Source organism: Lynx canadensis, chromosome B1 (genome assembly GCF_007474595.2).
Source record: "Lynx canadensis isolate LIC74 chromosome B1, mLynCan4.pri.v2, whole genome shotgun sequence".
Lineage (NCBI taxonomy): Eukaryota > Metazoa > Chordata > Mammalia > Carnivora > Felidae > Lynx > Lynx canadensis.
The window spans coordinates 91,609,442-91,681,530 of NC_044306.2; positions in this window are offsets into that span (position 1 = coordinate 91,609,442).

The window sequence follows — 72,089 nt, forward strand, 5'->3', positions numbered from 1 at the left end:
CTCCCTCTCTCTCTTCCCCTCCCCTGCTCACTCTCACTTTCTCTCTCAAAAATAAATAAATTTTTTTTAAAAATTAAAAAAAAAGTCTGATATCCAAGAGACACTTAATAGACTGCTTTTCGAATAAGGTATTATAGTAGATGCTGTTGACGCCCCACCCAGATCTCCCGTGCCAGGCTGATGCCCCCATCCTCCAGCTTTTGTAAAAGGCTGGCGGCTAATGCTCAAAGCTGCTCCCTTTCCTAGATAATTGCTTCCGCCAGCAAAAACCACCTTTGTTGTGAGGTTATATATGCCCCCATCTGCTTTGGGGGCAGTCTCTATCCTTTGAATGGCTAATATAAAGGTATCTTTGTTTCAAGAAGGCAAAACTCTACAGTAAAATTTTTAGATTTTTATTTCAGAGTTCCCCCTCTTTATGGAGTAGGCCAAGTAAACTTAATCAGAGTTGATACCCTTCTCACTCTTATCCTTCCACCCACTTCAGATATATTTTTTTTTTTTTTCATGAAAAGGACTTCCTTAATGTATCACTAGTACCCAAATCTCCTTCTTGGGCTCTGTTTCTAGGTATTCTGAATTAAGGCAGATAAGATGAGCTCCTGAAGTAATGTTTACTTTATACCTTCAAATAAATTATATAATCTGGGGGTACATGACACTTTCTCAGACCTCTTCTTATGATCTTTCTTTTTTGGTATGATGACATGAAGATTTCTCAGGAATCACTACATATCTGACTTATTCATTGAGCATGTATTCTATGATGGGGTTAGCATTTTTTTTTCCTGTAAACAGCCAGACAGAAAATATTATTGGCTTTGTGGGCCATAAAGTCTTAGTCACAACTACTCAACTCTACTGTTGTAGTGTGAAAGGAGCCATAGATAATACATAAACAAATGCATGTGGCTGTGTGCAAATAAAACTTTATTGACAAAACAGAAGACAACAAGATCTGGCCATAGTTGACCTATGTTCTATGGTATCAATCCAATTTACTCAACCTAAATAACTCAGGGTTATACTTTCAATACATTTTACGAAGCACCAGAAGAAATTTTGATTCCCATCAATGGTTAAAATCTGCATATTTGCTGTTATGTTTTGTTTCCTTTCGTTGACTATGTTTTAAGCATTTTTTTTTCTATTTTGTATTCTTAAATTGAAGCTCTACTGTTATACTGGTTATTAATCCTTTTGCTACTGTTTTGCTTTAATTATTTTGTTGTTTGTACTCTATCATTGATCTCCTTGCTCAAGTTTTTTATTCTTCTCCAGTCTTGGTTGTTCTTGCTTTGAGGAAAAGAATAAGTCCCATAGGGAATATGATGTTGTATGTAGATTAAGTAATGGCTGGATGATTATTCTTCCCAAAAAAGCAAGCTCTGACACGTTTTATTTATGGTGTACAATATTCCATCTTGCCCCTCCCCCTAATTTTTTTCTGGAACAAATTTGTCACTTCTCTAAGTCTGTTTCTAGGTTTACAGTACAGTGATATATAACCTCTTAGTATTATATTTACACAATACTTTAATACAGAGTATGGATACAAATGTTAGAAGAAGAAATTCATCATTAAATTACTCAAACTGTATAGACTCCTATTCTGGAGGTGTTGACTTATGGGGTTTGTCTTTCATACTATTCTATCAATGGTATATAAAGTTTGTATTCAAAGATAAATAAGTTTTCTTCTATTCTTCTTTTATACCCCAAAGTCATCTTTATCCAAAAACAGACTATATAAATACACTTTATTGCAGAAATGGATAGATCATCTAGACACACAGTCAATAAAGAAACAAGGGTCCTGAATGATACATTGGATCAGATGGACTTGACAGATATATTTAGAACTCCGCATCCCAAAGCAACAAAATATACTTTCTTCTCGAGTGCACATGGAACATTCTCCAAGATAGATCACATACTGGGTCACAAAACAGCCCTTCATAAGTATACAAGAATTGAAATCATACCATGCATACTTTCAGACCACATGCTATGAAGCTTGAAATCAACCACAGGAAAAAGTCTGGAAAACCTCCAAAAGCACGGAGGTTAAAGAACACCCTACTAACGAATGAGTGGGTCAACCAGGCAATTAGAGAAGAAATTAAGAAATATATGGAAACAAACGAAAATGAAAATACAACAATCCAAATGCTTTAGGATGCAGCGAAGGCAGTCCTGAGAGGAAAATACATTGCAATCCAGGCCTATCTCAAGAAACAAGAAAAATCCCAAATACAAAATCTAATAGCACACCTAAAGGAAATAGAAGCAGAACAGCAAAGGCAGCCTAAACCCAGCAGAAGAGAAATAATAAAGACCAGAGCAGAAATAAACAATATAGAATCTAAAAAAAAAACAGTAGAGCAGATCAACGAAACCAAGAGTTGGTTTTTTGAAAAAATAAACAAAATTGACAAACCTCTAGCCAGGCTTCTCAAAAAGAAAAGGGAGATGACCCAAATAGATAAAATCATGAATGAAAATGGAATTATTACAACCAATCCCTCAGAGATACAAACAATTATCAGGGAATACTATGAAAAATTATATGCCAACAAATTGGACAACCTGGAAGAAATGGACAAATTCCTAAACACTCACACGCTTCCAACACTCAATCAGGAGAAAATAGAAACCTTGAACAGACCCATAACCAGCGAAAAATTGAATCAGTTATCAAAAATCTCCCAACAAATAAGAGTCCAGGACCAGATGGCTTCCCAGGGGAGTTCTACCAGACGTTTAAAGCAGAGATAATACCTATCCTTCTCAAGCTATTCCAAGAAATAGAAAGGGAAGGAAAACTTCCAGACTCATTCTATGAAGCCAGTATTACTTTGATTCCCAAACCAGACAGAGACCCAGTAAAAAAAAAAGAACTACAGGCCAATATCCCTGATGAATATGGATGCAAAAATTCTCAGTAAGATACTAGCAAATCGAATTCAATGGCATATAAAAAGAATTATTCACCATGATCAAGTGGGATTCATTCCTGGGATGCAGGGCTGGTTCAACATTCGCAAATCAATCAACGTGATACATCACATTAATAAAAGAAAAGATAAGAACCATATGATCCTGTCAATCGATGCAGAAAATGCATTTGACAAAATTCAGCAAACTTTCTTAACAAAAACCCTCGAGAAAGTCGGGATAAAAGGAACATACTTAAACATCATAAAAGCCATTTATGAAAAGCCCACAGCTAACATCATCCTCAATGGGAAAAACTGAAAGCTTTTTCCCTGAGATCAGGAACACGACAGGGATGCCCACTCTCACCGCTGTTGTTTAACATAGTGTTGGAAGTTCTAGCATCAACAACCAGACAACAAAAGGAAATCAAAGGCATCAATATTGGCAAAGATGAAGTTAAGCTTTCACTTTTTGCAGACAACATGATATTATACATGGGAAATCTGACAGACTCCACCAAAGTCTGATAGAACTGATACATGAATTTAGCAAAGTCGCAGGATACAAAATCAATGTACGGAAATCAGTTGCATTCTTATACACTAACAAGGAAGCAACAGAAAGACAAATAAAGAAACTGATCCCATTCACAATTGCACCAAGAAGCATAAAATACCTAGGAATAAATCTAACCAAAGATGTAAAAGATCTGTATGCTGAAAACTATAGAAAGCTTATGAAGGAAATTGAAGGAGATACAAAGAAATGGAAAAACATTCCATGCTCATGGATTGGAAGAATAAATAGTGTCAAAATGCCAATACTACCCAAAGCTATATACACATTAAGTGCAATCCCAATCAAAATTGCACCAGCATTCTTCTCGAAACTAGAACAAGCAATCCTAAAATTCATACAGAACCACAAAAGGCCCCGAATAGTCAAAGTAATTTTGAAGAAGAAGACCAAAGCAGGAGGCATCACAATCCCAGACTTTAGCCTCTACTACAAAGCTGTCATCATCAAGACAGCATGGTGTTGGCACAAAAACAGACACAGAGACCAATGGAATAGAATAGAAACCCCAGAACTAGACCCACAAACATATGGCCAACTCATCTTTGACAAAGCAGGAAAGAACATCCAATGGAAAAAAGACAGTCTCTTTAACAAATGGTGCTGGGAGAACTGGACAGCAACATGCAGAAGATTGAAACTAGACCACTTTCTCATACCATTCACAAAAATAAACTCAAAATGGATAAAGGACCTGAATGTGAGACAGGAAACCATCAAAACCCTAGAGGAGAAAGCAGGAAAAGACCTCTCTGACCTCAGCCACAGCAATCTCTTACTCGACACATCCCCAAAGGCAAGGGAATTAAAAGCAAAAATGAATTACTGGGACCTTATGAAGATAAAAAGCTTCTGCACAGCAAAAGAAACAACCAACAAAACTAAAAGGCAAAAAACGGAATGGGGAAAGATATTTGCAAATGACATATCGGACAAAGGGCTAGTATCCAAAATCTATAAAGAGCTCACCAAACTCCACACCTGAAAAACAAATAACCCAGTGAAGAAATGGGCAGAAAACATGAATAGACACTTCTCCAAAGAAGACAACCGGATAGCCAACAGGCACATGAAAAGATGTTCAACGTCGCTCCTCATCAGGGAACTACAAATCAAAACCACACTCAGATATCACTTCACGCCAGTCAGAGTGGCCAAAATGAACAAATCAGGAGACTATAGATGCTGGAGAGGATGTGGAGAAACGGGAACCCTCTTGCACTGTTGGTGGGAATGCAAATTGGTGCAGCCACTCTAGAAAACAGTGTGGAGGTTCCTCAGAAAATTAAAAATAGACCTACCCTATGACCAAGAAATACCACTGCTAGGAATTTACCCAAGGGATACAGGAGTGCTGATGCATAGGGACACTTGTACCCCAATGTTTATAGCAGCACCCTCAACAATAGCCAAATTATGGAAAGAGCCTAAATGTCCATCAACTGATGAATGGATAAAGAAATTGTGGTTTATATACACAATGGAGTGGAGTACTACATGGCAATGAGAAAGAACGAAATATGGCCCTTTGCAGCAACGTGGATGGAACTGGAGAGTGTGATGCTAAGTGAAATAAGTCAGGCAGAAAAAGACAGATACCATACGTTTTCACTCTTATGTGGATCCTGAGAAACTTAACAGAAACCCATGGGGGAGGGGAAGGAAAAAAAAAAAAGAGGTTAGAGTGGGAGAGAGCCAAAGCATAAGAGACTCTTAAAAACTGAGAACAAACTGAGGGCTGATGGGGGGTGGGAGGAAGGGGAGGGTGGGTGATGGGTATTGAGGAGGGCACCTTTTGGGATGAACACTGGGTGTTGTATGGAAACCAATTTGACAATAAATTTCATATATTGAAAAAATTAAAAAAAATAAATAAAATAATTTTTAGCAAAGAAAAATAAACATTTCGCACAATTGCATAATTTGGTATCATTAACACATTTTTCAATAACAAAGCTTTTTTTAAGTCTATTGATGGATTTTTACTTAAATATTAATTTTTTTATGTTTATACATCTTTCCAATATCTTAACCATCCCTTCCTAAATTAAGACCAAACTAAACATACCAGCATATTAATGTTTTTGTCACAATTCATCTATTTTAAACATATGGAATATGGCTGAGCTAAAATTAGAATCAAAGAAGTCTGAAATAAAATGGTATTATAAAACCTTCTGAGTTACAGTTTGAATACTGCATGCTTTTATGATACAGTATTTCATATAGTGAACTATGTTGTATGTTGTTCATTCACTAATTTATTTCCACAACTAAGTATATATTGACAACTATTTCGATGTTACTCGTTTCAGATGCCAACATTTTGAAAAGGAGGTGCAAATACAAAGATAAATAAAACATAAGTTCATTTCTGGAGGAATTTAAAATCAAAGGCAGAAAAAAGGATGAAAAAGAACAACTCCGAAGTAAGGCAAAAATGAGTAACTAGAGAGACTTACAAATAAAAGGCTATGAGGATTAAAATATTGAGGAGAATGCACCAAGTTTAGAAATCATGAAACCTCCTTGAAGAAAGCACTGTTGAATTGCGAGAATGAATGAAGCTTGTCCAAGTAGTGATAGTAAGGAGTGCATACAATTTGTAGAGGTGATTCTAAATTAAAGCACAGAGGCATTCCAACCAGAAACATAAAGAAATAACAGTTGCTGCAGTTTGGTATGAAATGTATATGGACAGGGATAGCATTACCAGCATGGTGGCACAAGGAGTTCCACAGATCCTCTCCTCAGAGTAATAACCCTAATTGGTGAAAATATGGGGGAAAAACATTTATAGTGTCTTAACACTATTCTAAAGGCATACACCAAATGGAAAAACATTTATTTAAGAAAAGCTACTAAGTCTCAGTAAAAACAGTGAGAGTCTGTTTCATCCAAGCCTTGACCCATCCTGGTCTCTCCAGCACAGCCTGACAGAACTTTGTCCCAGGTATGTACAGCTGATAAGACTGGACTACTTCTCTCCTTAGCTCCTAATCTAGAGCTGTCGCTTCTCCCTGCAATGGGTAGGCCACTACCATTCCTCATCCTGCCCACCTAACTCCCACCCCATCCAGCTTCGTGTTGCAGAAGCCCAATTCCATTCAAGAATAGCATTCAGTGGAGACATCCACGGCTCTCTTCTCCCACTCATCCTTCATCCATAAAATGAAAACTCTACCCTTGGTGGTAGGCCAATAATACTAGGCAAGGATCCTCCCTTATTCCAGCTCATTTGTATGAAGGAGTTTCCTCCAGGTGATAAAAGAGGTTACCTTCCCCTCCCACAAAAAAAAAAAAAAAAAAAAAAAAAAGCAAAGAAACCCATTTAAAAAGTAAGCAAAGGCTTTGAGTGGACTTTTCTCCAAAAATGATATACAAATGGCCAATAAACATATGAAAAATGCGCATTTCATTAGCAATTAGGTTACTAGGAATGTAGAAATGTTAAGCTTGCTAGGTGAAGGCAAGGGACTATAAAGTTTTGAGAATCCCAGTATGATTGGAACCCAAAAGGGCATAAATATAGTTATAAACTTTCAAGAAAGATTAAAATACGCTTATCTTTTCAGAACTTATGGTAAATAAGAAAAGATTCATAACAGAACTCTATAATTTATCTGTCTTCTAGCATGATTAGTATCATGGGAACACAGATTGAAGACAAATTTTGTTTGAGGGAAATCTTTATAGTAATGTTTATCAGAGACTTAAATGGTGAATAGGTGCCAGGAAGATGCAGAGAGGGTCTTGGTGTATACACAGCCCAGTCAGAAGGCATACAAAGTTGTAAAAATATATGGTACATAGGAGTTCCAAATGCTTACAAGTATAATTTAGAGTTTATATGAGTAGTGACAAAAAATTGATATTGCTTAGGTAGACACACAGACAGACAGACAGACCAGCTCATGAATGTCCTCTAAACTCCATAATGCTTATATTATGGAGTTATATTTTGCTTAAACTCCATAAACTCATTTGCTTAGTATGAGTGATTATTAGTAGGTATACAACTCCTTGCCATATCTTAAATGTATTTTGTCTGTTTGTATACCCTTCACAGTTAGCATAGTATCTCCTGCATGGTGAGACTTCAGTCAATATCTGTTGAATGCATGAGATAATGGCTCTCGGTGTGTTTCCTTATATATGGGAACTATATGTTTTCTTCGTATATAAAAGCTACATCATTTTTATTTTGTTGGGGGCCACAAAATAAGGATGTTAGTGGCTGACTTTTGCTGTATCTTCATCATTTCTCAAGGCTTTTCTGAATGTATCTTTATCTCTATGGTTATAAAACTGATGTGATTCACATGATAAATATAATGGGTCAAACTACTCTATAACGAGGCCATACATACATGTATAATAATATATAATACGAATATTATAGGATGTGTGTTAATTAGTTCAATGACTAAGTGAATGCAAGCATTAAAAAGACACTTATTTTTCTTGTATCTAAATCAGAATTCTATTACAGCAGCATTTTCCTGTGGGTTTTGAAAACAAGGCTACTTTCTAAATTTCTTCCAGTAACATAAAATATGATGTGTGGTCACACTTTGTTAATCTATGAAATCATATTTTAAAAATCTTGGATTCTATCAACCAAGGAAGGGATTTAAATGTACAATCTAGCAGCTGTTCGATGCTCATGTTCCATATACGATGGTTTATCGGCTTTGAATCAATAACTTCTGCTAAAAGTAAAACTGGGTTGGATGGTCCTATGGTTCTGAGGACCTTGGCAGGGTGGCAAGGACTGCTTGGCAAGACAGCTGTTGTTTCACCTGCATAGGCTGGGACCATAGAGCCTCTTCAAGTAGCCATGAAGGTTGATTTGAACAATCGATCTTTCTTTCTTTCTGTGTGTTTCCATGATACCTAGTAGCTGAGTTTTTATGTGTTTTTATGAAAAGTATTAACACAGTGTAGAAATGCATAGAAAAAGCCTGTCAGAACAGGAGAGAAGTAACTCTGTCTCTATCCACTGGTAGTGTATTAGTTGAAAGAAGTATTGATGAAAGTTTAGTATATGCTGTTTGATTTGACTGCTTATGGAAAAAAAGTTTTTAGTAGGCCTAATAATTTGATAGTGGAATTAGTAAATTAAGTTGGATTTTCTAAGAGAGTTTTAAAAGTTTGGCTAAATACCCCAAAAGTGACTCATACTATTTTTATAATAACTTTTGGGTCATAGTTATGATGTTCTTTAGTTAGGATGTATGACATTCTCAAATGTGATTAGGATTGAAAGGCCTTCAAAATAATTGGCAAAAAATGGTTTTTTATTTACCAAATGTATCGTTTGTATTTATCACACATTATTAGTGTTTTCAAGGTTATACAGCCTTCAAATGTTTAGTATTGTTCCAAGAGTAATCTTAACCCATCAACGTAATTTAGAAAAAAACATCAAACTGAGAAAAAAAAAGTGTGTATTTTTGTTCTGACTCTGCTGTTGACTAGCTTGGTTACATTAAACAAATCTGCCTATTTTCTGGGAGGCAGCTTCTTTTCTATAATAAAGAGTTTGGAGTGCAGAGTCTATTACCAGTTTTCCACTTCCAAAAGTTTATCTTGCCAGAAGTATTTCTATGAATAAAGTACATGTTAAAATCATTTATGTGAATTTTGACCAAATATGAAGGGATAATTACTTTTTTTTTTAGGTATTCGACCTTCCCACATAAATGTATAGGTTATCTTTAATACTGCAAGTGAGCAATGAGTGATACTGTAAGAGAAAGACATCAATTAGTTCTGTTCTGGGGCAAAATGCCTTATAATTTTTATTTGCTATATGAGATACAGTTCCTGTTTTTCTCTCTTTCCTTCACTCATAAATTCTTTCCTTTTTAAAAGTATCAAAGATATTTTTGTGTATGGTGTAAGAACATGGTCCAGTTTCATTCTTCTGCATACTGCTGTCCAGTTTTCTCATTACCATTTGTCGAAGAGACTGCCTTTTTTCCATTGCATATTCTTTCCTGCTTTGACAAAGATTGTTGACCATATAGTTATGGGTCTATTTCTGGGTTTTCTATTCTGTTCCATTGATCTATGTGTCTGTTTTTGTACCAGTACCCTACTGTCTTGATCACTACAGCTTTGTAATATAACTTGAAATCCAGAATTGTGATGCATCCGACTTTGCTTTTCTTTTGCAAGATTGCCTTGGCTACTGGGGGTATTTTGTGGTTCCATACAAATTTTAGGATTGTTTTTTCTAGCTCTTTTAAAAATGCTCGTGGTATTTTGATAACGATTGCATTAAACGTATAGATTGCCTTGGCTAAGTATATTTTAACAATATTTGTTCTTCAGTCAATGAGCATGGAATGTTTTCCATTTCTTTGTGTCATCTTCAATTTCTTTCATAAGTGTTATGTAGTTTTCAGAGTACAGGTATTTTACCTCTTTGGTTAGATTTATTCCTAGGTAAGATGGATGAAAGTCCTAAATGTGAGACAGGAAACCATCAAAATCATAAAGGAGAACACAGGCAGCAACCTCTTTGACCTTGGCCATAGCAACTTCTCACTGAACCTGTCTCCAGAGTCAAGGGAAACAAAAGAAAAAATAAACTATAGGGAAGCCATGAAGATAAAATTTTTCTGCAAGGCAAAGGAAACAATTAACAAAACTAAAAGGCAGCCTACAGAATGAGAGAAGATATGTGCAAATGACATATCTGATAAAGGGTTAGTATCCAAAATCTATAAAGAACTTAGCAAATTCAACACCAAAAAAAATGAATAATTCAGTTAAGAAATGGACAGAAGATATGAACAGACATTTTTCCAAAGAAGACATACAGATGGATAATAGAAACACGAAAAGATGCTCAACATCACTCATCATCAGGGTATATAAGTCAAAACCACAATGAGATACCATCTCACACCTGTCAGAAGGGCTAAAATTAACAACACAGGGAACAACAGGTGTTGGCAAGGATGCAGAGAAAGAGGAACCCTCTTACATTCTTGGTGGGAATGCAAACTGGTGCAGTCACTCTGGAAAACAGTATAAAGTTTCATCAAAAAGTTAAAAAAAAAAAAAAGAACTATACTACGACCCAGCAATTATACCACTAGGTACAAAAATATAGATGTGAAGGGACACATGCACCCCAATATTTATAGTAGCATTATCAACCAAGGCCAAACTATAAAAAGAATTCAAATGTCAATGAACTGATGAATGAAAAAAAAAATCGTGTGTGTGTGTGTGTGTGTGTGTGTGTGTGTGTGTGTGTATAATGGAATATTTCTCAGCCTTCAAAAAGAATGAAATCCTGCTATTTGCAATGACGTGGGTGGAGCAAGAGTGTATTATGCTAAGTGAAATAAGTCAGTCAGAGAAAGACAAATACCATATGATTTCACTTATATGTGGAATTTAAGAAACAGATGAACATAGAGTGAAGAAAGAAAAGAGAGGGAAGCAAACCATAAGAAACTCTTTTTTGTTTATTTATTTTGAGAGAGAGGGAGAGAGATTGCACACGCACACAAGGAGGGAGAGACAGAGAGAAAGGGATAGAGAATCCCAAGCAGGCTCTAAGCTCAGCACACAGCTCAACGTGGGGTTCAGGCTCAGAACCATGAGATCATGACCTGAACCTAAATGAAGAGTAGGATGCTTGTTCAACTGAGACACCCAGGCACCCCATCTCTTAAGTATACAGAACAAACTGAGGGTTGATGGAGGGAAATGGGTGGGGGCCGGTTTAAGTGGGTGATGGATATTAAGGATACCCATCCAGTGATGAGCACTGGTTGTTGTATGTAAGTGATGAATCACTTAATTCTACACCTGAACGAGTTTTACCATATATGTTAACTAACTAGAATTTAAATAAAAACTTGAGAAAAATCATAATATATATCTGATATATTTGATTCTTCATCTTGTAACAGATAAACAAAAAGGAGGTCTGATCCCGGTAAAGATCTTTGGATCACTTTTACTCATTTGCTCTGACTTATAGTAATGTCTTGTTTTAAATCTCAAATGATTAACAATGATGCCATTTGATTTCATTATTTTTTTCTTCTTTTTAAATTTTGTTAATGTTTTTATTTTATTTTTGGGAGAGACAGAGACAGAGTGCCAGTGGGGTAGGGACAGAGGGAGAGGGAGACACAGAATCCAAAGCAGGTTCCAGGTTCTGAGCTGTCAGCACAAAGCAAGACACAGGGCTCGAACTCACAAACTGCGAGATCATGACATGAGCCGAAGTCATATGCTTAACTGACTGAACCACCAAGGCGCTCCTCATTATTATTATTTTTTCTTATTTGATTACCGGGGGGCAGGTTTCCTCTATTCTTCAACAAAGAACTTTAAAGGTTTTTTTTTTTTTGTTTTGTTTTGTTTTGTTTTGTTTTTTAAGTATAAATTCACTTGACATAGTTATGATATAAAGGGAATGTCTCAAATTTGGTCTCTGTTTTTTGCTATAAATTACTTTTTGGGAATTGAATAGGCTAAATTATACTAGTTTTACCAGCTCCAAATATTCAAAAATAAGGGAAGTGTTATCACTTGGCAAAAGAACAAGGAAACCTCTCAGCCTAACTCAGCAGGGTTGTGCAAAGGCCTCCTGACATAGGCAAGTAGCAAAAACAAACAAACAACAACAACAAACCAGCCACTACGCTCAAGGCATTCACAGCAAAATCTGGGGAGATAGCACTAACATACAATAAACCGTACACAACAGGGTAATGTAAGATTAGGTGATAAATTGTATGGTACAGTCTTTAAATATTTCTGATCTTAGAAAATAGCTTCAAGTTAAGTTATTTTTGTATCCATTTGCTTAGTGTGATATCTGTATAGATTAACTTCATGGGTCTAGTATGTATCAAACAGCCACATGTGGCCATTTAAAGTTCATTTTAAATGAAATATAATTAAATTAACAAAAAAACAATAAAAACTTCAGTCTACATTACATTTGCTGCTTATGGCTGATAGTTACCATCATGGATGTTTCAAAAAAAACAAAAAACAAACCCCCAAACTTCCATTATTGCTGAAAGTTTTATTGGATTTGCTTGAGTAATTAAAAAATAATTATGTCATTAAGTAATCAAAAACAATTTGAGAAATTAATAAAGATAAGAACAAAGAAATAATTGAGTATTAGGTGAGATGTGTGTAAAGTGCTTACCTCAGTGCTTCTCATAAAGTAAATGTATAAATATAGCATATTGCTATTGTCATAATTATGGACCAAGTGATATACTGGATGAGTGATATATGTTATCTGTAGTGATAATTGCTGCATTTTCATGTACTAGGAAATTTGAAATATTCCATATTTTTGTAGATAGGAAATATATTTTGTAGATAGGAAAATTAGATGTGGAAAGTTCACTTAGGTTAAACCCCGGGCACAGACTGGGGTTGAACCCAGACTTTCCTAAAATAGAAGCTCTTGTCCCTTTTACTGGATTATATTCTCCCCCTAGATTAATAAAAACAAGTAAACATCATGCATCTGCTTTGAAAAATGCCAGAGGAAGACAATTTATTGAGCATCGCCTATGTGCCAGACCTGACTTATAAATTTAATCATCACTAGAATCAAGTCTGATTTTCTCTAATTTTAAGACTATTAAATTTAGACTCAAGAGGTTATCTCTTCATCAACTAACACAACTGTTTTTAACAATTGTCTCCAACAACATAGTTTGTACTCTTTTATCAATTTTATTCTTTTTTCATACTTTATTTTTCTAGAAGATCAAATCTTTTCTCATTGTATCCTAAATATTTCTAAATATTTTATGTTACTCTTATGGAAATGCTCTGCCAAATACAAACTAAATACACAATGTATGCATATAACAGAAATGAATTAAAATGTATGTATATGTGTGTGCTTATACGTGGTATAGTCATACATGTACTAATTTTGTGTGCTTAAATGGAATTTGAGGGACAGAGATTTATACAGCAATCATGTGTTAAATGGAATGAAGCACCCAATAGTTTACTCAAGCATTGTTTAGAGTTCCATAAATAAACACAGGCTATTTGCATTGATGAATATGAAATGTGCTAAGATGAGCAAACAACAGACATAATTATTAAATGGGAGTGACAGGAAATAGATAAAAACCACAGCGTTCTTCGGATGCAAGTTAAAAAGAAAACAGACATATTCAGCTAAACAAAATGCAGATGAATATCTGTTACATTTTTAATTTTAGTACGTTTATGTCAACATATTTCAACACTAGATGTCAATATTTTAAATTCAGACCAGTGTTTGCTAAAAGAAACTTTCATGATATTTTTATAACATTCAATCTACTCTAGAAAATATAATGAAACATGTAGTGTTAGTAAAAATAAAAATTGTATTTGCTTTCTGTTGAGTAATTATATGTTTAGAATGCTTGCAAAGATGGACATTTGACCACGGACATTGACCATGCCAGAAAGGTGGTGTTCAAGAGGTGTTAGTATTGCCTGTTTTATTGTCCAGTCTCATTTTTCTCTTATATTAACCACAGGGGCTAGTCTCAGAGAATAGTCTTCTGGTAGGCCATTCCCCTCCCTTCCTTTCTTTTGGTGACCAGTTTGGAAAAAGGAGCATGCACTGATAGCTGCTCCATTCACCCCAACCTTTGCATAATTGTGTGGGAGGGGCCTAGGCTTTAGCCTGCTTAATAAAACACAAACAAAAACAAACAACAAACAACTACCACCACCACTGGGCAAATTTTTCCTTGCTTTGCATTTTTGTCCTGTTCCTGCTACAGAGTTTCCAACCATGTGACTCAACACATGTGAATAACTGGAAGAAAATTGTAAACTTATTTATTGTGTTCATGTTCCTTTGTCTAACATAAGTTTCACATTAAAGTGATTTTCTAGTAGAAAAGCATATCTCTGGGGACACATTTCAAATAGACCTTTCTTATAGCCTTCAACATAATGAACAGAAATAGAAAGCTAAAGAAATTAATTGGCAAACTAGCCATTTATATCCTGATGTGTATAAACAAAGCTACTGCTAAAACAGAACAGTAACTGTGTATTTCTCATTGTGATTTCTCGGTGAAAAAATATTTCTATTGTATCTACGCACTCCTTGGCATGTGAGAGTCTCTCAGTGTGACTATAAAATATCTACTTATAATCATTTTTCAGTTAAAAAAATCATAAGAATTTCACAGGTATTCTGTTCATTGGCGAAATTTCAGGGCTAAAGAATGTGTTCTATTCAGATTCTTATTTCTCTTTCTCCTATACCTTCAGAAGAAGTAGGGAAGTTAGCTGTGGGCTTTATCAAGCCCTCTGTTGCATTAAAGGAAAAAACAAACAAAACATTATATGCTGTTTTAAGCATTTTAAATAAATGGTTTTATGCTGAGTCATCTTGCTGCTTTGAAATAGTTCATTTGAATCATCACAAGTTCACGACTATTTCCAATAGTGAGGAAAGGAAACGGGAGATAAAAATGCTAGAGGAAGAATAAGACCCCACGTCTTTCAAATGTGCAGTCTGTGGATTTTGATGAATAGTTTTCTCACTTAAAGTTTCAGTTCTGAAAGTTTACCCTCAGGAAAATTCCACTCCCTATAATATCTGCCTTTCTTACATTTCTCGAAATGTGAAGGGCAGAATTGTGAAAATTTACAACTATGAGAATAAATACTTACAAATGCCACATGCAGATATACATACTGAGTGAAGCAAAAATGAGTTATTATGGCTACAGCAAAGATGCAAATCAAACAAAATAGAAATAAATGACTTGTGTCACCCCCTTTAGAGGAACACACTATGATAATACAATCTTCTAGGTCACCTTTGTCTCATTGTTTCATTTTATTGTAATTCTTTTCATGAAATATTCTAGTTACATGATCACCATGAGCTTTGTGTGGGTATTCCCAAATTCATCTTTCCTCAGTCAGCCATTAGAATCCTAGAAAATCATGATAAAGTTTGAGTTACGTTTGGTGATCGTTTGTTGAGCACTTGCTTTGCTCAAACTGCTCTAAATACAGATGACAGAAGGATGATTAAGGACTGATTATGTTCTTTTTTTTTTAATTGTTTTTAATCTTTATTTATTTTTGAGAGAGAGACAGCATGTGAGCAGGGGAGGAGCAGAGAGAGAGGGAGACACAGAATGCGAAGCAGGATCCAGGCTCTGAGCTGTCAGCACAGAGCCCGACGCGGGGCTCGAAGTCACAAACTGTGAGATCATGACCTGACCCGAAGCTGGACACTCAACAGACTGAGCCACCCAGGCGCCCCAAGGACTGATTATATTCTTGTTTCTTATCGTCTTGCAAGGAAGCTGTCACAAATCATTTCATTCAAGTGTGTTAAGTATAATGGTACGGGGTAGAAACATGCAAAAGGGGAACGCGTGACCTAGCTTCAGTTGACTAGCATGTAAGAGAAGTTTTCTAGAAAAGGATTCAGTCGGGGCGCCTGGGTGGCGCAGTCGGTTAAGCGTCCGACTTCAGCCAGGTCACGATCTTGCGGTCCGTGAGTTCAAGCCCCGCGTCAGGCTCTGGGCTGATGGCTCAGAGCCTGGAGCCTGTTTCCGATTCTGTGTCTCCCTCTCTCTCTGCCCCTCCCCCATTCATGCTCTGTCTCTCTCTGTCCCAAAAATAAATAAACGTTGAAAAAAAAAATTAAAAAAAAAAAAAAAGAAAAGGATTCAGTCTTAGCTGTGTAATATCAACTGATTACAAAGAGGGCACCAACAGTTTCTCCCATTCATGTAGGCATATGCCCCTCTTCCATCCAGTTGGGAGTCATTTTCCCATTGTCTTGAATGTGCACTGGTCCTGAGTCGTGTTTTAATTAATAGAAAATGATAGGAGTGATATTGTATGACTTTTAGGCCCGGGACTTAAAAGACCTAGCAGTTTCTGTTAACTTTTCTTGGAAGGTACTCATTGTAAAGAAGTCTAGATATCTTTGGGAAGAGACAGTCTTTGGAAACAGAGAGACCCTAAATAATAAGACTAAGAAACGGGGAGAGAGAAGTCGACCCCTAACCATTTCAGCTGTACCAGATGAGGCAAGACACTTATCAGTGACACCATTTTCTGTGCCCAGCTCTCGATGAGTTGTCCCAGAAACCACATGAAATGGAAATGCATGAGTTGTGCTTGTCTTCCCAAGGAGTAGAATGATGAGCAAATAATTTTTTTTCGTCATTTTAAGCAAGTAATTGTGGTGATTTGTCACATAGCAATAGATAAGTGAAAACACGAGCAATGAAAATATGCAAGAATGAGGAGATGGAGGTGGGAAGTTAGAATGTAAGATATAGGGACATTCCAAACTCTGCAATTTCATTTTCTATGGGCAACATGTGACTATATCCTTAACAATATAACCAATTATTTGCCATGAATTATAATTTTAACTGGATAACTTGAACTCTTTTGTACAACATTTGTAAGTACGCACAATTGTGTCTTTTCAGTAAAACTGGCTGTGCTTTTCCCCAGATGTCCTTTCTTGCTTTACATTGTAGAGGCTTTCGTTGCAAGACACATCTGTCCTGAGAATTTTCAGGTGCTTACTTGAGGTGGGTTAGAGGAAATGAAGTAACATGGATTTGCATTCTAAAATGTTATCTTGATAACTAATAAATCTAACCTTTCCAGGCGGATGTATGGAGGTAAAGGTACTAATTGATCATGTTGGCACTGAGGTGGTGTTCATTCTGCAAAGGCCACGTTAATTCAAATTGATGTGATTCAAATTAACCTTAATCAGCTTCTACAGACTGTGATTCCATTACAGGATACATTGCAATTAGACTTCTCCTGTCTTTATCTGCCCCATGGCCTTATGAAAGGGTTTACTTTTTTTTGGCTTTTTAAATGTAAAAAAAATATTTAATAATAACTGTTTACTTATACCTATCCTGTTATCATTACTGGCTTCAAGACGGGCTCTTTACATATTTACTTTTTTGGTTTTGTTTACTTGAAAAAAATTTCAAAATACTTAGGTTAGTGCGACCTACCTTAACCTTAGGCATTGTTACTTTGCTAGAGGATAGGGTGCTTTAGGAGAAGAAAAGCAACAATGTGTACCAGCTCTCATTTTGTTGTTCACAAACCAAATGCTCTACATTTAGGGAGTCAGGTGGTTAAGAAATGTATAAATTTGATCATAAATCATAATATGTGATAAATGCACCTTGGAAAACATAAGTGTGAACATAAGTGGTTAAGATGGATATGGCCTTTGAGAAGTATGGCTATTTCTACTTTAATTATATAAAGTGAAGCAATCTTTGTGATTTTCTGCCTACTTTGTTTCTACCACACTGCTCTTGGAATAATTTCTGAAGTCAGTCCTTTCCTTAAGGATGCTAAATTCTTCTTTCATATGATATATCTCAGAGATTTTGCCTCCAATTTTATTCTAAAACAAAAAAAGGAAGGAAATAAACTGTTCTTTATCATTTCCACGCTTAGAGCTCTGATCACATATTCAGTAAATACTGCTGAGAGAGATGTTGGGCCCTAAAATGCAAGAGCTGGCTTGCATTTGAACATAACTCTTCCCTAAGTAGTATGACCCTGGATAAGTCACTGAGCCTCTCTGTGCCGCCATCTATAAATGAGTATAATACTACCCACGTCATAGAATTGCTCTGAAAATGAAATAAGCAAATGCATGTATATTTCCATATCCTATATAAGCAGTAGCTTGCCACAAATTATAAAGCATCTGCTAGCCAAGTTCATTAGAATCTGGTACTTCATTCAAATAACTGTGTATCTGATACGTTTCAAAGCAAGATTAAAAACCAAGGTTGTGTCATGCAGTTTATCATACAACAAATGATAATTTTACGTTTTTGAATTTATTTCTACGAAATCTAAAGAGACAATTTAAGACATATTTAGCTATAGTTTGACAAATCCCTTTCATTGTATAGGATGCACTTTCATAAAACAGAGCCTTATGTGAATTTCATAACATAAATAGTTTGGCTTATACTTCATATGCCTTCCCCCAATGTGAAAGAATTGAAAGATAAACAGGAGAAGTTTGATTAATTTCTTTTTTGTAAAAAGAAATCTGTTTTGCAAAATTTATAAAAATTTTGTAAAAATGCAGTTTAGTTTTTAAGATGTAATAAGTATGTCCTTTCATATTTTTGACCTCATGGGAAATAATAGTCTAATCTCAATATTTTCATTATTAATGTATCCAGTGAATACTGCTGAAAGAGATAGAAGAAGGGATAAAGGCAGAATTGGTAACATTAGAAATAGAGTAAATTCAGTGATTAAAGTTCTTGGGAATTTGTAGCTGAAACAACTGAGGTCTTTGGAGTAACAGAACTCAATGAATGAGAAAGAGATCACTGGATATCTTGTCCATGGATGGTACCATTAGCGAGAATGAGCAGGGGACTGGGGTGGCAGGAATTATGGTCATTTAAAAAAATTCTTCTGATGTTTATTTATTTTTTGAGAGACAGAGAGAGACAGAGCATGAGCAAGGGAGGGGTAGAGAGTGGGAGTCACAGGATCCAAAGCAGTCTCCAGGCTCTGAGCTTCCAGCACAGAGCCTGTCCTGGGGCTTGAACTCACAAACTGCGAGATTGTGACCTGAGCAGACACTTAACCTAGTAGGAGCCAACAACTGGAGAGCAGTGCATAGTCACTGACCATGCTTTCAAAAGTTTGCCTTTACATAACTCTACTTTAATTCAGCAAAACTTAATCTCCTTGAAAATGCTCTAAGGAGTCTTGTAATGACTATGCACTACTCCGGTTTTCTCATTGCTTCATGATTCTCTAGCCTTACATCCACCTAACATGGAAACTTATATGTAACAGGTGCTAAGCAAATGACTAAAGGATGAGCGCTTGAATGAATAACATGTCATGATAATTTCCATAGGCCAGAGCACAGATAAATATTAGATGGCATTAATCTTTTCTCACTTCTTCCCATGGTGTGTACACTTCCTTGGAGCTAGTTAATTTACACTCTTCTTTTGTATTTACCTTTTCCACAGTGCCAATCTTCATCAGAGCAATGAGTTGGAGTTTTAATTAAAGGAAAAATAGCATATCAGGTCAAATCTTCTACAATTAATTGCATGTGGCAAACAGCTCAAAGGTGTACATAATACATTCAGCAAACAAACATGAAAATTAATTATAAAAACAACTCCAGTCAAATCCAATTATAGTATAGTCTACTTAAGTATTGGAGTCAAACTATAATTGGCATTTATAAATCAACAAAAATAAATCTATACAATAATTACATGAAAATATATTAGACAACATAGAGAAAAGGGAAAATGATCGTATTTGGCATAAATCAAGTGAAATTTATCACCTGTTTGTACACTAAAAGAGGACTCTGTTTGGGCTGAAGTTTTCTTTACAAAATCCTCCTCAAAGAATTTTGAGTGCATATTTTCTGAAAGTAAATAGTTTGCAGTCCCATAGCCGAAAGTGCTAATAGTATGCTGGGGTGAAGAGAAGTGCTTAAAAACAAGCAAACCGATGAAAAAAATACATAAATAAAATAAAAGCAACATGCTGAGATAAATTCTTTAATGAATTTTTTAAAATACCTTTAAGGGCATTAGATCAGTTTTTAATCTAGAGCTCCTAGGGATTTCTTGTTGTCTACTCAATTTGGATAGCAAATAGAAGCATTCACTTTAAAATACATGTTCTATGTTTTAAACCACACATATAACATATATATGTGTGTGTGTGTGTGTGTACGTATTAATCAGCACAGTCTAATAGAGAATTGCTGCAATGTTGAAAGTGTTCGATATCTGAATTGTTCAAGAGGCAATCACTAAGCACATGTGAATATTGAGCACTTAAAATGTGGCTAGTGTGGCTCAGGAACTATATTTTTCATTTCTTAACTATGACTAAAGTTTAACTTTAAAAAACAAAATGTAGCTATGGAAAACACAGACTATATACATAAATTAGTATTTTATTGGTATTAAATTGGTATTATATACATATACATAATATCTTAATTAAAAGCTGAATACTGGCTCTTTTAGTATTAAGTATGTAAAAGAAAGAAATTCTGAGAATCATACAACAGATATCACAAAGTTTACAACATAAAATTTGAAGTATTTAAACTGTCTTGTTATCATATTTGTTTAGCTTAATCTTGTCGGGATTCAGTTTATTTCTTTTTTTTTTTTTTAATTTTTTTTTCAATGTTTATTTATTTTTGGGACAGAGAGAGACAGAGCATGAACGGGGGAGGGGCAGAGAAAGAGGGAGACACAGAATTGGAAACAGGCTCCAGGCTCTGAGCCATCAGCCCAGAGCCCGATGCGGGGCTCGAACTCACGGACCGCGAGATCGTGACCTGGCTGAAGTCGGACGCTTAACCGACTGCGCCACCCACGCGCCCCCAGTTTATTTCTTAAACAAGCAAACAAACAAAAGTTTGCCAAATGATTTCTGGTGCTATGGCTTTAGGCGAAATTCAAGCTAATAAGAAAAAACCCTAGCAGCCCTCAATTTGGACATTAGGCATTTCTGTCTAAGTCAAACATGGAGACATATGTATAAGAATTTTTATATCAGGGCGCCTGGGTGGTCAGTCAGTTAAGCATCTGATTTAGGCTCAGGTCATGATCTCACGATTCATGAGTTCGAGACCTGTGTCGGGCTCTGTGCTGACAGCTCAGAGCCTAGAGCCTGCTTCAGATTCTGTGTCTCCCTCTCTCTCTGCCCCTCCTCTGCTCATGCTCTGTCTCCCTCTCTCAAAAATAAAATAAAACATTACAAAAAATTTAAAAAGAAAGAAAACAACTTTTATATCAAAATTAATCTTCACTCTTTAACTTTAAAGACAATATTTAACATTAACAAAATTGGCAAAATTACCACAAAATTATACTTCTAGTTCCAGAGTTAACAATTAAAGGACATTTTTGAATATTTACAAAATAAATCCCTAAATGTGTAAGTGATCTTGCCATCTAAATTACATTTAAATAATTATTCTTTTTAATTTTTAAAGTTTATTTATTTTGAGAAAGAAACAGAGTAAGCATGGGAGAGGCAGAGAGACAGGGAGAGAGAGAAACCCAATCAGACTCTGCACTATCAGCATGGAGCCTGATGTGGGCTCAGGAGCTGTGAAATCACGACCAGAGCCAAAACCAAGAGTTAGATGCCTCTTGAACCGCCCTAGCCACCGAGGTGTCCAATGTTTAAATAATTTACAACCGTTGCCTCAATTTGTGAAAAAAGTTTCAAACAGATATGTTTAACGTTAAGGACAATAATCAAGGTCACCTAATAGACAAATAAATCTGCTTGTACCACATATGTGGAAAACCTACTCAGATACTGTTGAATTCCTTTGTTGGTACAGTTATATATATTGATTTAAAGTAGCCAATAACAGTATTTCAAACGTAAAAGAAACAACAAATATCATAATCCACAGCATTAAGTATAGTTTGACTTACATTTTTGTACAGTCTTCCAAAGTCATTTATATAGACCCAAATTTAAGAATGAGAGAGATGAGCATAAAGTAATATACTTTTTTTTTTACAAAGAGATGATATTAAGAAGCACAGCACAACAGGATGTGAATTATGATGTAATAACTCATACGCTTTGCATTGTTAGATATAAGACTACAGTGAGCTCCATTTAATGCACAAGGTGTGAATTATGGGGTAATAATTCACACCATGAAATGGTTTATTGTGCTTATAAACAAGCCCCTATACATTTTTTTATTAAAAAGAGTAAAATGTTCCAATGTTACATGTTTTTAAAGGGAAATGTGAGAAAACAATAAAAATGGGAATTAGAATAATATCAAATGTTGTTTTGAGTCTTAAACACAGCTTTTTTTTTTTAACCAACATATATTTTTTTTTCTTTTCTTGACTGTTGTTCTGACCCAGGAGGTTTTTTAGCAACCAAGTCAGTTTACCCTATAGATCCCGCCAGAATCATCCCTTTTTTATAATTCTCTTCCCCTGCTAGGTCTTTTACCATCACTTCACAGACACATAGCCCCCTGAAGTTTCACTTGTACCTTTTAAAGCCTGCTAGTTTAGTTCTTGTGCACACACACACACACACACACACAAATCCTGAAAGCCTCCCAGCTGTTTCTGTTGAGTTTTAGATGACATAATGGCATGGAGTTGAAGCAGGCATTTACCTTTGAACTTGTGACTCCTGTAAATGCTCTTGATTGTGAGTGGTTAACTCTACTGGAAAACAAGTTTCCCCCAACTCTCAGCGCTCTACCTCTGCCTCTCCGTGCTCCCAAGCTAGTTGTCAAGCTAGAAATTTCATTTATACAGGGGTTCACTGAGTCCTTTTAAATATAAGTTCACGTTAAAAATGAAATACCAAGTTTTCACATATGGAAGGTAGTGAGGCTACTTTGGGACAGTAAGTATGGGTTAAACAGAAATCTTATGGAGCAAAAGTCTCCGATAATTGCTTGGAGAATTTGAAAATTTCCTTGGAATTTCCACCGAAGAGAGCCCATCTGGAGCCACTGCTATATATAAAAGATGTAGAACCAGAAGTTCAGAGTCATAGCCTTCTTTTTCTGCCCGTAGCTTCACCACTGGGCCATGGATATTAAAGAGACAAAGATGACCAGCAAAGTTATAAGCAGTGAACGGAGAATAGGTGATTAAGCTAAATGATATCCCCAATGCTTTTGAGGGCCAAGATCTGTTGGATGGTAGGATACGAAGTTAACAAGGAAAAAAAATGAGTGACAGTAAGGTTTATTCATTTATGGTACACTCCGGAGACAAGTCTAGCAATGTTTTTTTGCTTTATTTGTTGTTGTTGTAGTTATTGTTTTGTTTTGCTTTGCTTTGTTTCATTTTCTGCATTTTTGGAGGTAAAATACATATAGCATAAAATTTGTTATTTTAGCTATTTTTAATTATGCAATTCACTGACAAAAGTATATTTGTGATGTTTTACCACCATTACCACCATTCATTTCCAGAACTTTTTCATCATCTCAAACAGAAACTCTGAACTCATTAAACTACTGTATCCCTTCCTCCAAGCCCTTGGTAAGTACTGTTTTACTTTCTATGAGTTCCTTTGGTTTTTAATTGGATTGTGGCACTGTATACCTTAGTGTGGGCACCATAGAAAACTATAATCTTCCCTAACTGTTGATGACTAAGCCACAAAATTCTCTTTAAGAAACATGACTGAATTTTTTAAAAGTGGACATGCTTTTATAAAACATAAATTTAATGAAATATTAATAGCTCCACAAAATTTATACTTTGATTTTTTTTGTAGGAAAATTTTTGTATTCTTGATGGGACCTGTCATAACAAAGATGGGATGAAAAATATTGATTTCAATTATTTTAGGGGTTGTTATGCAGATTTTACCCCATAGGGACCTGGAACTGTATCCAAAAATATATAATTTTTACAAGGAATACTTAGTACAAAGATGAATCCTCCCTTGTTAACTGAAATGAATGTGATTCTTTTCAGATTTTACTAGAGTCTTCAAAATTTTAAAGGGACAGACATGATTGGATGTATTTTCTAACAGCCATATCATTTATAAGATTTGTCTTTTAAGGTGTATAAGTTGGACTGTTCTCATTTTTATATCAGCACTCCTCTCCTAACATATTTTTTTTTAATTTTTTTTTCAACGTTTATTTATTTTTGGGACAGAGAGAGACAGAGCATGAACGGGTGAGGGGCAGAGAGAGAGGGAGACACAGAATCGGAAACAGGCTCCAGGCTCTGAGCCATCAGCCCAGAGCCCGACGCGGGGCTCGAACTCCCGGACCGCGAGATCGTGACCTGGCTGAAATCGGACGCTTAACCGACTGCGCCACCCAGGCGCCCCAGTTTTAGAATAAGATATGTAGTCATTATTAAATGTTATGAAAGATAATCTCAAAATGTGAGAATATAGAGTTACCAGTTTTAAATCAGATTTTAATAATCTTTAGTTGATTAAGACCTACTTTATTTGTGTTGAATTTAAGTTGTTTCATATAAGATATTCCATGGTACTAAAAAAAATCGCTAGTACATTAGCGGAGGTATTAACCGAATTTCAGAATTACTGTGTATTTTGTGGATAGAAAGGAAAACTAATAATTACATTTTTAAACATTCTATCAAGATAAGATTACTTATAACTTGATGAATTCTATTAATTGGGCTGTGTGAGGAAAAAGGATTTCCTCTGCCCTTCAAGGTCCTTCTAGCTGCAGCAATGGCACTAAGAATCAAATTGACATGAGAAATATTAACAAGGGAAGTCAAATTTAATTTTGTATTTAAGGGAATCCACACAAATATTCCAAAGATAGGCAAAATGAGGTGTCTATGTCATCTGAACTAAGGAGAAGGAGATAGAGATCTAGGACTTCAAAAGGAAAAACTCAATTCTCAGAAAAAATGACAAAGAGAACACATTTGGTAAACAATTTGCTGAGCCATTCAGAAACAATGAGACATAGGGAGGACTTTGCTCAAACAGGCTTTGCTAGGTTCCTCCCTGTCTACCATACCAAGTTCTTATTATAACATATAGATATCTATGGTGATAGCTTTCTTCTTGGAGCAGGTCCTCGATATAAATTCTTTTTAGACGATCAAAGAGGAAGTGAAGAGCTTTTCCTGAATCTGCTGGGTTTTGATTGCTTTTAACTCAAAATAATCTCATGCCAAAGTAGTGCATCTTGGGTGGCTTGCCTTGATCGCTACAACTGGAAGTCACTTAAAACATCTTCTCGTCTAAATGTCTGATGAATAAAATGGAAATTCATAAGCATATTCTGAGGAATGTATGAACTACTTTATGTAAAGGAGTTGGAAAAATGTATGCCTTCGAACAGTTTCTGGTGCATAAGAAGTGGTATGTAAACGTCAGCAGTCATCATCATTGCTATCATTATAGCATATTATTACAAAATATTACAAATAATTATTTGCCTTAACAAGCTTGCACTTTACCCTGGTATTTGACTATAGATGGCCTGGTGGAAAGCAGGTATTAATTTAATCGTATACAGTTAGGCTTAGTCTAAAACATAGTCATATAGAGAATGAATATTTGTTGACATAAAAAAAAAACAATTCTACTACCTTCCATGATACCTTTTAAGTAGTGATATTACTCTATGTAGCAATATATTTCCCTGTGTATCTAGATCTTTCTAAAAATTAACTCATACATGTCCCACAAGCAACATAACCACAACAACTATAAAATTATTACTGTGTATCACCCCTTTTTTATCACCCCTAAAAACCTGCCATTACTCTTTTATTCTTATTTTGGATAAAATTATATCCAATGTCATATTAACCATCCCAGACTTCAGGAAATTTATCACTAATTTCTATCCACTTAATCATATTGTTTCCCTGTTTCTACCTCTGATATATCTCTTAAAGTCATTTCCATGTCAATGTTCTGGGTGTGCTTTGGCTATACCTTCAATATTTTTTACTAACACCCCTGCCTCTACAGTATCTAATTCTACCTGCTGTCAGACTGACTCTATTTTGCCTTATTCATCTTTTTACTCATGAATGATAAAATAAGATCACCATGTCATTGTGCTAAGTGTCAACTAAATGGTTCTTAATTGAGATGTTTAGTCTTTTAAACAATGCAATTTCATATATATATATATATATATATCCTAATTAAATATATTAAATATATTTATATATTTATTTATATATTTAAAATATATATATATATATATATATCCTAATTAAAACTGTAGTCACAATGAAACCAAAAGCTAGTTCTTCAAAAAGAGAAACCAAATTGACAAACCTTTAGGTAGACTAAAAAAAGAAGCCTCAAATACATAAAATTAGAAACGAAAAAAGAGACATTATAAATGATACTACAGACATACAGATAATTATAAGAGATTACTATGAACAATATATGCCAACAAATTAAATAGCCTAGAAAAAATGGATACATTTCTAGAAACACACAAACTACTGTGACTGAATCAGGAAGAATTAGAAAATCTGAACAGACCAATAATGAGTCAAGAGATTGAGTCACTAATCAAAATAACTCCCCAAACAGAAAAGCCCAGGGCCAGAGGGCTTTACTAGTGAATTCTACTGAACACTGAAAGAGGAATTAGTACCAGTCCATCTCAAACTCTTCCAAAATACCAAGGAAGAACCAACACTTCCAAATTCATTCTGTGAAGCCAATATTGCGTTGATACCAAAAGCCAGACAAGGATTTCACATGAAAAGAAAGCTATAGACCATATTCCTGATGAATATAGATGCAAAAGTTCACAAAATATGTTAGGAAACCTAATTCAAGAATACATTAAAATGATTATATACTATGACCAAGTGACATTTATCCCTGGAATGCAAACAGGGTACAACTAATGCAAATCAATAAGTGTAATTCATCACATCAATAAAATGAAAGATAAAAATCACATGATCGTCTCAAAAGATGCAGAAAAAGCATTTGACAAAATACAACACCTTTTCATGATTAAAAACCCTTAATAGTTTGGGTATAGAAGGAATATACCTCAACATAATAAAGGTCATGTACTACAAATGCACTGCTAATATTATAGTCAATGGAGAAAATTTTAAAGGATTTCCTTTTATATCAGGTACAAGACAAGATTGTCCACTCTCACTACTCCTATTCAATATAGTTCCAGACGTGCTAGCTAGAATAATTAGGCAAAGCGTCCCAATTGGGAAGAAAAAAGTAAAACTGCCACTGTTTGCTGGCAATATGATCTTATATATAGAAAATTACAAAGAGCCAGTTAAAAAACTGTTTGAATTAATCAGTGATTTCAGAAAAGCTGAAGGTTACAAAATCAACATATAGAAATTAGTGGGGGACCTGGGGGGCTGTCGGTTAAGTGTCTGACTTTGGCTCAGGTCATGATCTTGCCGTCCGCGAGTTGGAGCCCCGTGTTGGGCTCTGTGCTAACAGCTCAGAGCCTGGAGCCTGCCTCAGATTCTGTGTCTCCTCCTCTCTCTGCCCCTCCCATGCTCATGCTCTGTATCTCTCTGTCTCTCAATAATAAATAAATATTATTTTTTTTAATAAATTAGTGTAATTTCTTTATATTAACAATGAAGCATCAGAGAAAGAAATAAAACTGTCCCATTAACAATAGTATCAAAAATAGTCAAATACTTAGGGATAAATTTAACCAAGGAAGTGAAAGTTCTATAAAGTGAAAACTTTACAAAATTTTGCTGAAAGAGGTTGAGGAAGACACAAACTAATGGAAAGACATTCCATGTTCATGGGTCAAAGAATAAATACTCTTTAAAAAGGTTATACTACACAAAGCCATCTCTAGCTTCAGCATTATACCTATCAAACTACCAAAGGCATTCCTCACAGAAGTAGAAGAAACAATCTTAAAATTCATGTGGAACCACAAAGACCACAAATAGCCAAAGCAATCCTGAGAAAAAAGAACAAAGCCAAAGGTATCACGGTTCTTGATTTCAAACTATACTACAAAGCCACAGTAATAAAAACAACATGGTGCTGGTACAAAAATAGATGCATGGATTGAATTAGATCCCAGCATTCGCAGTGAACCAGTATTTCACGAGGGGGCCAAGAATGCCCATTGGAGAACGAATAGTCTCTTCAACAAATAGTGCTGAATAAGCTGGAAAGACACATACTGAACAATGAAACTTGCTCCTATCTCACAAGATTCACAAAAATTAACTAAAAATACATCAAAGACTTACACATAAGACCAGATGCCATAAAATTCCTGGAAGAAAATATAGGGAAGAAACTCACAGATACTGGTCTTGGTGATGACTTTGTGGACAAAGTGCCAAAAGCAAAAACAACAAAAGCAAAAATCAAGATGTAGGACTACATCAAACTCAAAAACTTCTTCACAGCAAAAGAAACATTCAACAAAATGAAATGGCAGCCTATTGGAAGAAAATTTTTGCACACCTTATTTTGGATAAAGGCTAATATTCAAAATATACAAAAAGCTACTCCAACTTAGCAACAACACCAATAACAATAACAACAAATATGATTTTAAAATGGGCAGAAGACACAGTGAAGGAGACCATCAATAAAACAAAAAAGAATCTGCCGAATGGGAGAAGATATTTGCAAATGATATATCCAATAAGAAATTAATAACCAAAAAATATAAAGAACTTATACAACTCAACACCATAAAAAACAAATAATCCAATTAAGAAATGGACAGAGGACATTTTTTTTCAAAGAAGACATACAGATGGTCAATGGACACATGAAAAAATACTCAACATCACTAACCATCAGGAAAATGCAAATCAATATCACAGTGACACATCATCTTAAACCTCTGTCAGAATGGCAAGAATCAAAAAGATAAGAAATAACAAGTGTTGAGGATGTGGATAAAAAGGAACCTTGTGCATGGTTGGTGCAAATGTAAATGGGTGCAGCTATTGTGGAAAACAGTATGAAGGTTCCTCAAAAAATTAAAAATAAAAATACCATATGATCCAGTAATTCCACTGGTGGGTATTTACCCAAAGAAAATGAAAAAAAAAAAAATGGAAAAGATGCACCTCTATGTTTATTGCAGCATTATGTATTTATAATAGCCAAGATAAGGAAACAACCTAAGTTTCCATTGAGGGAGGAATGGATAAAGATATTTTGTGCATGCATATGTGACATATAGGTATAGATAGATATAGATATAGATATAGATATAGATATAGATATAGATAATCTTTTATAGATATATAGATATTCTTTTATACATAAACTTTATATACTATAGATATTCTTTTATAGATAAACTTTATATATTATAGATATTTTTTATAGATCATTCATTTATATATAGGTATTTTACATACATATATGAATATTACTCAACCATAAAAAATGACATTTTGCCATTTGAAACAACATGGATGGACCTAGAGAGTATTATGCTAAGTGAAATAAGCCAAAGAAAGACAAATATTGTATGATTTCACTTATATGTGGAATCTAAAAAAACAAGATAATGAATAAAAAACAAAAACAACAACAGACTTTTATTCAACGTTTATTTTTTATTTATTTATTTTTTGGGGGACAGAGAGAGACAGAGCATGAACGGGGGAGGGGCGGAGAGAGAGGGAGACACAGCATCGGAAACAGGCTCCAGGCTCTGAGCCATCAGCCCAGAGCCTGAGGCGGGGCTCGAACTCACGGACCGCGAGATCGTGACCTGGCTGAAGTCGGACGCTTAACCGACTGCGCCACCCAGGCGCCCCAACAACAGACTTTTAAAACATTGAATGAACAGGTGGTTGCCAGACAGGATGTGGGTAAGCATATAGGTGAAATCTATAGGAGAATTCAGAGGTACAAACTTCCAGTTATAAAATAAATAAGTCATGGAAATGGAAAGAACAGAATAGGGAATATAGTCAATAATATTGTAATAAGTTTGTATGGTGATTAATGATGACTAAACTTATTGTGGTGAGCACTGAGAAATGTATAGAATTGTTTAATTGTTATGTTCTACACCTGAAACTATATAACACTATATATAACACTTTAATTATACTTCAGTTTAAAAAATGGTCAGAAGAACTAAATAAACATTTTTTCCATAGAAAACATCAAAATGGCAAACAGGCATATAAAGAAATGCTCAACCATCATCAGGAAAATACAAATTAAAACCACAGTGAAATATCACCTAATACCTATTAGAATGGCTATCATCAAGAAAACAAGAGACAACAGATACTGGCAAGGATATGCTGAAAAGGGAAAACTTTACATCGTTGGTGGGAATGTAGATTAGTCCAAACACTATGGAAACCCAAATGAAAGTTACTGAAAAAAATAAAAATAGATCTACCATATGTTCTAGCCATTCCAATTTTGTGTATATACTAAAGAAAATGAACAGACTTTTGATGAATGATATATACACCCCTGTTATCACAGTATTGTTCACATTAGCCAGTATTATTCACATGGAAAGAACTCAAATGCCCATCAATGGATGAATAGGTAGAAAAGAGATGTGGTATAATATACAACAGAATATTATTCAGCTATGAGAAGGAAAGATACTGCCATTTGCAACAACATGGGTGAACCTTGTGTACATTAATTGAAATATCAGACAAAGAAAGGCGAGTACTATGTGATATCACTTATATGTGGAATCTAAAAAAAGCCAGACCTGTACATTAATTAATTAATTAATTAATTAAAATAAATTGTGGTTACCAGGGGATTGGGGGTGGGAAGATAGGATTGATGGCATTTAAGGTATGCACTTGTAATGAGTAACAAATAAGCGATAGAGATCTAATGCACAGTAGAATGAATATAGTTAGTAATACTATACTATAATGATGTAATGTGGTAAACTTTGCTTCAATGGCAATTATAGTATAATATGTAAATGGATCAAGGTAGCATGCTGTACATCTGATGTTTACAAATTGTAATGTGTCAATTTTTTCAAAAAATAGTCAAATCTATATTGTCAGATCTACATCATCTGACACTCTATTCTCTGCAAGTAATATCCATCTTTTTTATTTTATTATTTTTTTAATATTAAATTTATTTTCAAATTGGTTTCCATACAACACCCAGTGCTCATCCCAACAGGTGCCCACCTCAATGCCCATCACCCACTTTCCCCTCCCTCCAACCCCCCATCAACCCTCAGTTTATTCTCAGCTTTTAAAAGTCTCTTATGGTTTGCCTCCCTCCTTTTTTTTTTTTTTTTTAGCAGCACTTTCAACAATAGCCAAATTATGGAAAGAGCCTAAATGTCCATCAACTGATGAATGGATAAAGATGTGGTTTATATACACAATGGAATACTACTTGGCAATGAGAAAGAATGAAATAATGGCCTTTGTAGCAACGTGGATGGAACTGGAGAGTGTTATGCTAAGTGAAATGAGTCATACAGAGAAAGACAGATACCATGTTTTCACTATTCTGTGGATCCTGAGAAACTCAACAGAAGACCATGGGGGAGAGGAAGGAAAAAAACAAACAAACAAACAAACAAACAAATATCTATCTTTAAAATAAATAAGTGGCAACTATTACTTCCCTTTGGTAAGTATTTAGTTTATTTAGTAAAGTACTAAAGTATGTATGAAAGTAATATATAGTCTTTTGCACACACAATATTTACTCACCAATCTCTACACCTTAAGAAATAAGACAAAGTCTGTTAAAAGACTAATTGTTACTTATTTTTCTTTTAATTTTTTTTCATGTTTATTTATTTGTTCTGAGAGAGAGAGAGGGAGAAGGACAGAATCCATGCAGGCTCCACACTATCAACACAGAGCCTGAAGTGGGGTTCAAACCCACAAATCACAAGATCATGACCTGAGCTGAAATTAAGAGTCAGATGCTCAACTGACTAGGCCACCCAGAGGCCCCTAATTTAAACAACTGGACAACAATGAATACACTGACACTTGATACCAAATGTCCACTTAAAACCAGGATATTTATGTCCCTCAAATTTTTAAAATAGCATTCCTTATAATGCATTGGTAGGAAATGAATCCTTGTGTTTTAAAAAATATATATTAATTAAAATGTAATAGGGGATTAAATAGAGTTTCTTTCTCCAATTAAAACAATTTAGTTAAAAACAATGATATTTTTCTTTACAGTTGCATATAATATAAGCAAGAAAAATGTTTTATATAAAATGTTATTAGAAAATGTGTTGTGGTTAAATGGAAATTTTAATGTCTGCCTATACTATATTAAAACTATTTTTAAAACTAAATCGCCATACATATTTATTCTTGATTATACATAGCAAAATCAATATATTGAATAATTCATGCAAGACTTAAGTAATATTTCTTTTTACACAATCATGGTGTATAAATTTTAATACTATTAACCAAGCTTAAATTTTACTATTAATCGATGCTTTATATTTTATTGCATCTTTCTTAATTAAGTTTCTCATTTAGTTTTTTATCTTTGGCATAGTGTGTATACGAACCATTCAGAGAGAAAAAAAAATCCATGATATAAATGTAACTTGAAGTTTCCTTTACTTATTTTCTCTTGGAAATATGCTCTAGGACATATTTAAGACATGACATTTGTTACATTTTATATGTAAGTTTTGTGTTACATTTAAAATAATAATGTGAGTTACTATGAAAATAAAGAACAAACAGATTTTAGCAAAGTGTCTATGTACTTATCTATTTCTCACTCACATCTATAATTCTATGTTTTGAAGTAAGAAATGAAACATTTTTTTTTTTCCTGTAGCCCAACCTGTTGTTTGACATCAGCTAAAGGAGTGGCTGAGAAAGTCTGGCAAGGATTATTGAAGAAATACAGTTAATAATTGCTTATGTTTTCATGATTCTATTTTAATTTGGTTAAGAAAGATTTGGAAACTCTACTGAAATGTTATTTCTCACTAAAATATTTTGATATTTGTCATGTAAGTTAGCCTCATGGTATTTAGTTGTACAATGTTGGCTCATTTCCTTCTTTAAACGTAATGAGTATATTCTCAAACACAGGATAGAAATTTAATAATTAACAATTTAAGGTTTACAATAAAATTTGTCTGTTGTTATTTTACTTATGTTTCCTAAGACACTGATTCAAAATAAAATTTCTGTTTCTTATTAGATACAATTTAACTTTTAAAAAGTCCCAGTCAAGGGTAGGTGAAAATTTCAAAAGCACATATTCCAAGATGACTGAGAACTGCCATGGTTAGACTGTATCAGACTGCTTTATTCCTCTTCTGTGTAGAACTATGTGGCATAAGACATGAAACTGCATAAATTCTAGAATGCAATTATAGCATTTGATTTCTAGAAGTCCTTGAGCATTAAATTAGTTCTAATTTTCTTAACTATATTGAATATGGCAGAATTTTCATGAGTCAAATTCTTTCTTGCCTTGAAAGAATGTGAAACTGAATAGGATGTGATGTTCTTAAAACTTAGCTCTTACCCAAATTAAAGAGAGAGAGAGAGAAAGAGAGAGAGAGAGAGAGAGAGAGAGAGAGAGAGAGAGAGAGAAAGATGCCATGGACTTAAGAATTCTGACTGATTTGATTTATAGAGAAAAAGAAAGATAAAACATTGTTTTCTGTTAAACTTTATTTACTTATTTTGAAAGAAAGAGAGGAGAGAGAGAGAGAGAGAGACAGACAGACAGACAGAGACAGAGGAGAGAGAACAAGAGCAGGGATGGGCAGAAAAAGAGGGAGAGAGAGAATCCCAAGCAGGCTCTGCACTGTCAGCGAGGAGCTAGACAGGAGGCTCGAACTCATGAACCATGAGACCTGAGCTGAAACCAGGAGTCAGACACTAAACTGACTGACCCACCCAGGCTCCCCAAAGAAAACATTTTTTTAATGTTTGTTTTGTACTCAATTTTGTATAAATTCTTTTTATTTATAATCCACTGAAACCCCCTCACATATTACTAGGTGTTACAGTCCCCAATATATAGAGGATGCTGTTATATAAAGAAGGAAATTGACTTGTCCAATGTCAATCAGCTAGGAAACAATGGAATTAGAATTCAAATTCAGATGTATTGGTTCAAATCGCTATTCTTTCCCCTCGGTATATATTGTTATTTTAAAACTACTTGTTAAGAAGAAAAATATTTGATCGATTTTTAATATCTTCATGAAATGATTAATCCTCCAGATGTACCTTCTACCCTTCTATACCTGGTTTGGATCTAAGAAGGCTTTCCTGTATGGGTTGCATCCCTGGAGACTTTCAAGGGGATTTGGCGAATGTGAGTCATCAGAAGGACTGAAGAGTAGGAGAACAGTGGGGTCAATCTAACAGCGCGTTCCATCACAACCATGGTCACATTGGTTGGCCATATGCATGACCAATAGTGTGTCTTCACTGCATACAGTGAATCCCTCTGCATACAGCTAACATCTCTGGCTTCCAGTAACCTCTCCCTCATCTTGCTCCTTTTGGCCTAGAGGTAGTTACAGCTCTCCCCACTCCCCTTGCTAGCCTGATAGTATTGTAACATCCCTCGGTGGTTTTCGTAAATGCTACCTATACATTGTATTTATCACTTCATTAAAGTGCCCTCAACCCTAAGTTGCCAGTCTAATTATTATCGTCTGGGACTCTTAATAATATAATCAATTTTGTTATATTGTGCTGTCTTTGATATTTTAATACATGGAATGCATTTATTATTTTTGTGTTCATTGTCATAAGATGACGTCGGTTCATGGATAATATCATAGTACATATTTTACATGGTACATTTTATTTCTTCTGAGGCAAATGGCAAAGAGGTTTGAACTTCTTCAGGGATAGATAAAGTTAATACTGTGTTTATAGTTGCAATCTTTCTAGACTAGATAGAAACATACCTTGTATTCAGAATAAATTATACAACAAGTAGCACTTCTATTTTTGTAAGAAAATTGAATCCCAAGAAGTTATGCAACCCCGAGATCACAGAGCGAAAATGTATATATGTACATTTGTACATTTATTTATATGTATATAAATCTATATAACTATTCCATTCTCATTTATATATTTTCTGTTTTATTTGAAGTCCTTACTAGTCTTTGATATTTTCGGAATCTCTTAACATATCGTTTCATTTCAAGATATTGTTTCCTAATTTCTTTTCAAAACATTCTTATAAGTTTGTTTCCATAATTTCTGGAATCATCTCATATCAGTGGTTTGAGTTAATACTTTTCCTTTGTATTCTTTACTTGCCACAGCAGTCTTAACAAAACTTTTCTCTTCATTTCTTTCCCTGTTAAAATATACCTCAGAATTAATGTGATCAAGTCTATGTATACAATTATTCATTGAAAAGACAATTCCATTTTCCTCTGAGTTCTTCTTATTCTATATTTATGTGCTTAAATTCAAAGATGCCTATCTATGATTTTAATATTCAGTGTTCTCATGAAAATGATGCTGTCACTTGTTACTGAGACATCTGTAATAATGACTTCGAAAACCTTTTAGTACAAAATCAACCAGCTCAAGAAATATCACTTGAGCCAAGAAACACTTTTTTTGAAATATTAGAATTTTAAGCGGTGGAAACCACTTTTGTAGAAACATTCACTTATTTTAAATCATTAAATTTAGTATATCAAACATAGTAATTCATCTCACATAATTGAGAAATAAATTCACTTGTCAATTTCTTTCAGATAAATCCATGGCATGTATATCTTATTTGTGAAAGAAAATATATGTGAAGAAATAAATGGATAACATTTTTTTCAATATTGAATTTTTATTTTTATTTTTCAATTTAATTTATTTTCAAATTGGCTTCCATACAACACCCAGTGCTTATCCCAACAACTGCCCTCCTCAATACCCATCACCCATTTTCCCCTCTCCCCCACCCTCCCATCCACTCTCAGTTTGTTCTCTGTATTTAAACAGTCTCTTATGGTTTGCCTCCCTCCCTCTCTGTTTATAATTATTTTTTCCCCTTCCCTTCCCCCATGGACTTCTGATAAGTTTCTCAAGGTCCACATGAGTGAAAACATATGATGACTGTTCTTCTCTGCCTGACTTATTTCACTCAGCTGAATACCTTCCAGTTCCATCCACATTGCTGCGAATGGCATGATTTCATTCTTATTGCCAAGTAGTATTCCATTGTATATATAAACCACATATTCTTTATCCATTCATCAGTTGATGGACATTTAGGCTCTTTCCATAATTTGGCTATTGTTGAAAGTGCTGCTACAAACATTAGGGTGCATATGCCCCTATGCATCAGCACTCTTGTATCCTTTGATAAGTTCCTACTAGTGCTGTTGCTGGGTCATAGGGTAGTTCTATTTTTAATTTTTTGAGGAAACTCCACACCGTTTTCCAGAGTGGCTGCACCAGTTTGCATTCCCACCAACAGTTCAAGAGGGTTCCTGTTTCTCCACATCCTCTCCAGCATCTATAGTCTCCCAATTTGTTCATTTTAGCCACTCTGTCCGGTGTGAGGTGGTATCTCAGTGTGGTTTTGGTTTGTATTTCCCTGATGAGGAGTGATGTTGAGCATCTTTTCATGTGTCTGTTGGCCATATGGATGTCTTCATTGGAAAAGTGTCTATTCACATCTTCTGTCCATGTGTTCACTGGATTATTTATTTTTCGGGTGTTGAGTTTGGTAAGTCCTTTATAGATTTTGGACACTAGCCCTTATCTGATATGTCATTTGCAAATATCTTTTCTCATTCTGTCGGTTGCCTCTTAGTTTTGTTGATTGTTTCCTTTGCAATGCAGAAGCGTTTTATCTTCATGAGGTCCCAACAGTTCATTTTTGCTTTTAATTCCCTTGCCTTTGGAGATGTGTCAAGTAAGAAATTGCTGTGGTTGATGTCAGAGAGGTTTCCTCCTGCTTTCTCTTCCAGGGTTTTGATGTTTTCCTCTCTCACATGTAGGTATTTCTTCCATTTTGAGTTTATTTTTGTGTATAGTGTAAGAAAGTGGTCTAATTTCATTCTTCTGCTTGTTGCGGTCCAGTTCTCCCAGCACCATTTTCTAAAGGGACTGTCTTTTTTCCATTCAGTGTTCTTTCCTGCTTTGTCAAAGATTAGTTGGCCATACTTTTGTGGGTCCAACTCTGGGTTCTCTATTCTATTTCATCTCTCTATGTGCCTGTTTTTGTGCCAATATCATACTGTCTTGATGATTACAGCTTCGTAGTAGAGGCTAAAGTTTGGGATTGTGATGCCTCCCGCTTTGGTTTTCTTCTTCAATATTACTTTGGCTATTCGGGGTGTTTTCTGGTTCCATACAAATTTGAGGATTGTTTGTTCTAGATGTCACCAGAATGCTGGTGAAATTTTGATTGTGATTTCATTGAATGTGTAGATTGCTTTGGGTAGTATTGACATTTTAACAATAGTTATTCTTCCAACCCATGAGCATGGAATGTTTTTCCAATTCTTTGTATCTTCTTCAATTTCCTTCATAAGCTTTCTATAGTTTTATACATCCAGATTTTTTACATCTTTGGTTAGGTTCATTCCTAGGTATTTTATAATTCTTGGTGCAATTGTGATTGGGATCAGTTTCTTTATTTGTCTTTCTGTTGTTTCATTTTTGGTGTATAAAAATGCAACCAATTACTGTACATTGATTTTGTACCCTGCAACTTTGCTGAATTCATGTATCAGTTCTAGGAGTCTTTTGGTGGAGTCTTTCGGGTTTTCCATGTAGAGTATCATGTCATCTGCAAAAAGTACAAGTTTGACTTCCTCTTTGCCCATTATGATGCCTTTTATTTAATTTTGTTGCCTTATTGCTGAGGCTAGGACTTCCAACACCACATTAAACAACAGTGGTGAGAGTGGAAATCCCTGTTGTGTTCCTGAACTCATGGGGAAAGTTCTCATTTTTTCCCCATTGTGGATGATATTAGCTGTAGGCTTTTCATAAATGATTTTTATGATGTTTAAGTATATTCCTTCTATTCCAACTTTCTTGAACGTTTTTATGAAGAAAGGATGCTAAATTTTATCAAATGCTTTTCTGCATCTATTGACAGGATTATATGGTTCTCATCTTTATCTTATTAATGTGATTGAGGAAATTAATGAGTAACATTTTTAAAATAATTTTTCCTAATATGTTAGTCCCAGTCTTTTAAAATATTATCATGTCATTATTGATAATAGCACAGAAGTTTCTAATTTGTAGGTTAAAAATCACAAAAATAATAAAGTAACTTTGATTTGTTTTGATTTCTGAAAACATTTACTTTTTGTCTACTGTTTGATTTAACATAATTTAATGGTTAGTAACATTTATCCAAGCCAACTTATCTCTCTTCTTTATCAAACGAATTTTACCTATGTTCAATTGTTCACTCCTTATGGATAATGCATTATTACTCTTGATGTATCTCTGATAATTTAATTTGTTGAACTAATTCAGAATGGATGTCATAAATGAGACTAAAGAAAGAAATTTCAGAGCTCTTTTGTTTGACCTTCAACAAAAGAGTACTTTCAAGATAAGAATCAACTTATTTTTAATATAAAACATACCTTTACTTTACAAGTAGTATATTTTATATATTTTGATATAAATTATTTGATTATAATTTTTACTTTATTTCTAATACAGGAATAAAATAAAAGTGAACAAAGAACTGAAAAATAGTTTCTAATTGTGCTGTCTTAATGTTTAACCATATCCATGATGATTTGACTTTCATTGTAAAGTAAGGCATTTTATTATTGTATAATTAGGTGTTCTTACTGTCAAATACCTGTATGAGTGTGGGTCTGTGTGTGGAATGAGTGATACCACCATGAGTATAAATACATAATTTATTAACTTAGACCAGCCAATACTAAGTATATAAAACCCTCAAATTCTACTGGAGACATGCTTAGAATAATGTAGTTACACTCACCAAAAAATTCCCCCTACTTTCCTCTCTCTTTGTTCACTTCATCTACACTGAAGTCCTAACTCTGAAGTTTTAGGAAAACAACATATACTAAAACACTCAAATTTCCATCACTTTCCACATAGGAAAAAATGATTTTTGTCATTAAACATTCCACAGTTTTCTGTTAAGGTCAGGGCTCTAGCAGAACTTAGTCTGAACTGAAAGCAAAATGAATTAAATATTCAGATTATTATTATACTATTTTTATAATATTTTCTGTTTTAACTTTAATTCTTTTAGGCAAAAGACTCCACCTGCAGAAGCAAGTTTTTGCCTATGCAGGTATCTGTGTTGAGCTTCAATTATATCTCATGTACTGTGCTAGATGCCAGGCTATTAAAAAACATCTTGTTTCCATGTTGCTTTGGTCTAATAGCAGAAGAAGATTTATAAAGCACAAATTAGAACATTTTGTGACATATTTAACAACAGAGATATGGTATGTGGATAATATAAAAAGCAAATCATTAATTATGATCAAGGTCATTGGGATTCAATTGTAGATATATAGTCAAATTGATTTTGAGAGGGATTAATGGAGGTACAGTATTTTGAAGGATAAAGACAGATAAGAACACGGAAATATTTTCCAAGGAGATTCATGCCTGCTGTTGAGAAATTAGATGATCTTTACAGAAACTCAAAGGGGTTCATCATGTTAGAAGGCAGATTTCTAGAGTAAGTAATGGGAGAAGAAGAAGGAAAGAAAGATAGAAGCCAGAAAAATCCCATGGTCTTCCATGCTGAGTTAAGTAGTATGTTAAAGGAGGAAAGGAGAACTCCTTGAAGGATTTGAAAAAGAAGTGGCACCCTTTTTGGAAAGACTATTCAGACAGAATAAAGCATAAAATGGGTGGGAAGTCATAGTAGATATAGACAACTTAGAAGGTATAATATACGTTGAGGCTGGTGATGAGAGACAAAGAAATGAGCTGAGAGCAGAAATAAATCTTGACTAAGGCTAAGGATTAAAAAAATGGTTCAGAATGATGGCTTGACTTCTTCTCTGGGTAACTGGATACATGATATTGCTATCAGACAAGTGAGTGACCAAAATAAGAATCTTATCTAGGATCCTGGAAAAGGTATGTAGTTTTATGCACGTTGAAGTGCCAGCAGGCAGTTGAATGCAAAGTAAATATCATGAAAAGATTTCTCAAGGATAATCTCCTTTTTTAGAGTAAGGAAAACCCATAAAAACCCAAATTTATTATGGCTGACATAAGAAGGTATTCAAATAGGTATTAAAAATCTCTAAAGCTGTCTAGTCTATTCCCAGGGACCACAGAGGAGAGTAACGCTTTGTGAGAAGTTCTTCTTCACTTGACTTTAATCTTGAAATTGCTGTAAGATAAATTTTTCAAATGCAAGATCTATTCATATTGCACCTTGGGGGGAAAAACTCTTAATATTTTTTATACCATCTGATATACAAACTTTTTGACACTCCAGGCTACATCATGGCTTAAAACCTTATCTCCTTCTAGTTTTTTCTACTTACCATATGCTACAGCAGAAATGAAAAACAAGCCATCCCCTGAATATCCAGTTAATCTTCTCTCCCTGATCCTTTGCCTTTGATTTAGAATGCACTCTCTATAACTCAAACAGTGAAATCCTCCTTGAATATGATCTCCTTCTTGGAAAATCCTTGATTTTCCCCAGTTCACTTATTCACTCCATGATTTAACACCACATTGGTATTGCTGTTTCTCCCTCATAATTTACATGTAATAAGATACATTCTGTGGTTAATTGGTTATCTTCTTTACTTATTTCTTTACTACTAAATCAAAATTTCTTTTAGAGAAGAATGCGTATTTTTACTCATTTGGCTTTCTTTCAATAGTTTGTTCATAGTATGTGCTCAATGTATATTTGAAATAGTAATTTAAATGTAATACAGTTTATATTTAATTGAAAAAATAAGTGGAAAACATACTTCAATTTAAATACATAGCTAGGGGCGCCTGGGTGGCGCAGTCGGTTAAGCGTCCGACTTCAGCCAGGTCACGATCTCGCGGTCCGGGAGTTCGAGCCCCGCGTCAGGCTCTGGGCTGATGGCTCAGAGCCTGGAGCCTGTTTCCGATGCTGTGTCTCCCTCTCTCTCTGCCCCTCCCCCGTTCATGCTCTGTCTCTCTCTGTCCCAAAAATAAATAAACGTTGAAAAAAAAAATAAATAAATACATAGCTAATGTGTATAACTTAAGTATTGTGAAATCTTGAACTGGGAATGTTCATTTCATCAGTAAGTATGTGAGAACTATTATTTATACAATTATTTTGCCAGCCACTATGTCAGATCTGTTTAATAAGGTTTTTACTTAAAAGGGTTATTGCTGTATGGAAGTTTGGAATAAAATTGGTTTCATAGTGAGAAATAGACTAAAAATTATTATTCTTTTTAACATTTAAGTATAAAAAACAACACACCAGTTTAAAGCTAAGGCCCATTATATTAATATGTATATGTATAATATATGTTTTATGAAGTAGTAAAGTTAAAATGCACTGGAATCTATGTATTATGGAAAATAGATTAAAAAGACCCTCGAGCAGAAAAATCATGTGTGTCATAATCAAACAGAATAGAGTTAGATTCCTTGACTTAGAAGACTAAGGGTAAGTTATTTGACTTCTTTAAGTGACAGCATCCTCATGACTAAATGCATACATATCTGGGGCGCATGCGTGACTCAGTTGGTTCAGCATCTGACTCTTGATTTGGGCTCAGGTTCTGGTCCCTGGGTCATGGGATTGAGCCCCGCATTGGGCTCTGTGTTGGACCTGGAGCTTGCTTTAGATTCTCTCTCTCTCTCTCTCTCTCTCTCTCTCTCTCTCTCTTCCTCTGCCCCTCTCCCCTGCTCGTACACTCTCTCTCTAAAATAAAATAAACAATTTTAAAAAATAAAATAAATAAATAAATAAATACATGCATACATATCTTTCAAGGGTTACTATGAGGGGAAAGAAACACCATAATGTGACGAGTGTATAGTTGACATAGTTGACTCTCAATAAACAGGAACACTATTATTGCTAGTGTATGTGATTATTAATCCCATTGTTATTAATTACATTATCATTAACAATACCATTGTTATTAACCAATACAAGTGTATCAGTGATATATATTATTATATGTGTGCATATATATATAATTGTAAGGGAATATGAAAAAGGTTTATCTACAAAAATAAGATTATAAATGCAAAGTGACTGACATATCAATATATCAAATGTATATTTAGAGCATAATCATAAGCCTATATGTTTTCAGTAACTAAGGTATTTTCTTAATTATATTAATGCATGATATCAGACAGTAGTAACCTAATGTAAAAATTAGTAATAACTTAGTAATTACTAAGGTAATTGCATAAATGCACTTTGCTTTCCAAAATTATCTCTAACATTTTTGGAAAATAGGCAGTTTTTTAAATGAAATGGTTAATAATGGAGTGTCACAAATCAAAAGAATATTAAATAACTACCTGGTTAAAAAATATGTAAGACTAGGCAATAAAATCATCCCTATAAATTTTAAACGTTATTCATTATAAGACAGTTTCCATTACCTATTACGGTCTTTGGTTTGAAATGTATAACTATGTAGCCTAAGATAACATAGACTTACTAGGAAATCCAAAAGTACTGTCTGTGCTTCTGTATACTACACATTGTCCCATTCGGCTCCAAGAATCTGCTCCTCTATCTCAATAGATTGCTCCCCTAAGGACCTCTAATTTATGAAGCCCTAAATCAAAGTTTACAACTAGAGATACTATCAGCTTAAATCAAAACATTTTAAGGTGAGTCTTAAAGAATTAATTTATTTGTAGGGTTTTGCCTTTATTCTGGCTTTTAAAATTTTGAGTTAAGACAAACTCCTTAAAACATTACTGAGTTTTATTTTTTTCTTGCCTTTTTACTGTTTGGGGTTTCTTTGGTTGTTTTGTTTTTGTTTTTGTTTTTTGCTTTTCCAATCTATAGAGTAAAACCTATTTGTTGTTAATAATTTGAAAATGTAACAAAGTATCCTCTGGGAGGGGGGAACTTCTTAGTTCTATCCTCAGTTATTTTATATAACTGAGAAATCTCATAGGTTGTTATTATTCTCACTGAAAAATAATATAGGCAAACACTTTTAAGAACACTTTGAGTATTTAAGTATTAAATGTATATAAATGTCCAGGCAATTTTTAGATATGAGACCATGTAGAACACTATACGTGAAGCCCCAAATCTACATCAGCATATTATCATTATTTCTTGGTTATTCTTCAAAATTAAATCAAGAGTAAATATACATTATAAGAAATTATTACCATATACCATTATATGAAATCTGGATAAAACCAAATATATTATGGGAGAACTATATTAAAAAAAAACACTGGGTGTCTATCTTACATTTTCTTCTGCATTTTGTTTTATTAGAATAAAAAGATTATAGTCTTGTTTTAAAATCAAGTTTAATGTTTCGTTTGATTTAACTAATAAAATTACACAATTATTATATACTCTACTGCTATACCAATTTAAAACTCTAAAGCATGTAAATACATAAGATTTTTATAGGTATTAACAATTATTTTAAGATTTGTAACTTGTGTGCACATTACAATTTTGTTGGATAAAACAGAACTACTCTATGATCCAGCAATTGCACTACTAAGTATTTGTTCTGAGGATACAAAAATACTAATTCAAAGGGATTCCTGCACCCAGATTTTTATAGCAGTGTTATCTATAATAGCCAAATTATGGAAACAGCCCAAGTCTTCACTGATTGATGAATGGATAAAGTAGAGGCGGTATATATACACAATGGAATATTATTTAGCTGTAAGAAAAAGTTGAGATCTTGCCATTTGCAGCAATATGGATGGAGGTAGAGAATAATATGCTAAACAAAATAAGTCAGGGAAAACATATACCATATGATTTCATTCATGTATAGAATTTAACAAACAAAACAAATGAGCAAAGAAGTAAAAAAAAAAAAAAAAGAGACAGAGAGAGAGGCAAACCAAGAAACCAAAAACTCTTAACTATAGAGAACAAATGGAGGGTTATCAGAGTGGAAGGGGGTGGAGGGATACAGTGAAATAGGTGATGGGGATTAAGGAGGGCACTTGCTGTGATGAACACTGGGTGATGTATGGAAGTGTTCACTCAGTAAATTGTACACCTGAAACTGATATTACACTGTATGTTAACTAACTGGAATTTCAATAAAAACTTAAAAAAAAAAAAACAAGGGCAGATGCATTACTATTTTCTAAATGAGGAAATGGAACCCTGTCAAGGTAAAATGTGAAAGAGAACCTAACATATGTAGCAAAGCAAGAAGCTCGAGTCTAAGTGTAGGATTAATTTTACCTATGGACTCAATGTACTCTTTTGGCCTTTATTTTTCCTGTATCTTTATTTGTTTATCATAGTAAGGAATGAGAGAGGGCATAGATAAGTAATCAAATATGTTAATAAATGTAAAACATGGGATACATTTTTAAAATTATGCAAAATTTAAATTTAAATTTGTTTTTGTGAAAAGATTTTAAAGTATTAAAATTATGTATCAAAAATGGCAGGCATTCTTTGCATATAAAGTGCTGTTGCCATAATCAGGAGATTAATATGAAATAAATAAGTTAACAGCCAGCATTGTTATGGCTGTTACTGTAAAATTTAAATAAAGTCAAATATCCCACTGATCTTATTTCTCTGTTACTTGGAACTTCTGAAAGGACAGACACTCAATTGCAAAAACTTCTATGCACAGTTATGGGTTTGGCATATTTAACAGTGATGTAAGGTACAGATGTACACATTCCTTCTTAGGGATCGTATTAATTTCTTACTCAAAGCGATTGTCTTTCTTCTTTCTTTCTTTTTTTTTCTTTCTTTCTTTCCTTTCTTTCCTTCTTTTCTTCTTTCTTTCTTTCCTTCTTTTTTTTCTCCCCCTTTTCTTTTCTTTTTTCCTTCCCTTCCTTCCTTCCTTCCTTCCTTCCTTCCTGTTCTTCTTCCTTCCTTCCTCCCTTCCTTTCTCCTTCCTCCTCCTTCTTCCTCCCTTCCCTCCTTTCCCCTCTTTCCCTTCTTCCTTTCCTCCTTCTTCCTTCCTTCCTTCTTCCTTCCTTAAAGAATGGAAGGCACAAGTGTGGGTTTTTTTAGCATCTTTATTTTTTTCCATTTCTTGAATTTTTTCAGGCCCTAAATTGGAGCAGGGCCTCTCAACTTTTTTAAACCATGGTATACATGGAAAATGATACCAGCACCATATACTGGGGGAAATCAAGGAAGTCTTTGGAGGTGGGAGGAAATTGGGCATAAGTTAGTAGGGTCCCTGCTGCTGCCTCAGGGCTCACTGAAGCGAAAACTATCTCAGTTTATTTCTAATCTATCCAAGGCACCAGTTCAAATCATGTGTTGTATTTAAGGATGTGAAATTTGGAGTTTTCCAAACAGAGGTTCACATCTAGGCATAGCCACTTACTATTTGTATGACCTTGGATAAACAATGTCTCTGACCCTTGGTTTTTACATCTATAAAACACAGATGATGAGGTTAACTATTTAAAATGGTGGCTATGATGATAATTAGGTGAATATACATTCCTTAGCAAAATACTTGGCATGCAGGTCCTAAGCCCTTGGTTGAGTTTGGCTGTAAACTTCCCTCTCCCCCAGCCAAGTTCATATCTGTTTGGAGCAGATTGGGAAAGGGCTGCTACAGGTGTATGGAGGATGGTCAGAAATGAGCTAAATGACAGAAATAGCACACAAAGCACAAAGGGGAAGCAAACATCTTTCACTGAAGTCCTAATGAAATCTGTTTGTTGGACAAGAACAAGTTATTTATATGTTTTATTTATTTAGTCATTCATTCATTCATTCATTCATTCATTCATTGTTTTATCCAGACTCATCCCAACTTGATGCTACTGCTTTTGGTTCTAAAGATTCTGCTCTAAGCTTCTGTCAGGTCTCACTGTATGTTGGCAACTGAAAATCAAATCTCTTTCTTCTGGCAACAGAACTACCCCATCGATCTATCTTTGATACGTTGATAGTGTTGCCCTTGTGCTTCTCATACATCTCAATAAAGGAAAGTGTTATTTCCTATCATGAATTCAATTATCATCTTTTTCTTCAGTTTATAATCAACAGTGGCCTTTAATGTTTGAGAAGATTTGCAATGTGAACTGTATGATATTTACAAGAGAAAGGCAAATGCACAGGGAGCGGAGAAGAGAATGTTAGAGCTTGGTGCGGTGATCTAATTTAATACATTCATTCACAAGCAAGATACTGTTTCCCAAACAGGACAGATTATTTGAGGGAAATCATATAAATATTCAGTAGCAGAATAAGGTCTAAGACCCAGACTTCTCATCTCAATGGTTTGAACTTTTTTTTCCCTATTTTTATGCTTGTCTCCTTACAGGAGAAAATAAAGTTGCCTTTATAAAGGTCTGCCATCAAAAGGACACAACCCAGGATTTAAAGAGCAGTCATGGAATTCTGACAGCCTATTCTCTGAATTTACAACGTAGAGGAGAAGAAACACGTGCATTCTCTACACATTTGTAAGTTCACACATGAATTAAATAATTTATAAATTTTTATTGAGATATAATTTACATATAACATTATATAAGTTAAAGATATACAATATGTTCATTTGAAACATGTATACATTACAATATGATTACCATTGTAGCATCAGCTAACACCTCTGTCATCATAAAATTGTACTTTTCTTTCTTACCCTCCTCCCCTCTTCTTTTTCCTTATCCTTTTATTTTTTCCTGTATTTTTTCATGTAAAGCTTCATTTGATCATGGCTCAACGAACAGTTGGAGGAAGACATAATAAAACTCATGATAGATTAATGTAACCATAAAAATACAAAAAAAAAATCAGAGCCCGAAAGTCAAAGTGATAATTCGTCCTTGCCAACCATATTGGCACATTGTCAATTAATCCTTTTCTAATATTTTCCATTCTGCTAATGACAGCTCAGCACATAAATTACCAAATGAAAACCATCTATTTTCTACAGGAAAATACTTCTACTATATTTCTCCTATAACATATTTTTGTTTTCTTTAACTATCTCCAAAGTCCTAAGTAGGCATTTTATTTACAAATACATTCTAGAGTGATGAAATGAGTGAAGTAAAATAATTAGATTAAATAATTATGTTGTAAAGTATAAAAGGGAATGAGCTACTTGTGAGCTGGCATAAAACCAGTAAAATCCCAAGCACACTGAAGTTATAAGTAACCAAATGACACCAGTTTTAAAGTCCTGACTTTGGGTGACATACATTTTCTTTGCCAGAACTTTTCTATTCATGAGAGAAAGGAAGGAACAAGAAAACCAAACAAAACAAAACAAAACTTCAAGAACTTCAACCAAACAATAGAAATGACTAAAATATAAAACCAGTGAGTAGACTACTTAGATAAGGGATAAAATAATTGCGAATAAATCTCTAAGATGAAGGGAATTGTGAGACCTTGGCTCCTTATAGTCAAGCCATTTTGTAATATATATCAAAGGGATAACATATTTTGTTTGAATGAACAGGTTTGACAGATTACATAAGGTAAATTAACCAGATAATTATGAATAATAAATTTTAATGTCTCCATGAAATAAAATGTGTGTTGAAAGGTTTCAGATGTATTGTGCCATCTTGCTTTTCTTTTAATAATCCAGTTGTCTACTACTGCCAGAATACTATGAGGAAAAAACAAGCAAGCAAAAGATAAAATGTTTATTTTGTAGAGTTACTATCTCTGCCTAGCAAGAGGAAACTGAAAAAAAATAATTTTCAAAATTATTTATTTTTAAATAACTCTAAAGTCAAGGAGTGGCACCTCAGTAGCTCAGTCAGTTGAGTGTCCAACTCTTGATTTCAGCTCAGGTTATGATCTGAGGGTTGTGGGATCGAGCCCTGCATCAGGCTCCAAACTGAGTGTGGAGCCTGCTTAAGCTTCTCTCTCAGGAAGGCTGGGTGGCTAAGTCAGTTAAGCATCCGCCTTCAGCTCAGGTCATGATCTCACAGTTTGCGAGTTCAAGCCCCACATCTGGCTCTGTGCTGGGCAGCTTAGAGCGCTGAACCTGCTTCAGATTCTGTGTTTCCCTCTCTCTCTGCTCCTCCTCTGCTCACACTCTGTCTCTCTCAAAAATAAAATAAACATTAAAAGATATTTTTTTAAAAAGATGATCTTTCCTTCTGCTCCTCTTCCTACACTCATGCTCTCTCTCTCTAAAATATAAATAAATAAATAAATAAATAACTCTAAAGTCAGGGAAATATTTTAATTGATAACAATAAGAATTTTGATATCTAATAGATGCTTCAAATTTGAAATTTTCAAAACCGAATTCTTCCCTGTAGATAAGTGGTACCACCATACATAGTTATTACAAGTAGAAACCTGGAAGTAATTTCTGACACCTTTTTCCCTACACTGGATTCATCACCTAATTTTCTGTGTCTAAATCACAAACTCCACCTTCCTTACCCAAGACAGTAATAACATCTTACCTGGAACACTGATCTTCCTAAGTGGCTCACTTTATATATTCTTGACTTATTCCTATCCATTTTTCACATGAACAAAAATAAATAAAGGCATAGATAGCATAATCCTACTTAAAGAAAACCTTTGAAATTTCTTTTTTTACATAGAATAAAATGCACATACTGCAGGACATACATGACTATCTGATTTGAACCCTGTCTGAGTCCACACCTCATCTTGAATTCAACTCCTTTTCTTTCTCCATGAACAACCACATGCTACTCGCATTTCAGTCTTGAAAAGTGGCCAATATCTTTCCGGCCTCAGAGGCTCTGTGCAACCCTGTTTCTGTTTTGTTTCAAAATTTCTCCTTCTTCCAACTCCTTATCTGCTACCCATCCACTAACTGTTTCTCCAAACGATTTTTCCTTTGCACACTTCAGGTCTTGCCTAAAAAATAGGAGTGGTGGCAAACAGTGTGGCAGTTCCTTAAAATATTAAACATAGAGTTGCCATACAATCTAGAAATTTCGCCTCTGGGTATGTACCCCAAAGAATTGAAAGGAGAGATTCAAACATATAGTTGTACCTCAGTGTTCATAAGAACGTTATTATAGCTGAAAGGTGGAAGCAACCCAAATGTCCAGTAGATGAATAAACAAAATATAATATATACATACAATGGAATATTATTCAGCCTAAAACGGAACGATTTTCTGATACTTGCTACAAAGCGGATGAACTTCAAAAACATGACGTAATGCTAAGTAAAATTAACCAGACAAAAGGACAAATATCATACAATTCCACGTATATGAGATACATAGAAACAGACAGTAGAAAACTGGTTACCAGGGACTAAGGTGGGGGCATTGGGGGGTGAAGAAGGGGACTTATTGTTTAATGGGTACAGAGCTTCATTCGGGATGAGGTGAAATTTCTGATAGGGTTGAAGGTGGCACAGCAGTATGAATATACTTAATGTCATTCAATTGACATTAAGTATTTAATGACACTAAGTATTTAATTTAGGTCTATTTAGGTACACCTAAATATTGTTAAATGTATGCTACATATATTTTATTGCAATAAAAAAATACCTAAAAAAATCACAGAGGCATTCATTTAAAAATATATCTTTCTCAGCAATCTTCTCCCTAATTAAATGCATCATTAAATTTTAAAATTCAAATATTTAAAATTTATAATTGTATATCTGCTTTTACTCTTTCTATTAGTAAGCCTTCCATACTAGCCTGCAAGTTCCATGAGAATGGGAACCTTGTTTTTTTGTATTTTGAGTTGTATTGTTTGTTTTTCATTTTCCACTACCCAGTTTGTGCCAAGCACCAACAACCACTGAATAAATATCTGCTAAATGAATGGATAAAACCTGCATATATGATAGATTCCAATATGAATTTTTTTGAAATACTCATTTTATTTTGAGATACTTGTATGTTTACATAGAATTCTCATATATTCCTCTCCCAATTTCCCCTAGTGTTAGCATCTTATATTACCATGGTACTTTGTCTAATTAAGAAAAGCAATGTTACTATATCACTATTAAACGCCCTCCAGATTTTATTAGGATTTCTCTACCTTTTCCACTAAATTTATTTTTCTGTTCCAGCACCCAATTCAGGAAGCTGGCACTTTTGATGGTACTGATACAGAGTGATAATTTTCTGAATTACCAGAGTAATTTCCTGAATAAGACTACAATATCATGAAGGAAACAAAATACATATACACCTCGCATTATCGTGACAGATAATTCTGTTATGTCATTCTTTCGTACTGTCTGAGCCTTCTGCTAATTACATAGTAATATATTTTTCTTTATTTCCCAAGTCATGGGAAATGTTTGTTTGCTTATAGAAATAAGAAGAAACCTTTCCTTTAAATAATTTCAAAAAAAAAAAATCCCATCTTTGGAATTATAATTTAGCATGTAAAACTTGCTTTCCTCTCTCCTTTCTTATTTTTTTTAATACAGTTCCTTTGTGCTCACATATTTTAAATGCCTCTTAAACTCGAAACTGTGAATATTTAAAACAAAGGTATGCTTTATTTGAAAGTGCTTTTATCATCTTCTTTCATTACTTACAATTTAAGCATTCGCATCTAGATAGATATCCACACATCACATGCTCTGATTCTCTCAGATGGGCACACTTGGTAGAGAAAACAGGTGCAGAAGAATCCAGCAACAGCAGCTGTGAGCTAACGCCACACAAAACCAAGAATGTTTTCCAACAGCTGGACACCAGTTTAAAGACATCCGAGGAATCACAGGAACATCACATGTTTTAGAGACAAGTGTCAATGCCAAGTTTCTTCTGTGGAAAAGGAAACGGTTCTCTCTACCACTTTCTTCTTCCTTAAACAAAAAAGCCAATGCCAAAGAGATGTTTTATAAGTATTTAGCCAGAAGTTTTAATACAAAAATGATTTTTAAAATATCTCTGGGTTTTTGCCTAGGAAGAAAAATCAACACCAACATTCCAATCTTTTTAGACTTCATGTTTTGTTTTAATATTTTGTTGGCAAGCTAAGATTTTAACTACTTAAAAGAAGCAATATTTCTTAATTTGACAAGAAGGGATTTTATTGTAATCTTAATATGAATAACTTGCTGTTTTACCAATGTTTAATGATTTAAAGCAAACTAATATTGGGGCACCTGGGTGTTTCAGTCCATTAGGTGTCCAACTTCAGCTCAGATCATGATCTCACAGTTTGTGGGTTCAAGCCTCCGCATCAGACTCTGTGCTGACAGCTCAGAGCCTGGAGCTTGCTTCAGATTCTGTCTCCCTCTCTCTGTGTCCTTCCCCTGCTCACGCTCTTTCTCTCTCTCTCTGTCTCTCTGTCTCTCTGTCTCTCTCTCTCTCTCTCTTCCTTTTTCTCTCTTTCTTTCTCTGCTCCTCATGGGATTCCCTCTCTATCCCTCTCTCTCTCTCTCTCTCTCTCTCTCTCTCTGCCCCTCACTCACTTGGGCCTTCTCTCTCTCTCAAAACATAAATATGTGTTATGGACACAGATATGGATTCAAATTATATCACTGATACAAACCTGTGTGCATTGTGGCCAATTTCCTAACTTATCTGGCCCTCTGTTCTGGACTATTGGATACATTAATATTTCTCCCACATGATTATTCTAAGATTTACAATGAGATTATGCATACAAAAGTCTTTCAAAGTCCCTGGGCAAGAGTAAACTTTCAATATATTTTAGATATTCTTTTCCTAATATATACCATATTTGACCTTCACTTAAAGCTATCAAACAATTGGTGTTCCTCAGCTATGTGAACCAAGGTAAACTTACGTGTGAATTCCTAAAAGGAATAAATTCACCATTAAAGTTTTTTTTAATATTTACATCCAAATCAGGATAATATGAAGAGATACTCTCAAATAAGATGAACACTTTGTCTATACGCATGACCCAGTCAACAATTATCACCAAAGATTCAATGGCAAAATATGCAGAAAACCTCCCCCAAAATGCCTTTATCCTGGTATCTAAATGTTAGCATAAATTTTCCTTTCTTTCACATTAATTGATATGGTCAGTCATATTCAGCAACTTAGTTCTTTCTTTCTGATAAGCTAGTACATGAATTTACTTTCTGAAGCTGTATAAGGAAGAAATAATTATTTGTCACTTCTTTTCTAACAAGTGTCAACTTTTTCCAGCCCTGACAGTATAAATAATTGCCTCCACATCAAGAGGGAAAGGTTTTTGTACTCAGGGTCTCTTTACCTGACCTCAAGAAGAGCATGGGGAATAATGCTTTACTTCTCTTTGTGTTTTTTACCTTGGATAAAAATGTCCTCATCTCATATTCTGTTAAACCTACCATATTTTTATACTTTATGTAACTTGGAAGCATATAAAGAAAACTGACAACTCTAAGTTAAAATAAGAAAGAATAGTAGTCTTCTATGTTCGATATTGACTAATTACCTTTATTCTATGTAATTTTCCCTTGTTATAACAACGTAAAATGAATCCAATTTTCTACATCATGTACAAATTTGATCTATTTATTTAAAAATTATAAACTGACACTGAGGCAGAGATTCAATATAAATACTAAGAAATAATCCAGTAGAAGAGAGCGCTCATAGAAGGACCAATGTTATGCTAGAATCCTTCAGATGGGTTTTCACATATGTTACATGAATCAGAAATATTTCCTTCCTCTGTGCTATAAGTCACTATTCAAAACATCAGGTAGTGTTCCTTGTTAATATTAGTATATAGTATCAAGATTTAGTAATGCGGTAATTTCAGTTTTGTTTCTTGAAATGTTTTAACTACTAGATATAATAGCAGAAAGAATTTTGACACCATATTCTTTTCTTTGGGTTTGGGTATTAAGGCAATATTAAACATACAATGCACTTGATGTATACTTCGAATTTAACTGATGGAGAAGTCAAATCTTCTGAACCAAGACTTTTTTTTTTGGTCTGGGCTTGGGACTAAACCTGAGATATTTGTGACTGTTTATAATTCATGGTCTTCATGTGGAGAAGTGAAAAAAGCAACATACAAACACCTAGTTCCTATAATATATTACTTTCCTTTATCATCAAAAATTAAATAAATAGCACCTTCCACTAACTCTTGTGCTATGTACAGAGACCTTGTTATACTAGGGATTAAATTCAGGTAACATCTCTTGGATTTTTTTTCATTCTCTTTGTAATCCATAAGATCCTAAGACGGATATCCATTTTCATATTCGACAATATCTGTGTGTACAGTGTTCAAATCTAACAATTCAACATATACTTATACTTTTATTACATTTAGACATAGTGACTAGGAAGGTAGTTCGAGATGGCAGCATAGGAAGATCCCGAACTCACCTCCTCCCATAGACACAACCAAGATCCCGAACTCACCTCCTCCCATAGACACAACCAAGCTGTAGCTACATGTGAAATAATTCCCTCTGAAAAAGACCTGAAAACAGTACAACTGTACAGTACAGTGCAGCTTTTCCACAACAGAGCATAAAAGGGCCACATCAGATGGGTAGGAGAGACAGAGATTTGGTCTCCCCCCAAATCCCCTCCCACTGCAGTAACCCACAATTAAGAGATTTAACAAATGCAGCTTCCTCCCTGAGGAGCACAGAGTTTGTGCCCCACAGTAAGCACCTCAGTTCCTGGGACCAGCCAAGAGAGACAAACCCCCAAAATGTCTAGCTTTGAAAACCAATTGGTCTTACATCCAGGAAAACCATACAGTTATAAAGAATGGAGATTTTGCTATTAAAGGGCTCATTTGCATACTCACATGTCCTGGGACCAAGCACCAAAACAGTGGTTTGGAAAGTGCCTAGACTCATAGCTAACATTATGCTCAATGGCAAAAAAATTTAAAGATTTTCCTTTAAGATCAAGAAACGACAAAGACACCAACTCACACCACTTTTATTCAACAGAGTATTTTAAGTCTTAGAGTAATTAGATAGGAAAAAGAACTAACATGCATCCAAATTGTAAAGGAAGAAATAAAACTGTCAGTATTTATGGACAATGATCATATATATAGAAAAACTTAAAGAGTCCACAAAACAAATGACCAAACAAACAAAAAGCCTTTTAGAAATAATAAAAAATCAATAAAAGTTACAAGTTACAAAATCAATATACAAAAATCTGTTTTGTGTTATACACTAACAACAAAATATCAGAAAGAGAAATTAAGAAAACAATCCCATTTACAATTGCATCAAAAAGAATAAAATACCTAGTAATAAGTTTAACCAATGTGGTACACTGAAAACTATGAGCCATTGTTGAAAGAAATAAAGACGACACATGTGAATGGGAAGATATTCCATGTTCAAGGATTGGAAGAAAAATATTGTTAAGCTGTACAAAGCAATTTATAGATTCAATGTGATCCCTGTTAAAATTCTAGTGCATTTTTCACAGAATTCTAACAAACAAGCTTAAAATTTTTATGGAACCACAAAACACACCCAAAAGTTAAAGCAATCTGGAGAAAGAAGAACAAAGTTGAAGGCATCATGCTTCCTGATTTTAAACTATATTACAAAGCTATAATAACCAAAACACTATATTGGCATTACAGCAGAGAGATAGATCAATGAAACAGAAAAGAGAGCCCAGAAGTTAAACCATGCACACATGGTCAGTTAGTTTACAACAAATGAGGTGAGAATCTATAATGGGGAAAGGGTAATGTCTTTAGTTGGGAAAAATCAACAGCCACATGGAAAAGAATGCAACTGGTCGTTATCTTACATCATACATAAAAATTAACTGAAATGGATTAAAAACTGAGTGTAAGACCTGAAATCATAGAACTCCTAGACGAAAGCATAGATGTTAAAGTCCATTACATCAGTCTTGGTGATATTTTTATGGATCTGACTTTAAAGGCAATGGCAACATATGCAATATAAACAAACAGGACTACCTCAAGCTAAAATCCTCTTCACAGTAAAGGAAACGGCTAAAAGTAAAAGTAAAAGGCAGGCTTGAACAGGAGAAGATACAAGTGACCTTTGAACAAAGTGTGTGTTAGGGGAACTGACCACCCACACAGGCAAAATCTACAAATAACTTTATTCCCCATAACCTAGCTACTAAATAGTCACTGTTGACCAGAAGACTCAACCAGTAGCAAACAATTAACATGTATTGTGTATATGTATTATATACTGCATTCTTACAATAAGAAAGCTAAAGAAAGGAAACGTCAAGAAAATCAAAAGGAAGAGAAAATACACTTCTAATACTGTGTGACATTTTGATAAATGTTTTTGATAAAACATCCACATGTAAGTGGACACACACAGTTCAAACCAATGTTGTTCAAAGGTAACTGTATTTGCAAATCATGTATCTGATAAGAGATTAATATCCAAAATATATACAGAACTGATACAGCTCAATAACAAACAAATAATCCACTTAAAACATGGGCAGAGAGGGGAGCCTGGGTGGCTCAGTCGTTTAGGCATCCGACTTCGACTCAGGTCATGATCTCGCGGTCCGTGAGTTCGAGCCCCGCGTCAGGCTCTGTGCTGACAGCTCAGAGCCTGGAGCCTGTTTCAGATTCTGTGTCTCCCTCTCTCTCTGACCCTCCCCCGCTCATGCTGTCTCTCCCTGTCTCAAAAATAAATAAACGTTAAAAAAATAAAAATAAAATAAAACATGGGCAGAGAATCTGAATAGAGAGTTTTCCAAGGAAGACCCAGAGATGGCCAACAAGCACATAACAAAACTCTCAACATCACTAATTATCAGAGAAATGCAATCAAAACTATAATAAGACATGACTTCACACTTGTTATAATGGCTATTATCAGAAAGAAAAGAAGTAACAAATGTTGAAGAGAATGTAGAGAAAGGGAACCCTCATACACTGTTGGTGGGAACGTAAATTGGTACAGCCACTATGGAAATAGTATGGAGGATTCTCAAAAAAAAAAAAAAAAAAAAAAAAAAGAAAAGAAAAGGAAAAGAAAAGAACTACCATATAAGCCAACTATCCACTTGTGGGTACTTCCCCAAAGAAAGCAAAACACTGATTTTGAAAAGATACATGCACGTCTATGTTCATTGTATCATTATTTACAATAGTCAGGACATGGAAAAAAAACAAAAACAAAAACTTGTATCTATTGACAGATGAATGGATCAATATAAAATGAGATACTACTCAGTCATAAAAACAATGAAATATTGCAATTTGCAGCAATGCAGATAGACCTTGTGATTACTATATTAAATGAAATAAGTCACAGAGAAAGAGAAATACTAAATGATTTCAACTTATAGTGAAATCTAGAAACCAAACTTCACACATTCAGAAAACAGATCGGCAGTCACCAGAGGGCAGGATGTTGGGGGATGGGCAAAATGGATGAAAGGTATCAAGAGGTACAAACTTTCAATTTAAAATAATAATACATGAGAATGTAATGTACAGCATGATGACTATAGTTAATAATATTGTATTGCAAGTTTCAAAGATGCTAAGAAAGTAAATCTTAAAGTTCCATTGCAAGGGAAAAAATTGTAATTTTTCTATGGTGACGGATGGTAACTAGACTTATGGTGGTGATTGTTTCTCAATATATACGAATATGGAATCATTATGTTGTGTACATGAAGTTAAGGTAATATATGTCTATTATATTTCAAAAAAAACCCCATAAAGACCTATGTATTTAGATTATCCTCAAATGTTATAATAGTATAAAATCAACATCCTTCATAACTGTATGAAATAACATTTCCAAAATCATTTTTAAAAATTCCCTCCTAAATGTCTCATTAGATTCATTTGCTTTATGGATATGATAGTATAATTCTTTGGCAATGGTTCTAAATTTTAGCCGGATGTTTCTTCACCATAAAGTACAATAAACTGAAATTTATTGCTTCTAGTAAACTGATTTATTGTTGTAAACTTAGTTTTTCATTAATCAGCACACTATATTCATTGGTCATTCAACAACACATTATTTAGTCTATGAATACGGGAATCACACAAACTTATATGAAGGATATCTTAAAAAGATAAATGTTAGTGCTTTATTCTGGAATCATTATATACACTACTCAATATACCTCAGTATTTGTATGTAAATAGTTAAGAGAAATTATTTTTATAACAACGATCCAAGTCAGTGATAGATTTGAAAATCATCAATAAAATAAAACTTGATCTACATACTTTATTTCCAAAGAGTGAATTTATATTTTGCACAAACTTTTAAGAAGAAAGTTTAAATGAAAAAAAAAACTACTTTTTAAAATTCTGTATTAAAGAAAATATTCCTTTATACAAACATACCCCTTAAACCCATTACTTATTTTCTAGTGTTTTGATCTCAGAGATGATGGAATATTTTGTCATTTATTTTGTTGTTATCTTTTTATGTGATATTAATTTGACTTCAAAATTTCATTTTGTATTTATCAATAAAGTGTCATTTAATACCAGACATGACATAGAAATAGATATGAGCCTTCTATTATTTTGTGGAAGGTGTTATACTGGAATACAGATCATTACTTTCTGTAATGATTGAATTTTATTCTATTTAGAACAAGGTAAACAGAAAATGTATACTTCTTGGTGTTTAGAAAATAAAATGAAAGGTCACAGGATGGCCTTCTCTTTAATTTCATATTTTTAAGACTTTATTGTAAACCCATTTGCTCTTAGATCCAAGAGCAGTTTTGTAGATGTCTTTAAGCCTTTTCTAGCCTTCGCATGATATAGTGCATGTGACCTTTAAATATAAGGAAAGTAACCCTAATCATTTTCCATAAATTTTGGAACTTCCTTCACAAACCAAAGAATTCTTGATTCCAATCCCATCATTCTGCTCTTTTGTTATAAAATGGGTATTTATGCTACTACTTTTAAAGAATAGACCACTGGGTCTTGAAGTTCTGAATGGAGACACTGTTTTTACTTAATATTTTGATCATGCCTAACTACACGAGGGCAACAATCAAGTTAGCTTCATATAGCCAGAAGAAATGTCTCTAATCCAATTGGTCACAGGGCAGCTATCACCAAAACCAATTTCTTTATAATTAAAAGGTGCTCCCAGGCGCTGTGAAAACTTGGAAGTTGCCCATGGATTGGGAGAGAAGGGGAATTTTTTTTTCATAGACAGAAACCACATTGAAGCAATTCTGAACACACTGATAAGCTTTGCTTTTGAATTTATATTAAAGAGCTCAATAGTTGCTACCTATGAGAACAGCTCACACTTCTAACTGACTCATGTCCTGTAGAGATTAAGGACAGAGGCCTCTAGAAGATTAGCGTGTCTCTTGGTTTAAGTGACATACAATCCATTTATTGACATGGACTCCATCCTGCAAAACAAGCACTTTTGGACTGAAACATAATGAAAATTGGTGTGCTTTTTATAGGCCAGCCTACAATACATTTTTACACATTAGTGCTAGCTGATATAGGCAGAGTCTGTAAATGAAACCAGCAGTCCTCTTAATGGATGGCGTGTAGGCACATGCTTCAGAATGCTAATTCAAAGGAACATACTCAAGAAGCTTTACATTACTTTTTAATTTTACCCAAGTCTTGCCATAGTCCAAAGTTATTAAGCTGTATTCATTGAATTCGGCAGGCTATTACTTTGCATTGTTAAGATTCTTACTGAATCTCGGCATTCAATTGCGAAGCCAAACAGGTTTTGATTTGATTTCTAATTGTTTGTTTTCAGCAACTTGAACCTGAGTTTGTTGCTTCTGTGTAGAGACAGAAAGAACATCAGTGGGCAGGTGAAGAGTTCTCTCATTTTACTTTTAATGCTATTTTAACAGAAGTGTGGTCTGGATTCTACGTCTGTTAGAATAGAGCTACATAACAGAGATGTGAAATGCCACTGAATTTAAACTAACTACATAGGAGAGCTGACATCTCATAACGTTTCTGCCAGCTACTCGGACTCCATTATTATGAGGAAATAGCCCTGTGCCAACACCTTGGAAAAACAATTCTACCATGCTTTCTCTTTTGTTTTTGATCTGTAGCATACAAGCACTGCATGTGCTGAGATTGAAAGAGATCCGAAAGCTGACCTACCATGGCTTATGGGAAAATTTCATTAGAGAAACATACTAGACAGCATGAAGACCATCACTTCCATAAGTATAGCCACTACTTAAAATTTTTGGAAATACATGTATAGAGGTAAAGGAAAAGATAATCATGTTGTACCATACTTGTAGTCACTTTAAGTTACATTACTGCAACTTAAGTTAAAATTTGAATTGCAGTAACATATTATTAAAACTTGGTCCTTTGTGCGAATTATAATAGAAAGGTCCTTTTTAAAGGATTCATTATTTTTGCAATAAACATCTTGTTTATTTTTCATAATGGAACATATATGTTATTTTATTTATTTATTGTTTCCTCCTTCACTTCATTTGTTACATCACAGGTATAAGGTAATTATTTTCTTTTTTTTTTTTTTTTTTTAAAGGAGGCTTCATGCTCAGTGCAGAGCCCAGTGTGGGGCTTAAACTCACAACCCTGAGATCAAGACCAGAGTTGGATGCTTGATCAACTGGGTCACTCAGGCACACCCATAGAAGGTATTCTTAAGTCTGCCTAGTTCCTGAATACTTATAAACAATTGCCACTAGTTATTGTTTCTTGTTTACCTTCATCTATTAGAAACAAAGCTGTGCAGCAGAACAGCTAAATCTGAACAGGTGGGCACAGACTATTCATCTGAAATAAGCCTTTGCATTTGATAGGTAGACCTTTCAGTTTAATCCTGCAGCGGTAAACTCTGGAGAGCATGGATGGCTTCTTTCTTGGCCTTCTTGGGATTACTCTAATTAGCTCTATCATTGTTGTTTGATACAGCCCACCATTTCTAAGGGATTTATCCCATGAGATACACAGTTATTGTGGATGCTAGGTTCACCAGGACAGTGTAGTCAAATGAAATAATTAGCAGACCACAGAGGAATTGGAGTTTTGCCATAAACTATATCTGTTACAAAACATATGACACTTAATGCCTCTGAGACTCAGTTTCCCTGTCTGTTAAAATTAACAGATTTCATTATATGACACTTTCTGGTAATAAAATTCCATCATTCGCCCTAATTCCCTGCCTCAAATGAAATCAGAAGTATATTTGAATAAGTTAATAGGGCCAATTTCTTGGCTGTCTCATGACTAGCACCCTTTAAAGTTATCTATGCACCTCACTCAATGATCTCATCAACCTTGAGTCTTTCAACTAGTAGAATAGAAGGCATACATTTCAGCAACCTTAGGATTTTTACGTCTAACTTTTATGGAATGTTTTCTTATCTTTGGGAAGAAGAAACGGTGTAATATAGCAAGAGAGAGCACAACCAGAGACTTTGGGGAAGTAGCTTAGACTCTTTAAGTCAGGTTCACACATGCAATGAATTGGAGACACATCAATCTACATTATGTGTGTAAGGATTGAATAATACAATGTGTTAAAATTTGGGGCACAGCAGAACTCAGTGTTCATTCTCTAGTCTTTTTCCTTTCCCTTTCCATCCAAATATTTTGTTTTCGTTTCAATTAGTGGGGAATTGGGAGAAATAGTCTGGGACTCAAAAGTTTGAATCCTGGCCTTACTGAGAAGGAGAGACTAGAATGTTCTGAGGAAAAATGAGAGTTTCAGAGAAATGATCAGGAATTGCAATAATTCTTCTCTCATTGTCAGAGAATTGTATTAATTGTATTAATACAATTGTATTAATAGTTACTGTTTGTGTTTGTAAAAAGCATCTGATCCTGCAATATTTTCCTTATACCTTCACCCCCTAATTGTCTCCCCCATCAACCCCCCCGCAGATGTTAACAGAATTTTGCTACATAATGAGACAGTAGAGAGAACAAGAATGGGGAAATACACAGGATGATAATGAACTTTGTCATTTCATTAAATGATGTAATATTCAACACTTGTTAAAAGTTAAGATTATAATGCATGTAAAAGACACATATTTAAAGCAAAACCTTGCAAAATGCCTTTATGTGTACTGAAAATTTATACAACAGTCCTACATAATAAAATGGCAGGTGGAATAAACTCTGAGTAATGATAATATGGTAGAGAAAAAGAGGCTGAGTATGGAAATATTCACTATTGACTCTATATCCCTATAGCTATGTTGGAATTCTAATATTACTCTTATAATTACAACTGTTAGAGAAAATTTTATCAATAAGAAAAATAATTTCCTCTAACATTTTCTTTCCCTTTTTTTTCTTTTATTTTCTTTCCTTTCTTTTTTTTTTTTTTTCAGAAAGAAGGATGTTGTTGAAGTTGAAGGATGAAACTTTGCACTTTATTTTGCAGAAAGAAGCATGTTGTTGTTGGAGATAGAATATGAACTTGACCCCTGAGAACTCCTCCTCCACCCAAGATCTGTTACCTGTTAGTAATAGGGGAAGTAAAGGGAAGTTTTGAGGCAAGAGAAGTAATTTTGTTCTTAACTCTTAGAGCATAAATTCAAGGAAGAGACATAGAAAGTGTGAAGATCAATTAGACAAAAAGAAGGCATTGGCAATTTAGAGAGATAATGAAACCTCACAAAACAGAATAGTTAACAGATATTTTGAGAAAACAATGTTTCAGCTCTTACAGTATAAACCCTCTCTGTCATCTTAAAATTTTTATTTGAATCTAAGTTCTTCATGCTCTGGAGACTGTCTCTCTCTATCTCCCTATCTCTGGATCAACTGACACTAGTGAAAGGGATGAATTTTTTCCCTGGGATGACATGTTACAAAATAAAAATAACATTTGTGATTAAGAGATGTGAAGGCAGGCAATCCCTCTCAAAATAACACCAACATTCTTCACAGAGCTAGAACAAACAATCCTAAATTTGTATGGAACCAGAAAAGACCCCCAAATAGCCAAAGCAATCTTGAAAAGAAAACCGAAGCTGGAGGCATCACAACGCCAGACTTCGAGTTGTATTACAAAGCTGTAATCATCAAGACAATCTGGTACTGGCATAAAAACAGACACTCAGATCAATGGAACAGAATAGAGAACCCAGAAATGGACCCACAAACGTATGGCCAGCTAATCTTTGACAAAGCAGCAAAGAATATCCAATGGAATAAAGACAGTCTTTTCAGCAAATGGGTCTGGGAAAACTGGACAGCAACACACAGAAAAACGAACCTGGACCACTTTCTTACACCATACACAAAAATAAACTCAAAACAAATGAAAGACCTAAATGTAAGACAGGAAGCCATAAACATCCTAGAAAAGAAAGCAGGCAAAAACCTCTTTGAGCTCAGCCACAGCAACTTCTTACTCAACGTGTCTCCAGTGGAAAGGAAAATAAAACAAAGACGAACTATTGGGACCTCTACAAAAAAAAAAAAAAAAAAAAAAAAAAAAAAAAAAAAACTTCTGCATGATGAAGGAAACAATCAACAAAACTAAAAGTAAACTGACAGAATGGGAGAAGATATTTGAAAATGACATATCAGATAAAATGCTAGTATCCGAAATCTATAAAGAACTTATCAAACTCAACATCCAAAAAACAAATAATCCAGTGAAAAAATGGGCAAAAGACGTGAATAGACACTTCTCCCAAGAAAACATCCAGATGGCCAAACAACACATGAAAAATGCTCATCATCAGTCATCATCAGGAAATACAAATCAAAACCACAATGAGATACCACCTCACACCTGTCAGAATGACTAACATTAGCAACTCAGGCAACAATGGATGTTGGCGAGGGTGTGGAGAAAGAGGATTTCTTTTGCATTGTTGGCAGGAATGCAAGCTGGTGCAGCCACTCTGGAAAACAGTATGGAGGTTCCTCAAAAAATCAAAAATAGAACTACACTATGACCCAGCAATTGCACTACTAGGTATCTATCCAAGGGATACAGGTATGCTGCTTCAAAGGAGCACATGCACCCCAATGTTTATAGCAGTACTATCAACGATAGCCAAAGAATGTAAAGAGCCGAAATGTTCATTGGTGGATGAATGGATAAAGAAGGTGTGGTATATATATATATATATAGAGAGAGAGAGAGAGAGAGAGAGAGAGAGAATGGAGTATTACTCAGCAATCAAAAAGAATGAATGTTGCCATTTGCAACTACATGGATGGAACTAGAAGGTATTATGCTAAATGAACAGGGAGGGGGACAGAACATAAGAGACTCTTAAATATAGAGAACAGACAAGGTTGCTGGAGGGGTTGTGGGAGGGGGTATGCGCTAAATGGGTAAGTGGCATTAAGGAAGCTACTCCTGAAATCATTATTGAACTATACGCTAACTAACTTGGATATAAATTAAAAAATAAATTAATTAAAAAAATAAAATAAAATAAATTAAAAAACATATTTGAAGACAGAGTGTATACCATAGGAGCATGGTTCTATATAAATTCACCGAAATCCAGGGACGTCTGAAAATGTACTGAAAGAGGCAGCTTTAGGCAAGTCTATCTAGGTTTTACAGGGAAGAGTGAACACGTCTGTTATATTAGTTGTGCTAAATTTTTTTTAATTAAAAAAATAAAATAAAATTTAAGGTTTTTTTTTTAAATAGAAGAAATCTTGGATGTAACTACCATGAAAATGAAAACCAAACTGAACAGTGATAAAATACATGAATCTATTAAAAAGCAGGAAATAGTCCATCCTGGGGTCAAAAGATGGACAAACAAGACCTCTTCTCCTCTACCTCCTGAGTAAAAGGGGAAAGAAAGTATGGGCGATAAAGAGCATGGTAAAGAGAATGGGATAAGAGTGCAAACTAGTCCTTTGTTGTCATTTCAACAGTTTTCATGGCATCTTCCCCAAGAGTAGATTCGACCTCAAGAAACCACTTTGTTCATCCATAAGAAACAACTCCTATTCTGTTAGAGTTTTATTATGAGATTGCAGGAATTCAGTCTCATCATTAGATATACTTCTAATTCTAGTTCTTTTGTTATTTCCACTACATCTGCAGTTACTTCCTCCACTGATGTCTTGAACCCCTCAAAAATCATCCATGAGGATTAGAATCCACTTCTTCCAAAGTCTGGCTAATGTTGACAATATTTTGACCTCTTCCCATGAGTCACAATTGTTCTTCATAGCATGAAGAATGGCGAATCTTTGCCAGAATATTGCCATTTTACTTTGTCTAGATCCATCACAGGAATTGCTACCTATGGCAGCTATAGCCTTATGAAATATATTATCTAAATAATAAGATTTAAAAATCAAAATTATTCCTTGATCCATGGACTGCAGGTCCAGAAAGGATGTTGTGTTAGCAGGTTTGAAAACAAAAATCTCATTTGTCCATCTTGATCAGAGTGCTTGGGTGACCAGGTGCATTGTCAATGAGTAGGCATATTTGAAAGGATTTTTCTTTTCTTTTTGAGCAGTAGGTCACAACAGTGAGCTTAAAATATTTAATTAACCATGTTTTAAGCAGATGTGCTGTCATCCAAGATTTTTTCTTTCATTTACAGAGCAGACTACAAATATCAGGCAGAATATAAATATCATAATTCTTAAGGACGTTAGGATTTTCAGAATGTTCAATGAGCATTGGCTTTGACTTAAAGTCACCAGGTGCTTTAGTCCCTAATAAGAGAGTCAGCCTGTCCCTAGAAGCTTTGAGGCCAGGCATTGACATCTCCTCTCTAGCTAGGAGAGTCCTATGTGGCATCTTATTCCAACAGAAGGCTGTTTTATCTGCACTGTAAGTATGTTTAATGTAGCCAGCCTCCATTCATTAGCTAGACCTTCTGGAGAACTTGTACAGCTTCGATATCAGCACTTGCTGCTTCAATTTGCACTTTGATGTTATAGAAACGGCTTCTTTCCTTAAACCTCATGAACCAACCACTTCTGGCTTCAGACTTTTTTTCTACAGCTTCCTCACCTCTCTCAGACTTCATAGAATTGAAGAGAGTTAGCGCCCTGCTTTGGATTAGGCTTTGGCTGAAGGGAATGTTGTGGCTGGATTGATCTTCTATCTCGACCTCTGAAATTTTCTCCGTATCAGCAATACGGGTGTTTTGCTTTCTTATCATTTATGTGTTCACTGGGGTAGCACTTTTAATTTCCTTCAAGAACTTTTCCTTTGCACTCACAACTTGGCTAACTGGTGTAGGAGTCCAAGCTTCCAGCCTATCTTAGCTGTGGGCGTACCTTCCTCACTAAACATAATCATTGCTAGCTTTTCATTTAAAGTAAGACACATGCATCTCGTCCTGTCATCTGAACACTTAGAGACCTATGTAGAATTCTTAACTGGCTTCGTTTTAATTACCCTGTGTTTCAGGGAATAGGGAGGCCCAAGGAGAGGGAGAGAGATACGAAAACGGTTGATCAGTGGAACTGTCAGAACACACAGAACATTTAACAATCAAGTTTGCAGTCTTACATGGGTATGGTTCATAACTCCCTAGGACAATTACAATAGTAACATCAAAGATCAGTGATCACAGGGGTGCCTGGGTGGCTCAGTCAGTTAAGCGCTCTGCTTTGGCTCAGGGCATGATCTCACGGTTCATGATTTCCATCCCCACGTGGGTCTCTGTGCTGACAGCTCAGAGCCTGGAGCCTGCTTTGGATTCTGTCTCCCTCTCTCTGCCCCTCCCCCACTCGCACTCTGTCTCTCTGTTTCTCAAAATAAATAAACTTAAAAAAAAATTAAAAGATCAGTGATCACAGATCACCATAACAAATACAGTAATGATGAAAAACTCTGAACTCATAATAATTATCAAAATGGGACACAGAAACACAAAATGAGCAAATGCTGTTGGAAAAATGGCGCTGATACACTTCTTCAGGCAAGGTTGCCACAGACCTTCAATTTACAAAAATGCAGTGTCTGTCAAGCCCCTAACGTGAAGCATAATAAACACTTATGCCTTTTCTTTTAGTTAATTTTCCATCTAGTCCTGGTAATTTGCAGTAACACCTCTGTTATAGTCATCTTCCATGCATGCACTGATCTGCTTCTTAGATCTTTATTCTGTCCCCCTGCTTTATTTGTCTTTTTTGGTACCATTTACACAGTCTTAAATATATATAGTTTTAAAATAAGCTGTTACATGTGGAAGTATGATGACTTGTTCCTTGTTTCTTTTTAGGAAATTCCATTATTGGTCTTGGTCCATTGCTCTTCCAAATTAATTTTGGAAAAAGCTGTCAAATAGAAAAAAAAAAAGCATACTTTTGTGATTGTGATTAGAATCATATTAAGTCTGTACTTCAATTTAGAGATAGTCATCATGTTTATAATACAAATTTTTGCCTATGCATGTACTGTTTTTTCAAAGTATTTTAAATGTTTTTGAATAGTACACTTTTCTTAAAAAGAACTCACAGTACTGCTATTACTTTTTTATAATTTCTTTCCATTTTGATATTGCTCTAATGATTTTTTTAATCGTATATTCTAATTGCTTCTTGCTAGAGTATCAAATCCTTTTTAATTAGTACATTAAACTTGTATATGGTAAAAATCACCTCTTTGTAAACTTGAGTTTCATGTATGTATACAATCATTGCATCTATAACTACTGATATTTTTTAGATTCTTTTCACCTCCAATGAATATATTCCTTTTTATTTTCTTGTTGCTGTGGCTAAAACAATCAATGACATATTGAATGTAAGTGATTATATGGGATATCTTTTATTCATTCATGATATTCAAGGACACTAATTTGAAACCACACTTTTATGCTTGCAATTGTATTTTTGGCTTTACTTTATTTAATTAAAATTTTTATTTTGAAATGATTGTAGAATGATGTTCATTTTTCAGAAATAATACAGAGAAATTTCGGTGTAGCCTTTTAAAGATTCTTCCTTTATCCATTCATCAGTTGATGGACATTTAGGTTCTTTCCATAATTGTGGTTTATATACACAATGGAATACTACGTGGCAATGAGAAAGAATGAAATATGGCCTTTTGTAGCAACATGGATGGAACTGGAGAGTGTTATGCTAAGTGAAATAAGTCATACAGAGAAGGACAGATTCCATATGTTTTCACTCCTATGTGGATCCTGAGAAACTTAACAGAAGACCATGGGGGGAGGGGAAGAAAAAAAAATAGAGAGGGAGGCAGCCAAAGCATAAGAGACTCCTAAAAACTGAGAACAAACTGAGGGTTTATGGGGGGCAGGAGGGAGGGGTGGGTGGGTGATGGGTATTGAGGGCACCTGTTGGGATGAGCACTGGGTGTTGTATGGAAACCAATTTGACGATACATTTCATAATAAAAAAAATAAAAAATAAAGATTCTTCCAATGGCAACTTCTTATAAAACGGTATCACAACCAGGATATTGACATTGATACACTCTGATGATCTTCTTATTCAGCTTTCTCCAGTATTACATGTATGAGTTTGTTTGCATTGTATGTTTTTGTTCTATGTAATTTTATTACACCTGCAAGCTTATATGTCCACCACCATAATCAAGATGCAGAACAGTTCTATTACCACAATGATATCCCCATTTTTTTTAACCTTATTTATTTTGAGAGAGACAGAGCATGAGCAGGAGAGGGGCAGAGAGAAAGAGAATCCCAAGCAGGCTCTTCAGTTTGAATATTTCATTTCTACAAATGAAAAGCGTTTAAACGCAAATATAAAAGTGGTTAAACTCACAAAACTCTGAGATCATGACCTGAACCGAAATCAAGAGTTGGATGCTCAACCAACTGAGCCACCCAGGAGCCTCCCCCCACCCCCAAGTTATTTTTTTATAACTACGTTCACCTTCTTTATTTCTTTTCCTCATTCTTAACCTCTGGCAATTACAAATATGTTCTAGGTTTCTATAATTTGACATTCTAAGAATATTATATAAATAGAATCATACGCTATGTGACCTTTTGATATTGACTTTTCTCACACAACATAATTCCCTCGACGTTCTTCTAAGTTTTGCATCACGTTTCAATAGTTTGTTCCTTTTTATGATTGAAACATTCCATGGTATGGATATACCACAATGTGTCTGGGTTATTTACAGTATTTGATCATTATGAATAAAGCTACAATGAATTGTACACAGGTTTTTGTATAAACAGAATTCCCAATTCTCTGGGTTAAATGCCTAAGAATACAAGTGCTATGTCATATGATAATTGCATGCTTGGATTTATAAAAAAAAAACAAACAAAAAACCCAAAAAACAACCAAGTTGTTTTTCATAATGGCTATAACATTTTACATCCTCACTAACAGTATGTGAATGACCCAGTTAGTATCCAGGTAACTTGCAACAGTTGCTTTTAAATTTTAGCTCTGGGGAAAGTCAGCCATCATAAATCACACCCTGAAACTGCCATACTGTGAAAAAGCCATGCCCATGGAGAAGTCTTAGAAGAGAGATATCACAAGAGACAGATGAAAACATCAAAGTGCCAGGGCTCTGAGTGAAGAAGTTAACTTTGAGGTGGGTCCTCTGGCTTCAGCTGCCATCCCACTCCCATGTGGGTCAGAGGTGAACACACAATTAAGCCCTTCCTAAATTCCTGATTTACAATATTATGAACAAAATAAGAAGACAATTTTAAGCCACTAAGTTTTAGGAATAATTTGATAGAGATGTTAGACAAACTAGAGAAAAAATATGTAAAATGGTACTTAATATTAGTTATGATTATTTACAATAATTAATCCTTGATATTAATATCCTTGGTTTTACTAAAGCACTTCTACAAATGAAAGCATTTAAACGCAAATATAAAATTGGTTAAACAATATGAACACACAATTAAATGAAGAAACAGAAAGGACAAATAAGCATCAGCTTAAGGAATCATGCTTCATTATTAATAGAAATTGAAACTTAATAAGATGCTACTTTTGGCCTGAGATATTGGCAAAGTTTTTAATACACACGCTATTCATGATAATTAAAAAAATATGATATACATACATATGTATATATATATGTATGTATAAGATGTATGTATTTTTACAAATATATATATAGAGAGAAATTGCTATATATTTAACTTCTGTAGTTGATTATTTCTCTATTATATGCTTTTCATTTTATTTTTCTTTATATATTTCAAAATCAATAAAGCATATGTCCAGAGAAATATGTAAGATTGTGAATTCTAGACTCCACACAAAATGATTAAGTTAACAAATAAAACTCAAGGTTTATTCATTACAGTTTCTGAATGTTAGCTTTAAGCCATCAGCAATAAACATGAAAAGTCGGTAAGTGTTTGGATTTCTTAGGCTGATATTGTGAATGGGTTGAATAATATTTTGAGGGAAAAAATAATGCTATGAAAATGTATTCTCATTTTTGAAACACGTTGACTTTCTTGTTATTTGGGGAGGATAAGAGAATGAGTTTCTTGGAGGAAAAGTTGTAAACCTTTTCCTGGTAATTACATCAGGACTTAATTACCTAGAAAAGTATAGTTTTAAAAGTCTAGAAGAATTCATTCTGCCTCTACCTCTGCTCATGGAGAATTGTGTACATCAGTCTCCTCAGATTTTTTTTTGATATCATATTTTATCATCACTCCTGTGTATTTTGGAACAAATAAATATAGTACAGTCAATATTGATAAAATATTATTGTAACTTTTAAATACTTTAAAGTTAGTATGTTTTTGTTTTAAACAATTTCTTTTAAGTATTCATCTTTTGACATTACCTTTATATATTCCTTTTGTGAGTAACACAGCAAGCTGCAGCTTAACATAATTACCATAGGAGAGAGAAACCATCTCTTCTCTTAAAATTTTAAGTCTTCCTTCCTTCACCATAAACATTTGCCACCAACTCTTTCCTTCCCCCATGGATAAGGCACTAAACTAGAATTGGTTGTATGGTGTTGAAGAATAGAAAAATAACTTAGTGTCCCAAATACAAACTTACATTTCTATAGAGAAGATTGGCTTTAAATATATGTGTGCTTACTTAAGAGTAAAAATATATTGTATCCCTCAACAAAGTAGGTTTAGAGGGGACATACCTCAACATTATAAAGGCCATATATGAAAAAAAACACAGCTAATATCATCTTCAATGGAGAAAAACTGAGAGCTTTTCCTCTACGATCAGGAAGAAGACAGTGATGTCCACTCTCACCACTGTTATTTAACATAGTATCGCTAGAACCACATAGACTACATAGAGGCTAAGAGTCCTAGCCTCAGCAATCAGACAATAGAAAGAAATAAAAGGCATCCAAGTCAGAAAGGAAGATGTCAAACTTTCACTATTTGCAGACTCTATGTAAAAAAAAAACCCAAAAGACTCCATCAAAAACTGCTAGAACTGATACACAAATTCAGTAAAGTTGCTGGGGCGCCTGGATGGCTCAGTTGGTTGAGCATCCGACTCTTTATTTTGGGGAAGGTCACCATCTCACAGTTTGAGAGTTCTAGCCCGCATCAGGCTCTGTGCCAACAGCGCGGAGCCTGCTTCAGATCCATCGTCTCCCATTCTCTCTGCTTGTTCCCTCCCCTGCTTGTTCTCTCTCTCCCTCTCTCTCAAAACAAATGAACACTAAAAAAAAAAAAAAAAAAAAAATCAGCAGAGTTGCAGGATACATCAACATACAGAAATCAGTTGTATTTCTATACATCGATAATGAAGCACCAGAAAGAGAAATTAAGGTTATCAATCCCATTTACATTAGAACCAAAAACAATAAGACACCTAGGAATAAAGCTAACCAAAGAGGTGAAAGACATTTACTCTGACATGTTGGAAAAGAAGTTGAAAAGGACAACAGGAAGAAATGGAAAAGTATTCCATGGTCATGGATTGAAAGAACAAATATTGGGGCGCCTGGGTGGCGCAGTCGGTTAAGCGTCCGACTTCAGCCAGGTCACGATCTCACGGTCCGTGAGTTCGAGCCCCGCGTCAGGCTCTGGGCTGATGGCTCAGAGCCTGGAGCCTGTTTCCGATTCTGTGTCTCCCTCTCTCTCTGCCCCTCCCCCGTTCATGCTCTGTCTCTCTCTGTCCCAAAAATAAATAAACGTTGAAAAAAAAAATTTGAAAGAACAAATATTATTAAAATATCTATACTACACAAAGCAATCTACGCATTTAATGCATTCCCTATCTAAGTGCCAACAGCATTATTCACAGAGCTAAAACAAATAATCCTAAAATTTGTATGGAACAACAAATACCCTGAATAGCTAAAGCGACCTTGAAAAAGCTTCATTGGGGTCATTACAATTCCGGACTTCAAGTTATATTACCAAGCTGTTGTGATTAAAACAATATGGTACTGGCACAAAAACAGATACATAGATCAATGGAACCATTGAAAATCCAGAAATGAACCCACAACTATATGGGCAAAGCAAGAAAGAATATCCAATGGGAAAAAGACATCTCTTCAACAGATGGTGTTGGGAAAAATGAACAGCAACATGAAAAAGAATGAAACTGGACCACATCCTTACACCATACACAAAAATAAACTCGAGATGGATGAAAGACCTAAATGTGAAACCTGAAACCATAAAAATCCCACAACACAGGCAGTAACCTCTTTTACATCAGCCATAGCAAATTCTTTCTAGATACGTCTCCAAAGACAAGGGGAATAGAAGCAAAAATAAACAATTGGGACTTCATCAAAATAGAAAGCTTCTGCACAGTGACAGAGACAGTCAACAAAACTAACAGACAATCTACAGAATGGGAGAAGATATTTGCAAGTGACATATCTGATATAGTGTTAGCATCCAAAATATGTAAAGAACAAACTGAACACCCAAAACACAAATAATCCAGTTGAAAAGTGGGCAGAAGACATGAATAAACATTTTTCCAAAGAAGACATCCACATGGCTACAGACCCATGAAAAAGTGCTCAACGTCACTCATCGTCAAGGAAATGCAAA